We start from the raw sequence: 72,089 nt of genomic DNA, 5'->3' as shown, positions 1-72,089 counted from the left end.
CAATTGTCCTGTCCTCTCACGTTGCTTCGCTGGCGAGTGCGTTGGACCGCGTCCGGTGTGTCGACCCTGCTGCGATCATGACGAGAAGTACACGCCGCTCTGTGAGGTGGTTGCTAGGCAACGCGCGGCTGACGTCATGGCCTGGTGCCGTTTTTTGTTCGCACCACGCGGCCTAACCAAGAGCTTAAACAGCTCCGCTGTTCAAATAATGCAGTACCAACTAGCCTCGCAACGTGTTTGGCTAATGAGGCAGGAAGGGTGCTCTATGAACATGCCATAACCTCTTCCCTTGCTACTTCAGCTACACACCGCAGACGCACGCTCACAACGGTTTCAGCTCACAACGGTAACAAACCTAGATTTAGCGCTTTATTGAATAGAAATCAAAGGTGATGCCTACGTCGTCCACGTGGCCTATGGTTTTCCTAAGATTCCGAATGAATTTTTCAACGGTTTGGGCAGTCGAAAAGGCCGACAGTAATGGCTACTAATGTCATTGAATTAGCTGCAATACATGTCATGCAAATCTTTGAACAATTTCACATTGCGATCACCGCAATGTTATCTGGCGTCATTCAAGTACCTCAAGCTACGGCGCCCACTTTGCTTGATGAGTTGTGCTTTAGGAAAAAGGCTCAACGTTCTGCCCAAACAAGATGGGACTATATATCTGTGATCACGTAGCCATATTCGGTCGTTCCCTTCACTTATTGCAACCTCGGCGGGTGAAGTCGAACACAGCCGCCTAGAAACAAGAAGAGTGACAAATGATGGCCCGCTTCGAGTTTCTCGAATCGTCTGGTTCGCGGCTCGGAGCAACACCATATTTATCTAGTTAGGCCAAGCCGAAGATTAATGTCTTAATAGTTTGCTCAACTGGTTACAGGGGTCCTAACGTCTCGTCTATTTTTTTCTTTTATTAACCATTGCACTCGGATCGTCTTACTTACCCAATGAAGGCGCATCTACAAGCCTGCGAGAGCGTGAATTATTCGGTTTCTCGGCTGCTCCGTGAAAATGGATGCTCGCTGCTAAAAAAAGAAGAAGAAAATAAAACCACTGAAAAATACAACAGTCGAGAGCCGTACGCAGCAAAAAAAAAAAAAAAAAAAGATGCGCCGAATCAAAGCTGCCTTTGATGATGTGACGAAATTCGGACGTACCCTTTCTCGTTCTTACTCTCTCTCTCTCTCTCTCTCTCTGATCGTGAGCTTTTCGACATTTTAGAATGCTACGCGCTCAACTTTTTGCTCGATTTCCTCCGGGACTGCTACAACTAAAGCCTGCTGATTACTGTGTCGTATAGACGAGCGTGGGCGGGCAATATGTCTCGCACCGCTCCAGAGGTTTCCACCGGGTTCGCCTAACCTGATTCGTTTCGAAAACATTCGTCTGATCCGTATTTCGACACAAAGGCAACAGGGTCAACTCGTTATCTTTCCTGGTGTATGAACCTGTCTGAGCGGCATTTTCCTCTGTCCTGTGATTTTTTTTTTATTGCCGCGTAAAGGAGAAGAAAGCGCGTGCTTCGATCAGCCAGCATCTCTAGCACCTCACGACAGCTCACGGGACTCCGTCTTGGACAACCTTCTAGCCGACTGTGCGGGGGTGGGCTTGGAAGACAAGGGCTGATTGAGCCTCACAAGAACACATATGCTTCACTCTGTCCTTGTCTGCAGCTAATTACAGACCTTCATCTGTTACTTACTAGTTTACAGGGTGCTTGAGCGAACACTCTCAATTGATTGTTTTTAATTGCCTGTGACAGATAGCACATTTCTAGTCCATGAGCTGGCCTAATCGAAGAGGCGGACATTACTTTCACAAGATATTCAAATGCATATATGACTTATTAACAAAAATACACTAATTAGGTTTTGACCTAATTACCCAATGTCACATATTGCAATTTACAAATTCTAGCGGGTGAGACTGCAAGGCATATTCACTTGAAAGTAATTGTGAGGATGACACCCTTTAAGAGATATGCGCCGTCCAACTTCCGATAAATATCACTATCGTTCAACTTCATTAACAAAATTTCGCTCTATGCATTGAAGCAAGAAAGTAACTCAAACGCCCAATGCATTTCTCAGCAAAGTTCTGGAAATAATATCTCGAAACTGGTGTCATCCCCAAAATTCGTTCCAAGTGGATCTGCCTTGCGAACTGCCCGACTAGAATATGTAAATTTCAATATGTGCCGTAATTAGTTAAAACAGAATTAGTGGCTTTCTCTTAATTGGTAGATTATTCATTTCAAATTTTGTGCAAGGAATGACCGCCTCTTTGCGCACAGCAGCTCAAGGACTAGAATTGTGCTATCTGCCGTAGGCAATTTTTTATTTAATTTTGAAAGTGTTCACTGAAACACCCGGTACAGTCGATCAGATTTCTATGCTGACCATCTAGCGCGGTATTTGTCTATAGGCGACGCTTATGTGGCTTCATGAAAGTATTATATGTAAAGAGATTACTGACAGGGAAAAATTCACAAGTTGATTACCGGCTTCATTCCTGTATTCCAAAGAAAAGTTTCTTCTAATACATGGCGTTTCGTTTCGCATAGACGAGCCAAACGCAAGTACCGTGCGGGATCGTTTTCAGGTTTGGCTCTAAGGTTTCATAAATCCCGTAGCCAAGCCTAGTTTCTCAGGCCTTAGTCTACACAGAGAAAATATAAAACAGAGAGTGAGGAAATGATAAAAAGCACAAGACGGTCATGAAAATGGGCACAATGACAATGGGTTGAGCTTAAATCAGAGAACCAAGAACGCTCTATAATGGGCCGCAAGTTGTCCGCTGTCCTGAGAGTGATCACAGGACCAAATTAAACACGGACTTGGCGCCTGTGCAGCCGGTGTTTAAAGGCCCTGTAAGTTTCAACCTGCGTTACCAGCAAATGTTCATTCTGCGCAATTGTAAGGGCTTTCGAAGACAGCTTTAGAGGATTGTCTCATGTCTAGTGCCGTCTTCTTCACGACCACTGCGCTTATAGCAAGCGCCAATAGGGAGCAGTGCCGAGAACACGATCATCTACCGGCTTTTAAGCTCCTGTTACGCTGCTATTTCGTGCGGAAAAGCTCCTTAATTCGACCCTTCGCCTAACATTTGAGACCTAAACTAAGCTCACTAATACCGCGATCCCCGCCTGCGACCAAGGTTTCGCAAACAGTCTGCAATCTGAACGCAAGAACGGGAAAGAACAGGAAATAGGTTTGAAGACGCCTGCGTGGTCTGACATACATTTTAGAAGTTTGCTTAAGTTATTAAACTTCTTTATTTGTTTTTTTTTCTTCCTCTGCAAAGAGTAGAAGCTTCAGTTCCCGCACTACAGAGTCAAGCTTTCATAAACTTGCTGCAAATACTGACCTTTTTGCATGTATTAAAAATGCACTGGGCTCTTTCGAGCCACCATCGTCTCTCGACATCATCGACAACTGCAGCTCCACTCAGAACGTCCCTCCACTCAAAGCTCCGTCTCGACTCAATGATGATAATAATAATGATGGTGATTATTTATTGGTATTCCCTTTGAAACGCGGCTGGTGCAAAATAGTCACCTAGCCGGCTTGTTATTTAGATGCTGGACAAGCTTTAATTCTAGCATTTTTCAGCCATTATCATCAGCCTATATTTTATGTCCAGTGCAGCACGCAGGCATCTCCCTGCGATCTCCAATTAATCCCGTCTTGCGCTAGCGTATTCCAACTTGCGCCTGCAAATTTCCTAACTTCATCACCCCATCTGGTTTTCTGCCGACCTCGACAGCGCTTCCCTTCTCTTGGTGACCATTCTGTGACCCTAATGGTACACCGGTCTTTCATCCTACGCATTACATGGCATGCACAGCTCCATTTCTTCCACTTAATGTCAACTAGAATATCGGCTATCCCCGTTTGTTCTCGGATCGACACCGCTCTCTTCCTGTCTCTTAACGTTAGTCCTAAGATTTTTCGTTCTATCGCTCTCTGTGCGTTCCTTAACTTGGTCTCGAGCTTCTTTGTCAACCTCCAAGTTTCTGCTCCATAAGTTAGCACCGGTAGAATGCAGTGCTTGTACACGTTTCTTTTCAACGACAGTGGTAAGCTCCCAGTCAGGATTTGGCAATGACGGCAGGCATTCACTCCAACCCAATTTTATTCTTCGGTAAATTTCTTTCTCGTGATCAGGGTCCCCTGTGGGTAATTGACCTAGATAAATGTACTCCTTTACAGACTCTAGAGGCTGACTGGCGATCCTTAATTCTTGTTCCCTTGCCAGGCTATTGAACATTATCTTTGTCTTCTGCATATTCATCTTCAACCCAATTCTTACACTTTCTCAATTAAAGTCCTCAATCGTTTGCTGTAATTCGTCTCCATTATTGCTGAATAGGACAATGTCATCGGCAAACCGAAGGTTGCTGACATATTCGCCGTTGATCCTCACTCCTAAGCCTTCCCAGTCTAAGAGCTTGAATAATTCTTATAAGCATGCCGTCAATAGCATTAGAGAGATTGTGTCTCTTTGCCTGACCCCTTTCTTGATAGGTAACTTTCGACTTTTCTTGTGGAGAACCAAGGTAGCTGTGGAATCCTTGTAGATGTTTGCCAAGATATTCACGTATGCCTCCTATACTTTTTTGATTACGCAATGCCTCTATGACTGCTGGTATTTCTACTGAATCAAATGCCTTTTCATAATCTATGAAAGCCATATAGAGAGGTTCATTTGTACTCCGCAGATTTCGCGATTACCTGATTGATGACATGGATATGATCCATCGTAGAATATCCTTCCTGAAGCCAGCCTGTTCACTTGGTTCGCTGATGTCAAGTGTTGCCCTGATTCTATTGGAAATTATCTTGGTGAATATTTTATACAATACTGAAAGCAAGCTAATGGAAGTTTGAAGGTATTAGGTTGTCAAGATTGACATGAGAAGAAATAATGGTGGTGTCATCCGCATATGATATGCACTGCGATGAAGCTAGACACTGGGGGAGATCATTAATGAAGGTTAAGAAGAGAATCGGTCTCAAAATAGAGCCTTGAGAAACGCCACATTTTATAGTAATTGGTTCGGAGTTAGCACCATTAATAGAAATGCGTTGTTTCCTATTGCTCCGAATTCTCTGTAAAAGGTTTGAGGCTGGTCCAATTATGCCATAACGCTCGAGTTTTATAAGAAGTATATTGTGGTCAACCGAGTCAAAAGCCCTTGCAAAATCAACGAAAATAGTTCCAGTGTAAATTTCATTATCAATACATCTGTAAATTATGTCAGTGAAGTTAGCAATAGGTATATTTCTAAAAGGCCCTCGCGAAAATCAAACTGACAATTAGAGAAAATATGAAATTTTGTCAAATATTTACAAAGGCGGATTTCCATTAGTTTTTCTAAAACCTTGTCTTGGAAAGGAAGCACGGAAATTGGCCTGTAATTTTCGACGTTTTTAAAGACAAGCAATATTTTTAATTATTGCAAGAGTGAGCACATTTATGCACATCTATTAGTGAATGTACAACAAAACTACCACTGCATCTTAGAATGAAGGTTTTACTTTCGTGTTACGATCAGCTCGTCTGAACGAGAGATCAACACATTTTGTAGTTATGCTGTAATAGTAACATTCAGGTATTTTATTAACGACTACGCCGCCTCCGCGGTTTCTCGCTCACCTTCTTGCTAGCTCCAAGCGATCTCTGCTCCTGGCTGCGTGCTTTCACAAACTACTCCGTGGCTTCAGCATTGCTCTGCAAAGCCCGATGGTACGTGATCAAATCTCGGCCGTGGTGGCCTCATATCAAATGGTGGCGAAATGCGAAAACACCCATTTGTTGTGCATTCGGCGCACGTGGTGGTTTTGGCACGTAAAAACCAAACATTTTATTTTATTTTACTTTCACCGACTTCGTGCAGTGCAGCAGAGGGCTACAGGTATCACTAACAAAACAGAAGGCTCCTCCATTGTCCACCCCTAATCACCGTCCACGCGACGTGGGCTGCATGGAACCTTCATATAAAAAAAATCCGCAGATCCCACGCCCTGTGGGAATCTATGTTATGCGAAGCACTGTGCGGGGAGCCGACCAAGTTAACGAAACCACCATGAGAGCGCCAAGACATTGCGATTGTTTCATAACCTGCATCACAAGCATGTCATGACATTCATGTCATGAATCATCAGCAGTCCCTTCAGCTACGCCTAAGAGGCCTTAAGGCGAGAGCCCTAGTCATGCTCATGACTATGACTTCGACCATGAACCTTTAGCCATTTCCTTCACTGAGTATCACATCCGAACTAATTCCATAGGTTTTTTGAGTGTTAATCTTTTTTCGCTGAGTCATGCTCATGGCTTTGACGTCTACCATCATCCTTTAGTGTTTTCTTCACTTAGTACTCACGTCCGAACCCATTTCAGTGGTTTTTCAGTGTTAATGTTTTTTCGCTGGGTGATTGTCATATTAGGCGGCTTTTTCACGACCTACATGTCACCCATGTCCAGACATTCATGTCATGGCCTATCATTTGTGTTCGTCATACACTCTGGTCATATTATGCCAATTTTGGTACCTACCAAGTTAACGAAACGACCATGAGACCACCAAGACGTAGGCGGCTGTTTCATGACCTACAGGGCACAAATGTCGTGATATTCATGTGATGACCTATCATTTATGTTCGTCATACACTCTTCTCATACTATGCCAATTTTGGTAAATACTAAGTTAACCAGACTACCATAAGAGCACCAAGACGTAGGCGGCTAGATAGATAGATAGATAGATAGATAGATAGATAGATAGATAGATAGATAGATAGATAGATAGATAGATAGATAGATAGATAGATAGATAGATAGATAGATAGATAGATAGATAGATAGATAGATAGATAGATAGATAGATAGATAGATAGATAGATAGATAGATAGATAGATAGATAGATAGATAGATAGATACTGTCAAAGTGGCAAATGTTCGCCAAGAAATGCTTCGCATTTAAAATCGCAGCCATTACACTCCCTGAATGCGTGCTACTAGCGGAGCTGTTCTTCAGCATGCAGTACGTATTACACGTGGTCTCCCCATACCAGCGCACGCAACAAACTAACTGCCTATTCGGTTCTTTGCGCAGGCGCGGAAATGCAGCTGGTGGCTTGTTAGCTACCACATTTCACACTGGTGCTATATGATGGATGCGCGCTACGGCCATTAGCGCTCCCCCGGCGCAGCCAAACCGAGCCGCTGGCTATAGGTCAGGGGCTGGGGTGCTATGCCCAACATACGCCGAGTTTCTCTTTCGCACGAATTTTACCCGAGTTTGCTCGATGGTAGCATATAGAAAGAAAGTCAACAAGAGGGGACACTCGGCAAGAACTGGCGACAGGAAACACGTCACCATACGTCCCGTTATACTTTTGACACCGAACGTTAGCTGCCGCGAGCATCGAAAAAAAAGAAAGTGAACTTAAGTTAACAGGCATTGATTTATTTTTTAAGTTCTTTGCCGCGAAAACTAAAACGTTTTGCGTATAAATGAACTTAAGCTTTGCGACTTATTTTCCTTGCCTTACCTAGCCACAGGTCCATGACGCACCAGATACACGCGTCATCCGCCAGACACTCCCCCGAAGCCAACGGGGATGGCTGCGCGCACGTTTGAGCGCTCGCGCGCGGCGAACCTTCCGTCTCCTTTTTTTTTTTATGTAACCTGGTTTAGTGGGCTCTCGGCGTATTCTTGCGTTCCTTCTGCACTGGGACAAGACCCCACGGCACTATTGGACTACGGCAAGGTGAGAAATCTTGTTTCACAGTCTCCGACGCAATTAGGCTTACGGCACGGGACTGAGACTTAAGACGCAGTTAGCGAAAAACAGCTCGGCCATCCTGGCGCAGTTAATTGGAGTTAATGAATCGTGCTGAGACATGTTTCCGACGCTTCCTAGGGGGTTATGGTAACTGATTTCGGTTTTTGAGCCACACTGGCCGCACAGCGCGCTGTGACGCAGTTAGCGATAAGCAGCTCGGCCGTGGTGATAAAGTCAGTTAGCGTGTAATGAATCTTAGAGGGACAAGTCTGTGACGTTTTTTGTGGCTCCGCAACAACATATACCTTCTTTCGGTGCTCACGCCTGTTGAAAACGCGAGGGGCGATTGCCAAGAGTGATAACATGGGGTATGCTGCTGGCGCCGGCAGAACGCGCGAAAGATAACGCTGACGAACATATCAGAAACTTGTAATTCGAAAATTCCGTCTTCTGAAGGACTGAAAAAGGGCATTGCACCCATGCATTTGTCTTGAGTGCCTGTTGCGTCCGTCTCTATGTATGTAGCGTACCGTCGCGTCGCCCGAGGCCAAGTTTTGGAAACGCGAAGCCTCCCGTGTATTTGTGCTGCCAAAGTGCAGAAAATAATGCCCGGAAATGGGGGAAGGCTTGGAAATCGGATGTTTGATATGTTATGGTATTGTTTGGTATGAGTCGGGTATTTTCTACGCCATGTATGCAAAAGCGAATTGCTTTTGTTTGTAATGCCGCCCATTCACCGCTTTCGCACGTTTCGCCTCTACGCGCAGTTTTCCTATGTTTAAATATCAAAATGACACATGCTTGCAACATGCTGTTACGTGCTTGTAAATGTAACATGCTTGTAATTAACGTTTTTTCAGCAGGTGCCGTCCGGTGGAGCTTCATACAGTAACTACTGCCTCACCTGCTGGGGTCGCAACGTTCGATGAACGCACAAAAAGCGCGGAACGAGCTTTTATGTAGAGCAAAATAAATATTTCCTCATTGCACAAAAGGTCGTGCGTCTACTTTGTGAAATTGCACGTGGCACAGATTCGATGGGACTTTACGAGATCGTTCGCAATCATTTTTGCTAAATAAAAAACCTAATCTGCACGAAGAGCAAAAAAAATGAAGGGGGGGGGGGGGGGCGCAGCCGGCGAGCTAGCTTGCGTTCAAAATACGTGCGCCCGAAACCGAAACCGGAAGTGATTAATTGACGCCGACCGCTTGGCACGCTGCCGTCAATTCGGCCGCTGGGCCCTATGGGAGTGTCCCCTCTTGTTGAATTCCTTTCTCTATGATGGTAGTCAGTGAGCGGAGATAGTAAGCAACGTGCAAAAACTGCAGGCAAAAAGAAATGTCGAGATAAAGCCGCGTATGACAACATGAGCGCAAGCTGCGCGGCACAGTGCATCCGCGCTTCAAGCACAGAAGACTGCGCAACAAAACGCGCCAGCGCCGCGTATTCTTATCAACGTATGATCGCAATTTAGCAATACCGTCACTGTCCCGCTGTCTATGTGCACACTCGCCGTGAGCCGCTTGCCACGCCTTTCTCGGGTGCGTCAACGCGTGCCTCCTCTTTCGGGCATTATCTTTCTATCCCCCCTCGAATGCGAACAGGGCACATGCGATGCATTCTTGCACCTACACATTCCCTCAATCGAATACTTTAAAATACAACAAATAAAATAACGAACATTTTAATTCCTAAAGTATCGGTTTTCTATGTTGAATGCTACAAATTTGTGATGACAAACGGAGATCGAGCGAATTATGAAATTTTGCACTTTTTTACCGTGAGTGGCGGCAGTGAGGCGAAACCTTACAAGTGGATACATTCTAGAGAGTAGCACGCACGAGGGAGTTCATACGGTGAGCAGTCGCCAGGGGCGCTGCAGTGGTATGCTCGATAAAGTCAGTTATGACAATGATCTGTTCATTCCCTGTGCATTAGGTAAGGTCCCTGTATTTTTCAAAGGTAGCGCAAACTCCTCCTCTCCGCACCGTTTCCTCCTCGCCCCTCCCTCTCGGCCGTTATTACTGAGCGAATCGCACGGCCGCTGCCGCCCACTTCATTTTGTATCTCATGCGGCGCGTTAAAGCGCTTGCTTGAAACGGGACTGTTCTGGGCGCATTTTCACAAGGCTGTTCGTACGTAAGATATCTACGTAAGACATGTAGTACCCTCAATTATTAGTAGATTCTGCGTCGCTTAGACGACGAAAACGAAAGGTATAGAAAAAAATGTCACAGTTTCGCCCTAAGGGCGAAGCAATGAATGCGATAGCAACACGGCAATGTCATACGAAGTAAGGTGAGTGGCTTTGGTAGCAATATGAATTGTAGTGAACCTGAGCTGATTAAGTAAGCAGGTGTGCTGCGGCGTAAGTAGACCGACATGAAGAGAGACTCGATGACCACGAGAAGACGCGTGTGAAATGGTGGTGTTGATGAGAAGCGCTTCCCGTGGGCAGCGCGTGCGAAGGGACACACCTGTAGGGCTGCACTGCCGATCCGGGCAGCATTGCATGTGTAGCGTGCGTTGGAAAATGTCGCCCGACTAGTACTAACTGAATGAACAAGCGTGGTGTGAGCGCGCACGAACAAGCACGAATAGATCACACTGAATGACTGCAGACAACGACTGTCAAAACGCTGGCAGCAAGCATACGCCGCAGCGGGCGAAGGTACGTGCGGTCTATCCCTTCAACGGAAACTGAGCGGCGAATGCACGGCGCATAAAGGTCAGAGCCGTGTGTAGATAAGAGACGGTGCGGACGAGCGACGAGCGCGGTTGTTGGCAGAGTAGAAGTGCGCCCCCCCGCTCCCTCCGGCGCTGGCTTCCTGCTTCCTTGCTTGCGCGTGGGAGATGAGTGCGATCGCTCTCCGTGATAGCGCGCGTCCCCGCACGCTTCCGCTCGGGCATACGGCGCGCGGCGAAGATTTTATCTATACGGAACCTCACGGCGACGACAACGACGGCGACGGCGACGCCGACTGCAGAAATCCGGTTGAAGTGTCCATATATTACTATCGCAATAAAAGTTTAACGCAATGCTAAGCAGTATTTACTACTGCTGATTGTTTCCCGGAATCGAATGGTGTTCTGTTTACCTGACGAATTTACGAAAACAAAAAGCTACATGAAACTATCCACACACAACACGGCGGAGAAATTTATGTGCTAAATACCCTCAACGTGATTTTTTTTTTTCCAAAATGCATCAGCGCGCTTTTCTTTTCCCCTCAGTTATATGCCTTGGTTACCGTGTGTTTGCGCGCGCTTTCTGCGTTTTGCTCTTTAATTGGCGACTCTTCCGTTATGCTCATTTTATGAGTAGTCATGCTGGTATTCATATTGCCGAAATGCGCCCTTTGTTCGCCGCCGAGCATAAACGGGGATTTTTTTTTTTTTTACTTGGTCGTTGGCTGATGGTGAGCTAACGAACCCACCCGCCTTCCCGCGTTCATCACTAACTGGGTTTGAACAGCGATCGAACCTCCCTCAGTAAGGACGCCTCCATATGCCAAGAACTTTTTAATATTTTCAATGAACACACATTTACACATAGTTCAATCAAAGGAAACACGATTATTGTAGCGAATAAAGAGTACTCTTCTTCATTCACAAGTTTCCAAATATGATAACACATTGAAACAAAGCAATCATTGGACATTGCATCTTCGCGCATTTGTTAGCGTATACATAAAGATAAAGGCACTCTTTCACAACGCAAATATATTCGTAATAAGACAAAACATTCAAGCAAAACAATTCTTGCACAAAACATCAGCATTGTATTAAGGTAAGATCACCTATATGAATTCCTCAAATATAGATAATAAGATAAAGACATTGCAACACAGCAGTCATTGCACATTACATACTTGCACATTATAATAGTGAATACTGGAAACAAAATTATTGCACGTTTGTAACGGCGTCCCTGATTGCAATACTCCTGCTACCAGACTTTTTTGAAGCCAGTCGCATACGGTGGAGGCAAATCGCTCGCCGTTTGAGGTTTCGTTTGCCACGAGGAACCGCAAAAAGCTTGCCCCGCTTGGCAATGCTATTCGAACATCCAACAGCACAGCAAGTCGGCATCGTGCTGCAGCCGAGCGCGTCATAAAAATGTAAAAAGCCTACGCTCACGCACAGCGCACATGTGTCCCGGTGTTTCTAAGCTCACTAATGGCGCCGTTTTACCACGATAACGAATGCCGCGCAGGTAGTTCGTCACGTGTCAAGCCTCGTCCAATGGGAGAGCGGAAAACGTCGAAGAAGTCAGGAGAGGGGTAGAGGGCGGGTACGAAATTCTCCTTTCGTATTTGAACAATGGTTTGCGCTACCTTTCGAACATACAGGGACCTTAGTATAGGGTGGTTTGTTTCCCATTCCTCTTGGTACGACATGTGTTAGCACATGCCTTACTGGTTTGCTTGGCCTCTTCATAGAGGGCGCGGGAGTTTTGAGGCACGAACATTGAAAAATTTATGTGAGGATAGACTAGTGCTGCCAACCGTAGAGAAATTTTCCTATATCTAGGGAAGTTACGTCGTGTTTAGGCAAACGGGGAATTTGTCAGATCTAAGGAAATTTTCTACTTACACATATAGGAAAGAAACCACTGTCGCGATGGAACTACAGAGGTGGCGGCGTGTTTTGATTTTAGTCCCCGCAAATTACCTTCGCATTTGTATGCTAAGTATAACGGAATTATAATCGTACAGCAGCTCAGTGAACACATATTTTCAAGTAAATGACAAGGTGTAAATGCCCTGCGGCAGTTAACTGATCATTCTTACTGTGCTATTGCCGTTCGTACCTAGCTGTGCTGTCAATTTCTGCACACCTTTAATGAAATATTTATCTGAAGCGGGCCAAAATAACAGTCGGTATGATGAGCGCAGAACCGAAGTCATCCTTTAAGAAATGTGCTACATAGTGCAAGTTAGCCGATGCGTATGAGCGGAGCTGTGGAGGCCGGCAGATGACAGCAACTTACATCTGCTTTCTCGTACAGAACACGCGTGCACCGTATGCTTTTTTGCCTGCAGAAGAGAAGCTCCTCTGTCAAGTCATCGAGCACATGTAGCTTCTCTACTTTCTGGCTAATGCGCATTCTCGTACTAGAGCATTGCAGTAAAACGTAGCGCTTTGATTGCTTTCCTTAGTCTCCGCTAGCTCGCTCGAAAAATTATACTTCGTTATTATTATTATTATTATTATTATTATTATTATTATTATTATTATTATTATTATTATTATTATTATTATTATTATTATTATTATTATTATTATTATTATTATTACCGCGTGTCTGAAGGTAACAAAAACTGCTCGATAGGAATATTCGCAAGACGTGCGCCGAATAGCCAAATAAGCGCGACTGCGCTTGGCTTGTCGTCTGCTTGTCTGCCGTACCACTCGGAAGACACGACGCGTGGCTAATTATGCGGGCGCTCTGTAGCAAGTGTTTCCACTGCAATGGCGACAATGTTTCCAGCTGTCGATCGAGGCCGAGATCTTAAGGCATAAGATCCCTATAGGGCATAGATTTCAGCGAGCAGAAAGCGAATGACAGCGGCTTAAAAACTCCAGCGGCATTCCGATCTAGCACGAACCAAGCAATATAAGGCGCGCGGCCCCTATGAAAGGCGCGATTTGACTAGTGAAGTCATGCAGGAGAGAGTGGTGTCAGAGGAGGTTGCCTTGAGTAGGCTGACTCTGTGACGTCATATTCCCTCCTTTAGTTTTCTGTCCAGTCTGAGGATAGGTAAACAGAGGAGTAAGCAGCGACAACGGTTGTTGGCTTGCCAGAGCCAGGTAGCTGCCTGATGCCGAGTTCTCTTCCAATTTGTTTTTCTTAGCGTTCTCGATAGTTTCGACTTCGAAAGCAGTGGCGCGCGTTGTCTCCCTCCTGGAAAAAACAACCTGTCTCAATTTGCTGTGTCAACGGGAACTCTTTGAAAAAGGTACGCTTATGGGCCATTAATAACCTTGTGCAAGTGCAGTGCAGACATTACTGTCATAAATAAGCCTGCAAAGCAGTTCCGAAAGTGACTCTGAAAGCCATCGGTCGAGAAAGACATTCAAGGTTTATGACCACAGCTACCTTGGAAAATGGGAAAAGCTGCCAAAATACCGAGCTTGGCTAAAAAAGGAGTGCGAAGGGGCCACTACATATTTATTGTAAGCCATATGTCATGCGGACTGCAAAGGGTGAAAGTCCGAGATCGAAAATTACGCGGCTGGTAAAAAACACCAAACCAATGGGCCAAGCATGGCAAACATGCACATGCTTTTTGACATGCCAAGTGTCAGTGGAAATTCGCCATCAGACAAAATGGTGAAAGAGAGTGAGATACAGCTCGCAGCTTTTGTTGTAGAGCACAACTTTGCGCGTGCTCTTACAGACCAGCCAGTTGCCCTGATAAGAGCAGTGTGCCCTGATTTGGAAGTCGCAAAGGTAATGTTCTGAAGGACCAAGTGCACTGCTATTATCAAGAGCGTGCTGGTAAGCGAGAGCAGAGAAAATCTTCTGGTGTGGCTGTGAACACCACTTTTCTCAATTAACGTTGATGAGTCAGCACACAAGTGTGGAATCAGAAACCTTGCTCTTGCAGCCAGAGTTCTAGAGGAAGACGGGTGCTTTATGGATGCCTTTTTGGCATTGCTTCCCGTTGAGGATGGTACCTCTGCTGCGCTGCCCAAATTAATGGATAATTATTTAGGCCTCTTGCGCTGTACGTTGGGGGTATAGTAGCGGCGCCTGGTGGGGGCAAGAAACGTTCGCCGGGTAGTACAAGCTTGGGTAGTAGCCACATAAAGCCAACAGACAAGGAAGCCAAGGAAAGCATCGGGGAATCACGGAAAAGCATCGGGAAAAGTCGAGGAATGGCAGTCGCCGTAGCACAATTGGTAGTGCAACGCACGCGTAATGCGGAGGTTGCGGGTTCGGTTTGTGAATAATCCTCAGTGGGACAAAAGGCGAAGAGCAATTCGGCAAGGACAACGCCGTCGGCCGAGCGAGCAAGCAGCGTGGACGACGGTCAGGCGAACGGGCTCGGCTCTTCGTGCGCCCAGTGTTGAAGGTTACGTGATCAATTGCGTGCTTGGTGAGGAGAGCGCACGTCACCTGCTCAAGCCCAGCCATGGTTGCCCTTGGCTTGTCCGCGTGAGGCATCTTGAAGGTAACTTGCAGCGGGTGCAAAGCATCGGCGAACCACGTTCGCTGGTGGTTTCATGCCCGCTGCATGTATGGGGAACCAGCGCTGGAGTTTGATGATGATGATGATGATGATGATGATGATTTATTGGCATTCCCTTTGAAACGGGGGGGGGGGGCGAGAAATAGTCCCCTCGCCAGCTTGATTTAATCAGGTATACTATACACGTTCTTTATCTAGCATTTTTGTATACCTCTCATTATTCTTTTTCATTTTCAAAAATTTACCTTGTACCGCTACCTATGATTTTAAGAGATCAAGTCGTATCAATCTTTTCCCTGCTTTTTTTTCACCAGTACTTTAATGGTCTCTTGCTTATCTCTACGGCTGATCTGTTGATGTTTCCTTCCACATTAAACCCAAGCGCTTCTGGGAGTAGTTGCACGTTACCTACGGTTCTCGCTGGGTGGATCCCGTCGCATTCCATTAGGATGTGCTGAGTGGTCTCTGGATCTTTACTGCAGCATACACATGCCTCATCTAGTTCCGAATATTTGCTCCGGTATGTTTTGGTCCTTAGGCAACCGGTTCGAGCCTCAAATAGCAAGGTTATCATACAGATTTCCCTTCTTATTTCTTTCTTCTGATTCTTGTAAGTCTCCATTGTCCTTTTTGTTTCCATTCTTTGCATCCAGTTCACGGTCTCTATTTCTCTCACTTTCTTTCTGATGACTCCTGGTTGTTTATTTACAGTTTCGATTATCCTGTACTTGATTGCCAACTTCCTTGACCTCTTCCTCCATTCTGTGTCTACGCTTTTCATGTAGAGATACTTGTGCACTTTAGCCGCCCATTTATTTTCATTCGTGTTCCTGAGCCTTTCTTCAAAACTAATTTTGCTCTGTGCTTCTCTGACTTCAAAAGAGGCCCAACCCATGTCACCTGCACTGCCTCATTTGTGGTATTACCGTGGGCTCCCAACGCCAACCGGCCTACTTATCTTTGGTTAACTTCCAAACCCAACAAGTTATCCGATTTAAGCATAGAATGGCATTGCGAATGTTAGCGCTGGCACCATTACTACTTTCCAGATTCCACGCACCACCTCATACTTATTGTGGCCCCACAGTGCTCTGTGTTTCATTATTGCTGCATTCCGCTTCCCCTTTATTTTCATATCGTCTTGGTGGTTGCTTGAGTAGTTTTTTCCTTCGTTTATGCGTACGCCGAGGTACTTATATTGCTTCACTATGGGTATTACTTGCTGTTGAATTGACACCACGAAGTTACTCGTGTGTTCATTAAAGATCATAATTCCTGATTTCTCTGGGCTAAATTAAGACCTAGATTTGTCGCTGCATTCCCACAGATATTCGCAAGTATTTGTAAATCTTTTTTATTGTCCGCTAGTAGCACAATGTCGTCTGCGTACATCAGTTCAGGGACCTTTTCTTGCACCATTTCTCCATTACGCATGTAGGATAAATCAAACCCTAATTCGCTGTTTTCCAGTCGTCTTTCTATACCCTTAACGTAAAGGGTGAGCAACAATGGAGACAGAGGACATCCTTGCTTCAATCCTTGGTGAATTGCCACCATTTCACTAACTTTTCGACCTTCCCATAGAACTTGTACTCCGTCGTCTTCCTATATCTCCCTCAGCAGCTCTACTAAATCGTAATCTATGCCTTCGTGCTTGAGAATATACCATAACAATTCCCTGTCTACGTTGTCATAGGCTCCTTTAGTATCTAGAAATGCTATCAATAGAGGTCTACTCTGAGACCCTGAAATATATATGCACTGAGTTAGTACAAACATATTGTCTTTTAAGCGTCTGCCTAGCCTGAACCCATTCTGTAGTTCCCCCAATACATCATTTTTCTCCACCCACTTCGACAGTTCTAATTTTATGGCTTGCATTGCCATTCTATATATCACCGACGTTACTGTAACTGGCCTGTACGAGCTCGTCTTATCCTTATCTCCTTTGCCTTTGTAGATGAGATTCATCTTGCTTTCACGCCATCCAACAGGAATTTTCTTTGTTCTAATCACTTGCTCTATGGCATTAGTCAGCAGTGCCTTGCTTTTTGGACCGAGGTTTTTGATTAGCAGTATTGGGATTTCATCGGGTCCTGCTGCCGTGTTGTTAGGGACATTTTCTGCTGCCTTTTTCCAATAAAAGCTTTCTATGCTAAATTTTGATCTCTCTGGCCTCTCTGCTGTTGCTGGATCTGGGCAGTCTCTGGCCTCTCTGCTGTTGCTGGATCTGCTGTTGCTGGAGGGCGGTTTCTCACGAGCGCCCCCTGGACACCGCTGGTTTACCATAGCGTTGGAGGTCGCGTAATCTGAAGCATTGGAGACGCGGTGAAACGAAAAGCGTTTGCTTCTCTCGCCACCGCCAACGCTTTTCATTACGCCTATGACAGGGAGTGCTCGCGTTCATTCTGTAAGAACGTGTTCATGTGCGCCTGTGCGCGCGTGACATCCTCCTTTTTAATTTAATTAGCAAGCATATGTTTACACATTTATGCCGCCGATAAACCTTCTAACCTTAATCCGTGTAGTTATCTATTATCGTTGATATTGCTATCAAGTGCATAACCTGGGCGAAAGTGTGACTTGTTTTTGAAATTAAAATAAATGAAGAGGTTTGTGTTTCTAGGTGATCGCTACGCCTTTTTACATATGTACTTATGAAAATATATTTAGGAAAATTAAAGGACAGACACAATTTCTTGCATTAGGAAATGCGCCAATTACGCTCAAGGAAATGTGGTGACACATGAGTGGAAGTGTTCGCGAAAGATTTCAGTTGAAAAGAAGCCCGCGGCATCGTAAATGCGGAAGTATGTTCCGCGCCGACTCACGAATGACAGTCACAATTACACATGCTGCCGTGCAATCAATATTCATCAGATGTGCCGCTGTATTCAAAAAAGCGTTCAAAGGCTTGCATAGGTTTAGGATGTCGTACTGCTTTTCTTCCGTTCATTACTTCGTTTGATCATTCATTTACAGATTACTTCATCTCGCGAAAGAACATGCGCTGCGTTTAGCCTTCCTTCCTCCAAAGTAGTTGTCTCACATGCTTATATTTCGTTTACGTATGGGCTGTACTTAGTCATGTACATGAATTTATCTGCTTAACGATCTGCGTATGCATTAAAAATACTTCAACCACACAAATCATAATGACACTACAGTATATTGATTCAAAGATATTATTTAGCATAAGAAATTTCTGTAAAGTTTACCGTTCGTGTCTCTTTTGCCCTGTCGCCTGAGTGGCGCTAACTTTTTCTGATTGGTCGGAAACCTGCCTGATATGCTAAGCACTTTAATCTTTGAGAAGTAACAGCATAAAATATGTGTCTGATTAGCGATCTATATTTGCTTTGCCGAGAGCAAGACTAACTGCATATTCGAGAACCATTTCTTCACTGTCAGACTTATCGCAAAGTGGAAGTAACAAAAAGACGGTGAATGGGCAACTAGGCTTCATTAAATATACTCCACAAGAACGCAATCAGGAGTTCTTAATGGCTCCTCCGCTGAGAAACATGACACCCCAATTTCCCTGTTTCGCTTCACTGTCTGTTTTATATGTTTTTAGGTCGTGTCTGACTATCCTTTGCCGCCAGTGAAATTACTTCGTTCCGTTAACGTGCGCACAGTAAGTAATAGGCAGTCACTTTGCCCTGCTTATACTTTAGCATAAAAGAAGCGTTCGCGCTGAGGTATATAGTAAGAATAGCAGTAAGTGCGCCGATACTAAATCTGTTTTTGTAGGGCTTCTTTTTTCCTTCTTCTTTTTTTTTGTTATACCTGTATGGCATTACTAAAAATATTTGATATTTCTTCGTCATCGCATGCGCGACCGACGGCTGCGACTTTATTTACAGTGCTTGTAAAGTGCGTTCTACTACACTTTCGTTATCCATCGATCAAGGCAACGAATCGCGAAGTCGTGTACTTTTGTTTTTTTAGTGTGTCCATGGCGGAACCTAATGAAGCGTTCAGTCTTCGGGAGCGATTTAGGAAGCAGGACAACATGTCTCAATAATTTAAATATACAATTCATTAACGCAGGAAGCCTGTGTTAAACAGGATACTCGTCTCGTTAGGTCCGTAGGCGTGCTAGAATTAAGTTGTAATGTTTAGTGTCCAGAAGCTACACACTGGGTTAAGAAGGTGCTATGATGCAACGAAATTTCCCTTCATGTCTGCTGCTTGTGAAGTCACATCTGAAAAATAAGTAAACTTGTCTTCTTCGAGTGGCGTGTCTACCAAGTGCTAAATAAAAAAACATCACGCGCCACTCCACTTCTGTAATGGTGGATTACCAGCGAAGCAGTTGATCACACGACATAGAGGTGACACAAAATTTATATCAAAGGTATGAGCAAATTTTATTTCTCTTAAGCTGCGATGGCGGTCATGCCGAAAGAAGACAGAGGCGCGCACATTTTTTTTTTTTTTTTTGATCTGCAGTCGTGATCAGTGGCATACATTCGCGTGGAAGACTACCGCCACCTCGAGGAGCCGGAGGAAGCGAGACACGCGTGACGGGACCCCCACACCGGCAGATCGGAACGAAACGAGGCACGCAAGCGCTTGGAACGACGACAAAGAGAAAGCGGTGCGAGCGTACACGTGGTCGACGCGATTCGCACATCGACAAGTCTTTGAGAAACCCTTATCTACCTGAGAGTCAACTGATGTTGCAAATGGTGCCTGTTGATAACTAATCTACTGCAAATGCACATCGAAGGGACGAGAGTTATAAGCTTTTGCATAGATTGAAGCGATTTTGCACCAAATTCGGGAGCTGAGTCTTTGCACACGCAGATCTGTTGACGGACACGAAAAATGGATAGAACCCTAACCATAGACAGCTTTGCTGCAAAACACGAAGACTTTAGTGCCATGAGATGGCGACAACAAGAAGTTACAGCCATTTTGAAATAACGCAGCTGCATATATGAATCGGATCGTGTAACTTCTCTGCGTCGAGGTGCGTAGCCTCGATGGTGATTCTTTAAATATCAATACAGTTACGCTCAGTAGACTGTCGGCGCTAATTCTGAAGCCAGTAAAATGTTCTAATCCATCCATGCTCATGAAAACCCCCATTCTTCCTCTGCCAACGCCAACCGTGTCGTTTTTTAGAGCTCAACGCTTCGCAATTGTCAGGTCTTCCAAACACGCCGCGCATTGGTTGAGGGTTGAATGCAATGTCGTATGGTCTTCACTCGTGACAATTTACCGTGTTAATGTCAGCTGGCAAGTATTGGCTAAGATAACGAGTGTTTAATGCGCTGGCTGATTAAGCAATTAACGTCGCCATCAATTCCAAATGAAACTTATTTTGTCGTTAGCAGCGCGCCGCGAAAGTGGCACTCAGGGAGGGCATCGAAGTGCACTCGCTCACCAAATGTGTCCGTCTGACTACGCTTTGCTATCATGATGGCACCACCTGTATGATAGCGCCTTTGTTCGCTAAATGCTCTACCTGCCATATGTACACCTTTCTTCCAGTTCAACGTGTAGGTTTTCTTTTTTGCTTAAAGCGAAGCTTTCACTGCCTCATCGCTCGACTTTTCCGCCGCGGCTGCGCCACTTCCGCCGCTGCTTGCATGCCGCGTCGTAGGTTGGTTGAGAACGTGTGTAGTATAAATGGCAGGGGCAGGAGATAGGTGTCTGTCAGACGTTTCCCAAGCCCGGGGGTATCAACACAATGCCCTCTGGGGCTCACGCTCCTTTGCCACATTGCTCTCTGTGATTGCCTGGCCGCCGACAAAGTGCGTTCTGGGAGGCTGTAATCACGCTTGAGCCCCCCGAAAAAGCATTGTAGAAGCTCGAGGCCTTAACTTTGTACTTACGCGCAGCTGCCCAGAGGGGAGATGGAATTGTAGAGATAGGACACAACGAATACGTAAAACCAACGCTATTGCGAAATTGAATTTGGTGAATAATAATAATAATAATAATAATAATAATAATAATAATAATAATAATAATAATAATAATAATAATAATAATAATAATAACTCAAGAAATGGTACGGCACTTTCCTGCTATTTCTGAAAAATAAACACAGCAAAAGTTTGTGCATGCGGACAACTGACGCAGGGAATGCGGACGCATATCGCATTAAAGCACCGCAGCGTCAAGACGGCAATACGCAAGCGGCGGTCCAGCAAATCAACACTTCAGCCATGATGTCCCGACCCTGTAACGCTGGGAGGCCGTTCTGCGTGGCGAAAGCCCGAAGGGCAAACGAGCACTGGTCGGTCGGGCACGGGAAGTGGCAGGTATATCTCCTAAGGCTTCCGTAAAAATATTTACCTCTCTTTTTATCAGCCACCATGCGATGAGCCGTGTGAGGGACTGACAGTTCTAATGTTCTCGCGGACCACAAACAACAGGCGCGCAACAACGCCTCAAACAAACATGTTTCGCCGTGCGCTCTGTGTACTACGTATAGACAAACGCAAGTGGTGCGTGCAAGGCGCCATTTAACGCCACATCACGACTGTCGCATGCCGTCAAATATTGTCAATGAACACAAACAGCACAGAAAACATCGCTTACATTGATTCTCACAGTGCATCGGATTGGCATGGTATGTTTTAAGGCATTTCCTTTCCTCTTCCTCGGGCTTTGCCCTACGTCGTCGTTGCCTCGCCTGATATACTTGTCGATATATAAAGACAGCTGGTGTCACTGGCTATGTGCCCGAACGAGCAACTTCCTGTTGGTCGATGTCTGGCCTACCAGACAACTTGGATCTCTGGTTATATGGTACTGAGTATGCACCCGAACAAACCGAATCGACACTGGGTCGTGTGGCGTGTTCCACCGGGTATGTTCCCATTCTTGGTCGATCACCTAGAATTGATGTGTCACCTTGCCACAAGGAGTACTGAGGCCTAAACATATTTGCGTATATGTCTTCCTTTTCTGCGCACGCACCTCTCCTCAACAGTCTTCCCTCGACAAGCATCAAACATTGCCTTCATTCTCGTGACGGAGACTTCAAACAACTGTGCTCGTGTCATCCACTACTGCTGCCACCTAGATAAGTATTACTGCCTTAATTTAGATTCCAACACTGCATTTAAGCTCCGTGTCTTTTTTTTTTTTGTTTTGTATGTGTCAGGTAAGAGCGAAAACTGAGGTTATGTAAAACATGCGAGATGGTAATTTTTTTTTTTTAGACCACATGAAAATCTTCGGCAGATAGCACCAATTCGTATCCTTGAGCTACATGTATTTCAGAAGGGGACGATACTTGCATGACAACTAAAAATACGTAATAGACTGATGGCCAGTACTTGATAAAGGGGTTTCTAACTAATCTCTCTACGGCACATATTTAACTTTGCGAATGGTAGCCGGTGAGCTTACCAGGCATAACCACGTGCAACAAATACTGAGGATGGCACCTATCACAAGATATGCATCGTCAAACTTGTAAAAATACACGGTTGTTGCACTTTTTCAACGAAACGACATTTCATGCATTGAATCAGAAACATAAATAAAACATAAGTGTATTTCGTCGCAAACCTTTAATGCAAATAGCATTCCTGTCATTGCCAGACCAGTTTTCATTAGGACAATCTATCTATCTATCCAAAAAAAAATGGACCGCTTCCAAACTTTGTGCAGTCTTTTAGACTGCACTATCTGCATTATGTGGGCTGATCCCGAAGGTTTTGCAGTCTAAAAATATGGGTCTAACCCCGTTTACGGAGCTCTTAAATGAAAAAAAAATTCCTTTAAAGTTTATCTGCTGTTGCGTGTAATCAAACGCGCTTCAGACGATTTACTCGATCACTGCAGCCCTACGCTTTAGCGCGATGTGCCCCGAATACTTTTTTAATATTGCATGGTATTTATTACAATGAATGAAATGGCGTATATGTAGAGTAACTATTTACAATAGTGTGAGCACCAGATGGTCATCACAAATGACGGTACAACGTGCAGTGAATACTTAAAAAGCGTCATGCAAAGCAACATATTTCAGCACGCTTTTTAATTTCAGTCGTAAATGTCCCTGAGGTGCACAATCATCTGACCGAAATGTACTCTTGAGGAAACTATTTTTTCGGCATTTAAGTCTTGCATGTGAATTTTCCGTGTATGCTATGCAGGCCTATCAGTAAAAACATATTAAATGGTACGTCATAACACGGTATACGACGAAATGTCAGATATTGTCAGAATGTAGACAACGCTCTTTTGCAATCTTCTATAGAGAACATCCTAAAATAAAATGGCATCTTGACAGTAAAAAAAATAAATATAAAATGGCATCGTCACAGTGAAAAAAAAACAGCATTCAATAGTTTCAGGCAAGTTGCAAAGGCGACACTAACAAAAATATCCTTTTTCTGAAGTCCTGTTCAAGCTAAAAACGCTTAAGTGTGTGTTTTTCAATGAAAAAAAAAAGTTTTGTGTGGAAAGGCGGACGGGCATATTGCGTACTTTTGCGAGTACATCAGGAACATGATGTAGCCCGCAAGAAGTCCCGTGATATTGGATAAGAACTATCCCGAAAAATGAACCGCGAGACTAGTTGTCGCACATGCAAATATTCCAAACCTAGTCCTCCAGCATAAACTGATCAAAATTTGTTATCGTATCTCAACTGTTCAAAACTAAAAGACCGTATAAACGCTGAAAAAAGTATGTGACAAAGATGAATGTAAAGCCCAGTGCAGTGAAGAAGCTGAAAAAGAACAGAACATTTTAGTTATCAAAAACATGTTGCAGGCCTCTGCTCTTCAAATATTGAAATACGGTGCGAGGCAGAGGTATATCTGTAGAGCGCTCAAGGGCTGGAGCGCGCATTGTGCCACAAATTTCGCGATGAGAGGGGCATTGTGTTCGCACGCATCTGCATGCCACACATCTCGAAGGCCACGCCGGGACATTGCGGTCGCGCCGCTGGATGCACAGCGTGTTGAGAATAAAGCGCGATAGAGGAACCCGGCTACAGTACTCTCCTGAGACGTGACGAGCTTCAGCTACTTGCTTACTTCGATATTATTCGTAAGTGATTTCTGCCCAAATTTCCTTACAATTTCTCAATTTTGCTTACAATCCTATAGCACCACAATTCGTAAACTGCAATATGTGCCATAAGGTAATTAAGTAAGAACCTAATCTCTAAAACTTTTTCAATTAATGGATTATGCATTGCAATTTCTCTTGCAAGTAATGTCCGCCTCTTCGAGCGATTGAGTTCAAGGACTGTAACTGTGCAATCAGACCCAGGCGACTTCTGAGATTTCTGTAAGGCTTAAAAAACACAGCATAACTGGTTGTTAACTAGATTGACAGGTGTCAAGAAAGGAAACGCAGCTTGGGCTACATATGAGCTAATAGAGGGATGACGTGAAGAATTTTTTAGGCATAGAATGCTTTGGCTGACGCAGAGCGGGGCAGTGACAGGGGCCGTTGGCTAGACGGTACTTCCCACGCCTGTTTAGATGACTGCTCTATGAAGGCTACATGCACGTTCTCCTGCAATAATTGTAGCTTTTTCAGCATTCCCACAACCCACTGCATTCAACGCTGCACTTCAGTCCCGCCAGAGCCCAGGTGTCTGCGGCGTACAGAGTACTAGCTTCCAAAACTCGTATGGATTCGTTTGGGGATTTGGGCTGCTGACGAGTGTATGACCATTTTCGCTTGTTCGCTTTCATGATATTTCAATACACGTAGCGAATTTATGTAAAACCGATTTGTCGTATGCTGCGTTCATTCATTCTGACTTGAATGATTCGGCCTTCTGGCCATCTGTAACAGCCTCGTTGTTAGCTGAGATGGTAGAGACACAACACCCCCCCCCCCCCCTAAATGCGTTGCTCGCGGTTTCCACCCACTCATCAGGGCGAATTTTTATTCATCTCCGAAGATTTCTTTCTGAGATACTCCTATTTGGTTCTATCCGTCAGTAGCTATGTGCCACTGACGGAGTGATGACAGTTTTTCTTTCCATGCAGATTTTTTTTTTCATGCGGGTTTCCGCATAACTTGTTTGTCATATTCAGAGTACTCACATGTGACAGACTGCTCTAGCATGGCTCTAAGCCTCCTTGTGAGCACAGTTTTTGAGCACTTGACGGATTCAAGGAAGAGCAGTAGGCCTTGCTAACACAGGTGCCATGAGTGTGCAAATCTTTTCTGGGTCGTGATTTGGTGCGACGTTGAGGTGGCTAAGATCCTCAAGGGATTAACCAACCCGTCGTACCGGTTGGATAGTCTATGATCTCCCTTTTAGACACAACCTTTCTATTTAACCAAGAAAAATAACTCACAGGAACATGTTGTGGCAGAGGGAGCTGCCCGCAAGTCATGTCAAGAACTCATCACTACAAATCCTCGTTGACCGGCATTAGTAGAGCATTTAAAAGAAACTAGATTATTAAAAAAAACTATGTAGAGATGGTTTTGTCGTTATCTTCCTTACACTATTCTCTCCACTTCTTTTTTAGAAAGTACGAGAAGTAGTGCACACATTGATGCTTCGCAGGAGGTGGGATACATTTCCTTATCTTGAAAGCCCTTGCTGACGTACTTTCTATTTCCACGTCTATTCTAGACTTATTGTGCCTTTCGTCTTCATCTGCTCTCGTCCTATTTGACTGGGTCCCAATATACGCTCTTGCAAAATGGAATGCCAACTAGACAAATAGAATACCAACTAAACGAATCAGCCACCCTTCTTTGAAACTGACGTTTTTCGGTAAAGATTTTCTCAACGTCACCGTTACCGTTCACAATTCAGAGCATTGTCAGCCCTGTCTTAATTCGCTTCCTAGGTTTGCCGTCTCTTAGATGTATGGGACGTGTGGGAAATGCAATGCAATGCACTATGATTGTATTCATGTAATCCGCAGAAAAAAAATTGTTGAGAGAATGTTGAAATGTCCTTGGTCAATGTTGAGTAATTCACTGATAACACATTGCGCGTTTGTTCAAAAGCATTGCGCTAAGTATTTAGAACTCTGGAGATTGGCCACTGAAATTTTATTGAAAGTCCATTGTGCTACAAATGTTCAATGTTTGTTGAACCACCACTTAAACAACATTGAAACCACACATTGTTATGCATTCATTTAAATGTCACCGAGGAAAGTGTTGAGACCTCTTGAATGTTGACCACTGAAATTTTGTTGGAAGTCCATAGTGCTAGCTCTGTTGAATATTCGTTGAGCCGCCATGAACGCAACGTTGGAATTCCATTATGCTTTTTTAACGATGGCATTGAGATTTCTTCAAAATCAGACACTAGATATATTAAAAATTTTATAGCACTGTTAAATTTTTGTTTATTCACTGCTGAAAATTCATCTATATTTCGCAGTTTCTTGCTCTGCAGGTGGATCGAAAGCACATGCTTGAAAGCTTCGCGTTCAAGAACTGTTCCTGCTAGCAATATTTTCTCGAGTACCGACTATGATGCTTGTTTCTGGGAAACATGTACAAGCACCTACCGAGTAAATAAAGGGCAGAAAAATTACAATCAGGGCACACAAGCCACAAATAAAATTCACACGGACGCAAACTGCCCTGTATACTGCTTGAAAGTTTGAGTTGAGTGGACGCTTTGTTGAGGAGAAACGAACCATTTCTTGGTGCCGCCGCCTACGAGCAGAAAAGAGAAGTACTGCATTATGACACTAACGCGCACCGACAGTGAACGCTTCGGTGGTCTCAGCACTACGCCGCCTCGATGCCAGCATTCGAAGGGACGCTGGCATCAAGAAGCACTACCAACTACTACTAGGTGGCGTTCACCGTACTCAGCACAGCGGAGCGTGGCCTCCGCAATTAGCTCTGAAAATGTTTCTGAAGTTGATCGCGGAGGCTGCAATTACGACGCGCTGTACGCGCTGATTTGACTCGGTGACGATTCAGTTACGTGCTTTGTCTTGCGCGTTGTATTAGTGTGTCAGTTACGTGCTTCGTCTTTCGCGTTGTGCTAGCGTGTGCAGCGTAGTGCAGCTTCCATATGCACGACGGTTGCTCATGGTCATCGACGTTGGTAGTCGTGATGGAGGAGACGTGCCACCAGGCGTCAGCGTGGGTGCATCAACGCCTAAGGGCGCTTTAGCCACAAAACACCAATAGACATTATATATCAATGTGCAATAAACATTACACTACTTCTGTGAAGACACGTTTCACTTTCGTGTTCTATACCGATTCCTATATAAGAGGGATCAACCACATTTTTCTTCTGTTGTTAGATGTGTGCAAGAAAAACAAGGTGATACAGATTTTTTGTTCAAAGTATTTTTTTAGTACGGGACTTTCCAAAGAACCGTGCGGCAGCTTGAGAAGAAGAGCACGAATTATTAGGCGCAGCGCTTGTTTCTGAATGTCTAGGCTAATTAAATCTTACTTGGCAAACATGACGAGACAATAAACTTAAGGTACGCGTACCTTTACAAAATACTCAGACAAATATATGGCCGTTAAAACCGAAATCTCGATAACGCGGTTCTCGAAATCTCGATAACGCCAAAGAACACACTTGTCCGCCGCGACGGTGCCCGCGCAACGAAGAAAAAAATCAGTTGACAGAGAAGAGGAAAGCCTGCCGACCACTCCGTAACTGTGAAGCGCGTGGTGACACCTAAAATCGGTCAGCAGTGTCGGGAGTGAAGAGAGCGAACAGAACAGCACGTTGCAGACATTGGAGAGCAAAAAATGCACACGTTCTGTCCACAAAACGCAGCTTTACGCTAACGGCCAACTTTTCAATATTTCCCAAGTAATAGAAGGGTGCCCGATGCGCGGCGTCAGCCATTTACGCTCGCCGATCCAGGGAGAGTCCACAGTTCAAGGGACAAATGGCGGCCGCCACTCGGTCAGCGAGGCTTAGGTTACAGTTAGTACTGTGCAGTTGCCCACATACCAGTCCTCTGTCGCTATAATGATTTTCTCATTCATTCCTTCGTTTGGGCGGCTGCAATTATAACCCGCAATATGTACGCAAAACTCAATTTAAGAAAAAAGAAGAAAAGAAAGTCCAGCGCACCTATTTCATTGTGTCCTAATTCAGATTACAAAGCGGAAATGATCAAGTTACACCTTCAAAGACAGACCAGACCCTGTTGGGTAAAGTATCAGCACATTGGGGGAAAGTTAATCACACATCAAGGTCACTGCATTCATCCCTGCAGTTTGGCAGAAAGTAGCAGGTGCCGAGCAGGTCCTGCACGCAAGCCGTCGTCGCCGTGGCATCTGTGTCCGCGCAGAAGTTCTGGTTCTAGGCCCAAATGCCGGTCACCTCACCACCCACAAGACGAAGACTCCACAGAAACTTACTTGCATATTGAGCCCTAATTTTACCACTTGCAGCATAGCAACCTATTCAGAGCTGCATGCGTGGTCTCAGTGAATCATGACACACGAGGAAATAGACGACTAATAGTCACAGCCAGCAGCAACGATGCGCGTGTGTGACACCGTCTCATATACTGTAACGGCCGCTGAATAACATGAACCGCGCGAGATTGACACAGACTATTTCTCATGGAAGCCCATGAGCAATTTCCACTGATGTTATTGCTACTAAGTTATGTAAAACTTGCTGGCTCAATTTGTTTGAGACTTCCAAGAGAGCCTACGGAAAATTTATAATTATAATCTCGGGTCATGATAACGCATTTTCGGTGACTCTTCCTATAGCAACTGTAATTCCTTGAATCCTGCGATGTCACATTCAGGGTTTAGTGAAGGAAATCTACGGCTGCTGATAAAGCGCTCATGAAGACCACGAACATTGGCACTGTATCTCGTGAGAGCAACAGTAAGGGCGTTGCCGCTGCCTTTTCCCAAATGGGTGTAAATGGCTGACGACCAGTGGCCGCTTTCGCCGTCTTCCGAAATATTTTTCTAACTTGAATTTTTATTTGTGCTCATTCGTCCTATCACATAAATAATATCATCGATAAGGGAGGAACGATGCCTCTAAAAAATAAAAAGGAAAGGAAAAAATCAGAAGAAAATATTTTTAAAATATTTTGGGACTACTTACCTGATTTCTGAACGGCACTAGATAACCGCAGAAGCTGCGGCCGATGAGTGGCCATAGCAACAGGCTATTCGCAAATAGCTTTGCGAATAGCCTGTTGAAATGTCTATTACGAATGGAATAATAGTACATTTTCAGAGTATGTAAGATCGATATCGGCGAAATGCTACACACTGCCACCACCGACAACAGCATCTAATAATAATCTTTCAGCGCCACAAAGCTCTTGCCAGACAGCACGTGCGTCTCAAAGAGCTACTTGGCATTTGAGGACGAATGTGCCCGATCGAGTTCGAAAATGGGTGAAAGAACCAATGAAAGCTATTCGCTTTAAAACGACAGGAAGAGTCAAAGAAATGAAGGAGGAAGAAAGAAAGAAAGGAAAAGTCCGGAGGGATAGCTATATAGTGTAGAGTGACTGGTTACCCTGTGCTTTGGTAATGGGATAAAGGGAAATAAAACTGATAGGAAGAGACACGAGCAAAAAAAAAGAGAAAAGGGGAAAAAAGCGCTGCGCACGAGTGTGCTCATGGAAGCAACAATTGGCATCCACCCGACTGTAGCACGAGGCCACAAAGGAAACCCACAAGGATATCTCTGAAAGGAAGCTTCCCAGTTGAAGAAAAATGCGTCTGAGTCTGCATTTTTTCAACTGCGAAATTTCTTTCTGACAAAACGGTATTGGGTTTCCCTTGTAGTGTCGTGCTAAAGTCCGGTGAAATGTTTCCTTCCCTGAGCCCGCTCGTGTGCAGTTCTTGTGCACACAGAACGCTATAGATGGAACTTTTCGCTTTGGTCTCGTCAGGTTATGCTCGCAGCGGCCCGGAACTGCGGCCACAATGCCGTATTCAGCAGTGTAACAACGTAGGTTAAGCGCTACCGTGCAGCGCGTGCTAGATAACCAAAGACTCATCCTTCTTTCTTCCTTTGAGCCACGGCGGCAACGAAGAGCCCATAGCATAGATTTGAGTAAAAGACGCAGGCTAGGCTGAGTGTGATCATTCTTTTATGGAAGACATGGTTCAGAATCGGAGCTTTAGCTTTTTCTTGATGTCAGCGTGAGACTGCGCACGTCTCCAGTTACGACATCAACGGCTAACGCGGTGTTTAGAACCTTGGAGTTATCTACCACTGCGGGGCCTAGCGTGACATGCTGGAACAAACGACGTAAGTGATCATGTTCCTTGCTGAGCAACCTAGAAGATATTCGTGATCAAAACGGCATTGAAAAATATTTTCATTTGGACGCGTATTTGTTAATTCTGTTAACCTTTTCAACGCTTGGCAGCAGAATATTTTAAGCATACCGTGGTAAACATTTTCATCATTCGAAGTATGTTGCAGTTAACTCTGCCAAGCCCACGCTTCTTGTTCCTAAATTTAACGTCGAGGCATTGTGGGAGGAAATCAAGGTCATATTTTTCCGCATTTTGAATTTCGTATCGCATAAAAAATAAAAGCCGCAAACACAATGTGTGGATAAATTGCCACATAGTACAGAGAAAAGGCAAGGTCATGTGCTTAAGAAGGTATTGAAAATTTGTTCTCAATCGATTGCCAGAAACACTCTCAGTGCACCTATCAAAACCAAAAACAAACGTTACAAATGCAAAAACATGTCTATTTTAATTGCACGCTCATAAATTTTGTAAAACAATGACTGCTAAAAGTCTAGAACTACTCAAATAAAAAATAAACAATGTAGAAACCAAATAATTCGAGGTTAAGATAAGGAAAAGGCAGATTCTATGAATGCCTATTTTAAATAGGTTTTTACTAGTGATGGCCGTAACTTGCATAAAGTTGGTGCACATAGCACCAGTGATCTTGCATCGCTTGCAATTAATGATACGGGTGTATTTAACCTTCTGCTGAACTTGGACGCTAAGAAGAGACTTGGATAAGACAATATAGTCAGTTAATTTCTAAGATATGCCGAATGTGTCAGTAAATACCTGTGCATCATTTTGAACAAATCTTTATCAAGACGCACGCTTCATGCGGATTGAAAAATAGCTTACGTTAATCCCTATTCACAAACCTGGAAGCGAAACAGAAACATACAACTATCGGCCTATTTCTTTAACAATCCCGTTATGCGAAAATACTTGAGCATATTATCCTAAAACACATTACTGTTTTTCCGGAACAACGTTGTCTCTTGTCCCCAATTCAGCACGAATTTTGCCGAGGTTTGTCAACTGTCACACAGCTTATCAAATTAGTACACGACATATAACCCTAACCATAAACCACCACAATCAAATATACCTTATAATTTTATACTTTTCAAAAGCATTTGATCTGGTATTTCACCCAAAATGACTAAAGACGCTTGAATCAACATTCAGCAAAGAACTGATTACTGAATGGATTAATAATTATTTATCAGACCATAAGCAATACATAGAAGTATATCGCGAAAGCTCTAGTGCAGCCAAATTTACATAGAGCATACCCCAAGGCAGTGTGCTAGCTACTATCTTATTCCTCATCTTTATTATCGATCTACCTACTAATGCCAATGTCACCATCGGGAATTTGCCTACGATTGTATTTTCTATCGCGAAATTTGCTCTCCGGCAGAGCACGAAACTCTGAACAATGCATTACAACTGCTATCCCCATGGAGCAGATGAGTCTTAGCGTTAATAAATGAGTCCTCATGCGTGTAACTCGGAAGAACATATATGTAAATTTTCGTACCCAGTGAATAGCACCCCAATGAAGAAAGCTAATTAACATAAATACCTAGGTTTTATAATATCAGATGATCTCAGATGGCACTCTCACGTGAATTACGTGACATCTGCGGCACTAAAACAGCGGTTCTTTCTCAGAAGGCGCCCTCGAGCAGCTACACCAGGTGTAAAATTGTAGGCTTGTAATACATTCGTCAAACCTGCCCTTGAATATGCTTATTTTCTCGGTTTTCCGAATACTAAGACATTAACCAACAGATTAGAGAAAATTCAAAGGAAAGCAAGGTTCATCATTAAGTATAAGATTACTGATTCATCATCAGGACTAATTAACTCGGCAGTACTGTTTTCTCTATGAAACCGCGATAAACTCGCATGCCAAAAAAATGATCTACCAACTACTGAACAAAACATGTTTAATATAGTAGTACCGTGTACTTGAGTCTAGACGCACTTGACATAAACATCACCAAACACTGAAAGAATGTCAGTTCAACACTGATAGTTTCAGGTACTCATTCTGTCCATTAGCAATTCGAAAATAGAATAAATTGCCAGGATATTTAACTAGCACTTCGTCATTCTTCTTACGCTTATACGAAGAGAACCTGCTTGCATTGCAATAAGTTTATTTCTTCTTTTTTTTTGCTACGTTAATAATAATCCGAATTTCACTCCTTGTTAGTTCTTGTAGCCTAGCCTTAGTTGTCCTTTCTATTTTTTTTCTTCGATTATCTATTTTTATGTTGGTAGGTATACTAAATATCTTCAATAATATTACCTGGTTGATTATGTACGAGCGTGAGTATTGCTCACGTATTACTCATGCACGTACGCATGTGTCGCTCATGTATGTGCCCTTCCTACAATAATCCCTATCAGTGTTGGCAGTGCGTTGCAAACAAATAAATAAATAAATTCGTGAGATAATTTTGTGGGCACCTTGCTGGGATTGCTAGGTAAAGGGACTCCCTTGCTGGCTGCTGGCTGCAGCGTATCGCCATCTTTCCCGCTTGCTGTAATTTGCGTCAGCCAGTTGGTGGCTTCTGTGATTGCGTTGGCGCGTTTCGAGTTGTTATCTCTGAGGCCGTGGCCGGTTACCTTAGAAAGCCAATAGGCGGCGCGGGCGCGGGCCTTTAACATCCTTCTGCATGCATCAACCTTATTCTAAAAGTGTGTTTAACCCCGACCACTTAGATATGTAACGTGCCGAAACTCGATAGTCTCCTGTGCGTTCTCTGTACCTTCCTCTCGGCTTCCTTTTGGCTTCCTTTCAACTTAACTGCGAAGACGCCGTGATTATTTCTGGGAATTTCGATATTTAGCGCTTCGAAAACCCTTCTAGCAGGTATTAACGTGGCGCCATCTCATAGGGTAGCGACAAATCAGCCGTTTGATATTTTTCTCCGTGAAATGTAGATGGCGCCACTATTGCTTTTTTAAATAAACAGCGCTTGCATGTAGGCTTCCTATTATTTAAAGCTCTTCGATGTTCGCAGCAAGTTTCGGACAGCCGTCGACCTCGCTTTGCATTTTGACATTACATAATCAGGTACCGCAAAAAAAAGTGAAAGCCCTTGTCAGGCTTATCATAACAGACAAATGAATCCCGTAGTTCGGAAGCCTACTGCATTTGTCGCAAATACAGTCCTATGATCATGGTATCCCTAAGTTACGAAAAAAGAAGAGTGTTTTCTTTTTTTGTCTGCATTGTGGACATTGAGGTTTTAGCTCTTCACGCCTCACTGAACAGCAGACCGCGCACTGGCATGGCTGCACTACTAGTGAGAATAAAACATAAATTAATTAATGACCCCTAATATCTTCTCTCGTAATGTGACAAATACATACAGGACCATAACTTCCCTTCATTGATGGTCTTGATGGAAAATAAAGTGCGCCGAGCCGCGATCATGCAGAATGTAACCCATAGGTAAGCCAATCTTGAAACTAGTGCATGGTATGTGTTCTAACCAGAGTTCTAATATAGTTTGTAGCCGCGGGCCGACCCTGGTTGCAGCGTAATCAAAGGCGAGGGTAGGGCGATTTAAATATATTCATCGCGTTACAGCTGACCGGGTCGAGCACAATGGCCTAGGTGGGTTTTGATGATTGATGACTCCGGAAATTGATTAAATGGAGATGTTCCCAAAATATTTTTATACACAGTCGCAACTCCTCCTAGACGCTAATGGTCTTCATCATGATTGCATGTTGACTATTCTGCTGACGCACTTCTGCTGCTTGCAGCGTCCAACACTTCCTCTCATGAAAGCGATTAGCTATTTTTAGGTAGTTTCGACGAATGATTGAATAGCACGAGCTCTTTCCCAAGTAGACGAAACCTGAAAAATTTTCTATTTCCATCAATTCGTAAGCAGTTGTTGTCGTAATTCGTTAGTTTTATTTAATAAATTTTGTTCAATTCGCAAATATAATGTACTTCATTCGACTGTGCAAATATACCCTGCCTCTTCAGGCAATCAAGTTCAATGATCAGAGTTGTGCTGTACGCCACAGACAATTTCGTTTTTAATTTTGTGGAGTCTACCAAAACAGTAAATCACATGGTATACGGAGACCTTCACAGGTCACTCGACTCTGTCAAACATTTGGGATCCATCGCACACGCAAATGGGTCCTTGCGTTTTAAGATAGCAGAAGATAGGTGAATGAACTTGAAAATCACACGTGTCTCATCGTATAGTTAATACACAGACCTCATAGAGCGAACGCCAACTCCGCGTTCCCTTGTACACCCTTCCATCATCATCATCATCAGCCTATATTATGTCCACTGCAGGACGAAGGCCTCTCCCTGTGATCTCCAATTATCCCTGTCTTGCGCTAGCTGATTCCAACTTGCGCCTGCAAATTTCCTAACTTCATCACCCCACCTAGTTTTCTGCCGTCCTCGACGGCACTTCCCTTCTCTTTGTGTCCATTCTGTAACTCTAACGGTCCACCGGTCATCCATCCTACGCATTACATGGCCTGCCCAGCTCCATTTCTTTCTGTTAATGTCAACTAGAACATCAGCTATCCCCGTTTGCTCTTTGATCCACATCGCTCTCTTCCTGTCTCTTAACATTAGGCCTAACATTTATTGTTTCATCGCTCTTTGTGCGGTCCTTAATTGGTATCGAGCTTCTTTGTTAACCTCCTAGTTTCTGCCCCATATGTTGCTTGCTAATAATGACGGCAGCCATGTTGTTCTGACTCGTGGTGTCCAGATCATTCCAGACGGCGACCTGCTGACCAAATTAGGGGCAGCTGGCGACAATCTGGCAACAAGTTTTAATATGGATCGCATCACTTCAAACAGCATGGGGACGCGAATGGAGTTGCGCAATAGCGGTATACAGTGGGGTGGGGCTGACCGCGCCGAGCGCTATAATTGCAATAAAAATTATTCTTGTGCTTAGCACCTGCTTTTGCAGCTTCGAATTCTATTATGGAGCGTCTGGGTGGGTATTTAAACTGACAAGATCTGGGCTTGTAAAAAGTTCTCCAAGCACTCAAAATCTGCAGTGAAATGTATCACTGCTAAAGATAAAACATTTCCACATTTGAAAATGGCGTTCAATGAACGTTCTATGTCAGTGCATTTTTGCATCTGAAACTTGTGTACCCCAGACATTCGCGGGCTTTGTAAATCGAGATTTTTTGATAGATAATTTTACGTTTAGTGCATTACATATTATGCAGCTTTATTTAGCTATCACCTAATGCCGGAATTTATCCTTGTTTCATTTTTTTATCTTATAGTATTAACTAAGTAAAAGGAGTAGCTGTCGCCAGCAAAGGCAACGGTCGCTTTTAGTTTTGGTTCATCCCAATTGTCGTTCTTGATATTCTGCATACCGCCTCAGAGCATCCTACTTTCTCATGAGAAAAGAGGTGGGCTGGCGCTTGCCATTCGTTAAATTTGTAAGTGGGGAGTTTCAAGTCGCAGGATATTGTGAATTCTTCATGATCGTGGTCGTTCTTGTTCATTAGAATTACGAGTGAGTAGATTTGTCCTCTTTTACAATAGGCTTCATTGCCGACCTTTGCTAGCCTTCAGTGGTTTTGGTCGTCTTCGTGGATATTGCGACATGTGTATTTGGCCTGTTAAACCGTACGATACTACAACCGGTGTATCGAAAATGCAGATACCGAACATGCCTTTCGGAATGTACCATAATACAGTTGCCAAATATATAGCCCAAAGAGCATCGTAAGGTATTAATCTAAGATACATTTATTGCTGATACTGCCCAGACTCTGCTCTAAACTAAATTATCGAAAAAAACGCATATACATAGGATGATTAGGATGATGAGCTTTATTGGCATCTCCTTCAAAAATGGGAGGCGACGTAGAGTCACCTAGCACGCTTGAGCTAACCACTAATATATGCATGCATAACATTTTGCATATCTCTCTTTAATGATTTCTCTCTTCATTAAAACATCTATCATATATTTCATTACCCTCATTATACCCTTACGTATTTCTTTAACTACGGATCTATAAATCTCTTCCTTTCTTTTTATCTACCAATACTCAAAATGTCTCTTGCTTATCGGGACTGCTGTCCACCCGCTTTGAATCACTGGGCTTCTGAAAGGTGGAATTCGCATTCTATTACGATCTGCTGAATCGTCTCCGGACCTTTGCTGCAGCAGACTTATTCTGTTGCGAATAATGCCTCCCACTTTTTTTTCGGGCCGTCAGCTCGGGCCTCACATAGCGAGGCACTGCCCTTTCTGTTATCGTACAAGACACTGAGTGTCTTTCATAAAACCTTTCATTTTGTGCCACCTGGTGGTGAAAACCACCAGGTGGTGGCATAGAAAGGCATGCAGCGTATACTAGAGATTAGTAAGTGTCTACTGGTGGTTTGATAGCAGAAAAGTAGGGAGACCACAAGCAACGGAGGCATACAAAAACAAAGTTCCCAACAATGCTTCAGAACATTTGATGCTGGGAATTCGTGTGTGTGTGTGTGTGTGTGTGTGTGTGCGTTCGTGCGTGCGTGCGTGCGTGCGTGTGTGCGTGTGTGTGTGTGTGCGTGTGTGTGTGTGTGTGTGGTGTGTGTGTGTGTGTGTGCGTGCGTGCGTGTGTGTGTGTGTGTGTGTGTGTGTGTGTGTGTGCGTGCGTGTGTGTGTGTGTGTGTGTGTGTGTGTGTGGTGGTGTGTGTGGTGTGTGTGTGTGTGTGTGTGTGGTGTGTGTGTGTGTGTGTGTGTGTGGTGTGTGTGTGTGTGTGTGGTGTGTGTGTGTGTGTGTGTGTGTGTGTTGTGTGTGGTGGTGGTGTGTGTGTGTGTGTGTGTGTGTGTGGTGTGTGTGTGTGGTGTGTGTGTGTGTGTGTCGTGTGGTGTGTGTGTGTGTGTGTGTGTGTGGTGTGTGTGTGTGTGTTTTTAAGAAAAAGATAAGTGGCACATTTGGCAACATAGGACCAACCCACCAACCCGTTTCAAAGGGAATTCGCATAACACTCATCCATCCATCCGTCCATCCATCCTTTGAAGTTTTGCCTGTCGAGGCCACGGGCCCCTGACCCACTTGTAGAGTCGAAATAAACAATACAACTTTTATACACCGCAATGCGAGACAGGTGCCTCAGAGCTGCAAGTACAGTGTAGAACAAAACCAGGAGCGCTGTAGCGAAAAGTGATTCCAAACTGTTTTGATTCCAAACTCCCGACGTCAAATTTACGTAACCACCGACGCAAGCATCGGGCGGTGACCCGCAGCGTTGTCTAAACAACCCATTCAAAACACTCTCCTCGTTTATAGGAGGTCATCTTTGTTCGCTTTCAAAACCAATAACATTGTCTACACTCAGCGGTTTTTATTATCTAATTGGCTGACAAGAGGCGAGGAGCACGCTCTAGTGGAGAGGGTTTCGATGGGGCCGAGCCAGCACAGTGAAAATAGATAACCGCATGAAGAGGGTGGTGCCGGCTTCTCCAATTGGTCCGCTTCGCCTTACTTAGCTTGCGGTGGCTGGTCGAAAATCGTGGCGGCGGGAAACGGAAGGATAAGAATGCCGCTAAAACGGACTCTCGTCAAGGAAGAGTTGGCAGAGCGATGTCGTATGCATACTGAAAGGGCTCGATAACGTTTTACTGCCACGCAAAAAGGTTTATCATACGCCAATAAATACATGCTCACCGGCAGGTGCGAGTAGCGAGGGCCTGAGCGATCGACGGGCAGCCATCTTTTATTCCTTTCGGAACGGGGCAGTCTGTGGCTATTCAGAAAAATTTTCAGTTTTGTTCGGCATATTAATGCATTCTTTTCGCGTACACGTCACTTTGACGTGGTGAGTTTCCGCGGTCTTGTGAGGTCGTGTGACAGAAAGGTGAAGTGGGCGCAGCCAGAAAAAAATTGGACCAATAGCAGAGGGCTAATGGTGAAAAGGCTTCGAATCTGGATTCATTATTTTTTGTGCGGTTTAATTATGCATAATCAGTGTGTACACAATATATTAGATGGGGAGCTATCGCGGTTTTCGGGACGTCGTGTGACAGACAGGCGAAGTTGGGAGTGGCCCGAAAATGTTTTGACCAATCGTGGAGGCTCATTACAGAAATTGGAGTCAAAACAGTTTGCAATCATTTTACGTTATAGCACCCCTGCATACCATGTCAATCATTAAGATATTGCGATAATATAATAAAAACCAAGATGCCAAGTACAGTTTTATTAGACTTTATAATATCTTTGTGAATTCCATATCAATAGACACAACTCATACAAAAATGAAACTGTCAAGCAAAGTTCCTATGACATGTTAACTTAGCTGAGAACCGTACTTAGTTCTACTGCGCGGAAAGTCAACGTACCTGCTGGTTGTTTCATGACGTCACTACGCCGCCTCGATCATCTGTCCTTACTTTCTCGTTGCATTTCTAGCGCAGCCGTAGCGCCGAATATCACCACACGTGTAAGTCTATTTCTTCGTAAGGCACAGTGAACCACGAAGCCGCGGCCCTCCGATAAATCTGAGCATTGAATTTATACCACATGTTCCGGTGATACACTGTCTACCTACGAAGCTTATTTGCACGGGAACTGACGCAGTTCACGTCGCTGCAACCTAAAAGAAAAAAAAAACTTTAATAAAATTTGATTTCTACTACATTGAAAAAGTGACTTTAGTATTTCACTCCCCTTGCCTTTTCTCCAGGCCCAGTAGCTGTCTCAATACACCTGCTCTGGCCCACCACTCTGCTTTTCCTGTAAACAAAATCTTTCTCTCTATTTGATGTACCAATTAAGATAGCGTGGTGTGTGCACACAATAGTGAATCTAATGGTAATCAGTGCCGGCTGTTTTTTTTTTCCAATGTGATTCTACATCAACTACTCTTCAAAGTCAGTAACAATTTTAAACTCAGTGACATCGAAAACCTGTTATTTCACGCTGCTTTGAACTTTGTCATGCTCATAATACAATGCTTTCACTGATCGCCAGAGCCGGAGCAGAGCTGCGCCTGTGAGGGAGTATTCGTCCCTTTCTTCTCTTTTTCTTTCTTTCTTTTTTTTGAGAGAGAGAGAGAGAAGGAGAAATGGAAGTTGGGTATTCCCACCTTTCATTTTTTTTTCTCGCCGTACTCAGATCAACAAGACCTTTCTTTTCAGTTCTTCCCCAGAATCGAGCATTCGAATGCGCATATGTAGTCATTTATTTTCTCTCGTTGCTCGCTGCTTCCGCCAAAGCGTACGCGCATGTCTTAACAGCTCAATCAGCGCCGTGCTTTGTAGAGCGTGCACGCGAAGGCGCAGCCTTTCGAGCCCTTAGAGCCCACGGCACGTGTCTACGCTCAGCTGAAGTGAAGCACGCCTAACACGTGGAGGAAGACCATTTCCTCGTCACGCGTTCTGCATCAAGCAGCGAAGTGGTCCGCCGCTTTCCTGTGCGGCGGCGTCGCTGCTTCAGAGGCCATTACGCAACATGGAGCGCGAGGCGAATTAGTGGCGCTAGTCAGAGTCACGGCAAATTAGTGGCACCAGTTAGAAAGTAGCCGCGCTTTTCTTTGTTCTTTTTTTTTTTTGAAGCCCTCACGAGCTAATCACCACATGAAGTGCTGTGCTCAGCAGTGTGTATTTATATTACGCAAGCTCACACTTCTGGTATGCAACGGAAAGAACGTAATTCAAAAGGAGGCACCCAAATTAGCTATAGTTGAACACTGCACGAGGCCCAAAAGAGCAAATACTGGAGACGTGCGCCAATAGGAGAAACCTACCTACGGTGAATGCATTACGAGCTGCGTTACGAGAAGACGTGCTGCTAACAACGAAATAGCCGTGGTTGTCAGTTTATTACGTTTCATAGGCCTCTTGATACACTCCGAATATTTGGGCACACCATGAAGCACTTTCTTTTTCTTCTCTGCCGCATATGATTTATCATAAATATGTTGGTGGATGCTCAAACTAAGATGATGACGTTTCATTATCATCATCAGCCTATATTTACGTTTAGTTGAGCTTAATGAAGTGCATGCAGAAAGCATTTTTAAATATGAGGCCTTTTTTCTTGCTGTCGATGGCGTAAATTGGCTGTGACAGGTCGTCTCAAATACCTTTCACAACGTTTGAAAATTATGTTGTTATTTTTTATAGAATGCACTGCGTTTGTAACACGCCCCTAGATTAATGGGCCCCGTAGTTGGGGATATTGAATAATTAACAGACAAGCAAGGTACAATGCGCAAGCTGCGTTTAAATGTGTAGTATACACAACATTATTTTACGAAGTGGCTATGCTAAAACATAACATGGGCGTTTTTGTCTATTTTCTCGGATACATAATTCGGTAGTCGGGGCTTCACTGCATACGTTAACATTTTGCAAATATTCATGCATGTTTTACCCAACTTTTTTAAAATCCTTATTTGCATAATTTATAGCTCGACAATGCAACCAACCCCAAACGCCGTGAAGTTGCAATATAGGAAAGCATTTATTTTGTTTGCTGGAGCACATGTTGCTTAAATAAGCAAAATTTATTTACAGAAGAATAGCAAAAGGCGACAAGCTGACCAGCAACGCTACCATCTCTCGAAGAAAGCGGACAAATACTGTAAGCATTGCAAACAAGCAAAATCACACGAAATAGAATCGTACGCATTTCAATATGGTCCTACAACCACATTAATGAAAGCGAAAAAGACAGTCATGGCGCAGGATAGCATATACATAGTAAAGGAAGAATTCGAAGGGTAAAATCTTGGGGTGTTAATGCGGCAAAGCTAGTTATGTTTATTTGCAGAAATGCACTGTCTGTATTTTTGTGCTGATCACCGGACGTTTTACCAAACGTGCAGTTTACAAATGTACTGCATGTTGCATAGAAGATATGCCACAGAAATCGCAATTCTTGAGATTAGCTCGAGATGCTTTATGTACAATGAATATTGCAAACAGTTAGCGCCCTACACACCTAAAATATATATGCTTGCACAACTACCACACTAGAAACAAGAAAAACTGAGAGCACAGATGGAAGCATTATAGTTTGCACGGGATATCAACTAAGGACTTCGCAAAGCATAACTTTTCCATAAACCTAAAAGGCAATCAACACTCAAATAACGAGACGAAGATAAAAACACAGACAAAATGTAACAAGCGCTAGCAAAAATCAGCGCTAAACAAGGTCAGCAGCAAACACAAGCATTTATGCAAGCGCACAGCACCCATTACGAACAAAACTAGCAACCTGAAGCAATAATTACTCACTCCTAGTAGGAAAATTTTTCAATAACTATAAACAAATTTTCAGCACTATGTACATTGTCATTCGTATGTACTATATCAGCACTAATTTAAACGCTAACAATTCCTGAACTACCCCGATGAGTTGTTCCGTTTCTCCATTGAGCTGCATTTGCAAACAAGAACCTAATTCAGACTCCAAAACGTCCACGTAGGGTAAGTGCATGCTTAACAACCGACTACAGTTAGAGCGATTACATGCGGCACTTCCGTGTAATTATGTGTAACAAGCTTTGCGATCAGTTGTCTCGTGTTCGCGTTTTAAATTATACTGATGGTACAACCCTGGTATTGTGTGCATTCATACAAGCGTTCTCGACCTTTTCCTAAACAACAGTTCCAAAGCAAAAGTTAACTGCCTTTACTCACGCAAATAATAACGAGTGTTTCTCAAACCTTGTTGTCCTGGCCACCATGCGTTTCACAAGCGCGCCGTGCTGCGCGGCCACGCGCTTAAGGACCCTGTTCGCGGCGAAAACAATACGTAACGAGCCTATTGTACTAAGGCTTGACCCTGGGTCCAGGGACAAACCGAACGAATGCGAGACACGATACGCGAAGCAAGGACACCTTGCGCCAGGCGACAATGGGTTAGGCTTATGCTAGCTATTGATCACGCGACGAAAGATTACTGCACTACTTGGACCGCGGTTAAGGGTCAGGGAAAGGAGGCCAAGCGTACGTGTATCGGTTACTTGGACTTAGCTGTAAGAATATCTGCCTAGAACCTCTCTTTTACATCTTTCTTTGGCAAGGAGGCATCTCAGACCAATAAATGTATGCAACGGGAGGAACTAGAGCATTCGCACGTATTGTGCCCACAATTATTTGCGTAACCCCTTCTTGCATCCTCTGTCCAGCGCTTGCTTGACCTGGGATAGTGTATTATGACGCCATTAGCGCCTAAAATAACCGAACGTACCTTCACCCGTTGAAGTTCTTATTACCGGATTGACTTGTCTGGCGCGAATGTCAACATCATCAATTGTCATCTTGTGAATGGAGATTTTTATGAATCCAGGTATTCATCCCGAAATTATCGAGTTGATATTTTGTATGGTTTAGTGTAGAAGCCATACACTAACTTGCAGCGTTTTGCTTCCAGAGTGTTGAGGAACGAATGTCAACTTGACAAGCACAGTAGTACTGCTCTTGGACATGGCTGCGGGAATGTGCAGTGACTAAGCTTGTGACTGCAAACAATGCAGGAAAGTACTGCTGCTTTGTTGTTGTTTTTTTTTTCGTGCGATGTACCCTCTCAATTTTACCTGCAACAGCATATTGTCTTACACAAAGCCCGAATGATGTTTTGTAACTGTATATGTACAAAATGTGCGCTGTTGATAACAACTTTGAGGGGAAAGGAAAAACCTGAAACACGTTTACTCTAGTAGTATTACGAAATAGGCATGGCACAATATCATGTTCTCGTCAGGTTGAAACTGGAAAGTACCTCAAGCATGCCGAAAAGACGAATGTAGTTCAGGCTTTTCATATTCCTTGATAAAATTGTACACGTTTTTCAATCAGCCCGGCACGTTTGATCTTTTCTAAATAAGTATCGGGAGCGGAATTCAAAAAAAGCTCACGCAAGAAAACTGAGATATGTGCAAATGAAGTTTGCCGAATTAAATACGCCCAAAATGACGTACCACGTCGTATATTTTGAACAACGATCTCGAACATCTTTTGAACAAAGATAGCAGGATGAACAATCCCGCAGTAATACCACCGACACGATTATCCTTGACCTCTAGTTGATAGGCAAGCTATAATTAGTTTTCCTTATAGTCCCTTAGAGCGCTGTAAGTGCAATGTCAAACGACACTCGGCTCTTCTTGACATGCAAACATGTTAACAGAAGCATCCACAGCTTTTGTAAGGCTAAGTGGCTTCCTCTAGCCGCACAGCAGTACTGAGCCCTTCCGCTCCGCGTTTGTTATTCATTATGCAAGTGAAAGGCGGCCTTCATTCTGAAACGGAAACAGAAGCCAAACAAGATTGCTAGCTTCATTAACGGTTTCCGCGACCTTCTGAAACGTGTACTCGTTGACCTTTCGTCTAGGCGTCCATTCTATCCACTTTCTTCTTGAGTCTTCTTTCTAATACTGCTTTTTTGATCTTTTTAGTTGTCCATAAGCGCAGTAAACGCAGTGCCTTGTGAAACGTCTCCAGCTTATTTTTTTGTCCTTGCAAGCCGCGCGCTATACGTTTACGGGTCTTTTCCTGGTAACTTGTGGAATAAGCCTTTCCACTATTTCTATTTGTTAATTTATTTTCCACCGGTAATATTTAAAAAAGTTTCTTCATGTAGTTAAATCTGTTCCACAACTTAGCTGCCTGCACTGAAGTGCTACACACAAATTTAGGAAAATTTCCGAGCGTTATCTCGGTCATCTATTTTCTTTGGCAGTACAGATTTTTAGAGTAGGTGGTTTCCCACAATTGACCATAGCTTGTCACATTGTTTAAGTGGTACGGTCATAGTTCCTTTGCATGCCGGCGCTACATAGTATTTGGGGGATTCCACTTCAGGTTGGCTTTAAGCGTATATATGCGCCAAAGCTCTCGTTCATGTCAGTCAAGGGGTGTTTTCTCCATCTCGTCACTCTCACTTGAGAAGATAGCTTAACTGATAATAAGGGTCGGTAAATCAGCTTTGTTATTTTTTTATACTAGAAGTCAAACTTATACAGTTCTCCTCTTACTCACGTGAAGGAACAGGAACATTTTGTGCTCAAAATCTTCATCACAAATCTCAAAAACATCACTTCCAGTTACTGAGCTCCAGGCTTGATTGAAGTACACATAGAAGCTATATATTAACCGTTCCTTTCACTGCTCTTTCAGAAAAATGGGCTCGCTTCTATACTAAGTTTCTTACTTGTCCCACAAACCATGCTAAGGCCACGAGGCATACAAACAGCGTTCTTGCTGCACTGGTGACACCTTTGCCCAAATTCTTTCTGATAACTTGAAATCACAGTTTAACCTAAGTAAATGTAGATTTGCTCAATTCGCAATGTGCCTACCGATGTCAACAAAACCGACATAAAATAAGACTGCCACCATCTATTGTACACGTGCGACGCCTCCAAGACGATTCTCAATGTATTCGATAGTTGCAGCATGATAGCCCTTTGTTCGCACTCACAATATTTCGCCACGGCCTCTATTGCCTGCGCAACAAAATACACGCATTGTGAAAGCTTGTTGTTGAGAAAGCAAACTGTTGGCTGGTGTGGTCATGACGGCGTCACAACAACACGCATGTGTATCCAACAAGATGACAGAGCTTTGCAAGTACTCAAGCCCTTCAAGATGGTTTGAAGTATATAGTATCATAGATGGCCCGCTTTGGTGTGAATATTATCTGCTGTGTTCAGCGTATGCTAGTATTTATTGGCGTCATGAAAGTAGCTTTAGCTTCTGTTGGTGATGTAAGACGCAAGAAGCGTTATGTTAAAAACTAAATATATGACGTGTCAGCGTCCTATGATCTTTCTTACAAGATTATCCATCACTCATCTATAAGCTTGATTTCCTTGCCTCGTTGTAAAATGTAGTGCTTCCGCCTCCACAAGACGATACATGTAGTCACATGACATGACTGCAAAATAGCTAGTACGGAACAAACTGCATGACAGCTATATAAAATCGCGTGACAAGTGAACTCACAAAGGCGCAATCACCATCAGGCGTTCAGTATACTCTTAAACTGAAACCGCACAAATATACTGCTCGCCCGACATTTAGCTCGGCACTGCTAGCGTCAATACAAAAATTAAACTAAACGCTGTATTTTATTCAATTTATGTCTCTAACAGAATTCGACTACAATGGTTAGGTCCAACCCTTTCATACAATACCAACACCTTCGCGAACAATATTCTTACCTTGCTCTCTCTGCCCGCCGATAATTTGCCCCTAGCAATACCTACTTCTCTCGAGACGTGCGCTTGAGAAATTTCCAACTCTCCACAAAATATATCCTTAATAAAACCAGCTAACTCGTGCACCAGATCATCATCATCGTCATGACTTTGATCATCACCATAACCATCAATCACAGGCTGGCAGATCTGAATACAAGTACAATTAGGTTCTTTCTTAGCCCTATCATGTATGCACAGCACGAACTTCCATTTCCAATCGTTTTGCCAAGTTTCATTCAGTCTAAGTTTGCACATCCGGCAACCTTCAAGTGGTTTACGTCAACACGAGCCTACAACGAACATTTCCAGTTAACGACCGTGACCTCCGCCCCCGCTGGACAACATTCGCACGGCTGCCGGCTGCTGGTTTGACGTGCCAGGCTCATTTGTCAGCACCTTGGCTCGAAATCCATACTTGTCGGCGACGTAGTGCACCTGCCGGAAGCGACCCCATGCGTCCGTGAAGCCGTAGCTTCCTTTCACGCTGCCCAGACCGTTGCTCTTCTCTTCGCGGTGCTGGGTGCCATACTTGTCCAGAACTTGGTAGCCGAAGCTGTACGGCTGCCACAGCTGCGATAGAATACAGAGACAGGCTCGGTTCTTAATGTCAATTTGTCTTGAGCACTGCACATTCTTTGTGAGAAGTATGGGTGCCACATGACATTGGGCCAGAGCTAACCAACACTCGTGTTATGTGATCAATTTTGTATCAACGAGTGCTCATCTGCGCTGATAACACATGGTTGGGCTTGTACACAATAGAGGGTTTGCAAGGTCACTGTGTGTCGTAGAATAAATAAGGAAGTAACGGTGAAAACTTAAATGTACTTTAATACTGTTTACAGAATCAGTCATTCACCTTCGCAGCCAAAGTTCCACTATACCACAGCGTTGGACCCAAAAGTATTTTTTTGCGACATTGCGCTTACGTTTGACCTTAATTTCGCAGTAGGCCCAACACACGCCAGCGAGCTGTCCAAATTGTTAAATGTAAACTTAATCGTATTGTACACATTTGTTTCCTGCGAAGCGTTACTGTTAACGAAAACACTAGTTAAATTCCGCAGCTACACAATCACCTATCCACAAGCACCTCTTTGAGCAGCGCGAGAAGCTAGAAGTATAAAGGCACAGCGGTTCACAGGCTCTCCAACTGAACTTCAGCGGCAAATAATATACTGACAATTACACACCACAACCCTGCACATAGCCTCTTGTTTAAAGACAGACTAAAACGCGCCACGGCATAGTGGTCGGGATAATGCATTAGACATAGCACTTTCTCGTGACTGCGTAATTTTCTCCTTCACTGTACACGCTGCGCAGCCTTGGCCCTCTAGCTGGGGGCCCTGCTTCCGCCGCAGGAGGTCGTGCGTTCAGTATCCACTGCCACTGGCTTCCCTCCAGCAGAAATGCGTGAAAGTGTCCACAGGCTTCGACCATGACTTATCTCAGGCGTGAACAACTAAGGCCAGAAGCCTGCATTGTACCAAATCCCATCCAAACGACTTCGTGCAAAGGACTTCGTCATTCAGCTTCGCGAGGCCTGATGGTGGTATCTGCTTTCTAGTAACAGCAAATAACACTTAGCACAATAAGTTCACGATAAACCGCTACATCGGTTCTTCGGTCCCAGACTTGCTTATTTGACACACACGTCATGGAAGGGATAATTCGATGGAAAATTTTGCTATCTCAAGGCTGTTCAAAAGTGCAAAGAAAATTCAAATAATTGGAGGGAGTGTCTATTACCACACGAACTGTGAGAGTTTTTCAGGTGATCAACATTACAACTGCCTATACTGGCTGAAGGTCTGTTGGCCTTAAGGACGTATCTTTAGCTTCTTCACCAGTGCCACTTAACCCGTGTCCTGAAGATATTTGGACAGTGAGCAGTACTTTTCTGTTTGTCTTAAGCGCTTAAGAGAGCGACCGTTGTGAACGTAACGGGATTTTTCCAGACACAAGGAAGAGCACTTGAGCGTGGTGTTGAAGTAAGTGGTGGGATTAGGTCAACCAATGTGAAGACATATAATCCATACAGTTGATACATGACAGCGCTAACTGAACATTTCTAATAGATACCTTTGTCCATCGGTGGACATATATATGTTCATGATGACAATCAAGTACCTTTCCGTAGCCTCCGCCGCCGTAGCCCCCGCCACCGTAGCCTCCACCGCCAAGTCCAATGCCTCCACCGCCGACATAACCGGCGTCAGCAGTTGTCAGCAGAACAACTGTTACCAAGGCGCACTGTGAGCAACAAAGAATATATTGTTTTTATTCTGCTGGATTTGCCCCAAGGCATCTAGGGAAAAAAATAAAGGCAAATAAAGGCTTGCAACACTGCATCGTGCAAGAACTGCAGCAATGGCAATGCAAACTTTCTCCGTCACTTGACGGGTGCTCAACACTTGCTACATAAAAGTTTTTTTTCCCGAGCGTTAAAGAAAACCCGCTAGACAAAAAGTGCGACTAGTGACACTGCACTTTTGGATTAGGCACTAACAAGTGCAAACTCATGCATGTATCCCGCCGAAGCACTCCTGCTACATATTTATTAAACAATCTTCAGCTAGTTTCCGTGTCGTCATTTCGATACTTTCGTTTGAATAATAATTCAACTTTGAATTAGAAGCGTCATACCGATATAATAACAGCTAATGCTTACCGCATGCTAGGATGTGTAGGAAGCAACTTTATTAAAGCTCCCGACCCACCGTGGTAGCGTAGTTGCTATGGTGTTGCGCTATACTGAGCACGAGGTCGTGGGATCGAATCCCGGCAGCGGCGACCGCATTTCGATGGGGTGAAATGCAAAAACGCCCGTGTACCGTGCATTGGGTAGACGTTAATTAACTCCAGGTGGCCAAAATTAATCCCGAGTCCCTCACTACGGCGTGCCTCATAATCAAATCGTGGTTTTTGGCAGGTAAAAGCTCAGAATTTATTTAATTATTAAATCTCCCGTGTAACTTAAGCTATACTTCTCTACAAAACCCTCGTTCATTCTAAACTAGAATACGGTGCGTCTTTTTGGGAGTCTAGCCATTCTGACCTCCGAACTAGTTCAGAATAATGGCGTGCGTTTTATTCTTTCTAACTATAATCACATCGCCAGCGCTATATCATTGCAGGCAAGTTTATTATCACCTTCCCTATTACTCCGGAGAAAGGTTTTCCGTTTGTGTTTATTTCACAAAATGCATTATCATCATCTTTACGTAGCCAACCCATTCCTAATTCCGCATATAACTCTTCTCGTATTTATCAACGCCATAAGGTTGGAGTCTTTCATCCTCGTACAAACTAATCTTTTACTCGTTTATTCCACATACGTGTAACGAATGGAAACACCTTCCCGCTGATATTGCATCCATATCCGATTACACTCGATCTCGAGAAACACTGCTTGACTTTTTTGTTGTGAGGACGCTGTGTAAATAAAAGTGATGTGTTGTTTCTTTCTCTTCCTTATAGCGAAGGGGTGCCACACGCCTGATGTCGCTCTTGTTTTAAGACGAACGCCTTAAATGCCTTATCAGACGTTGGCCTTGAAAACGCGGCGTGCGGTGCAGAAAGTCACGTGAGCTCGTCTCGCGCAGAGACGCGCTCGTGCCACTGCTCGCGCGATCGTCGTCTTCTCCCAACGCTGGCTCTGATGCCGCTCATCATGCCAATAAAAAGGAAAAGTTAATTAAGGTAGAGTTATTTCAGGCGCTCTAATCCACACCTTCGGTGGGAGTCGTACCCTCAAGCTTATGTGGGAATCGAATCCACAACCTTTTGTGTTAAGGCGAAGGTAATTGGAGCACAGTTAACTAATATAGAGTCAATTAAGGCACTCGAACCCACGACCTTTGGTGGGAGTCGAATGCCATGAACTTTAGTCGTTAATTGGGCCACAGGTAATTAAAGTAGCGTCAATTAAGGCACTCGTACCCACGACCTTTGGTGGGAGAAAAGAAGTAATAAGAAGTAACAACGCATTCGAATGATAATTTCAGGTAATTTAATAACTGTCGCTTAAGCGCGCAGGTTTTCGCCTTGACCTTCTTTCGTGCATGGCGAACTGACCCTAATTTTTTGCGAGTATTGCGATAACAATTATATGGACACTCAAGGCACATTTTCGCGGTCGTCCTCAGGTTCTGTATGCCGAGTGCTGATGCCGAGTGCTGATAGCTTGTTTTGTTTTTACTGCACTCCCCTCTATAATGCCTCTGTAACTGAGGGTATGTATATAAATTAATATTTAATTAATTAATACAAGCATCTGAACAACTTGTACATTAAAGACGGAGAAGTTGTATAAGCAAGTTCTCGCACCCTTCGGTAGGACTAGGGGTCTGTTTGCTAGCTACTTTTAGTGATGATTCATAATTGACGCTATCCTACGCGTTTTCACCGACGCTAAGGTCATACGGCCGCTTCAGGGCTCTCATGCAGGTTGTGTTGCTCGACCACGCCTTCAGCTCTTGCAACTACAACCATGCAATATTGTAAAGCAGACCTCTAATATGGAGCCGGTAAAACGCGATGTGATCAAAAAGGAAAAAAAAAGAAAAAGAACTCAGGGCAGAACCCATCTCACAACTACTGTCGGACGCTGGGATTAGCTTTGAAGAAACGTTGCGACACAACGTATTGCCACCGTCGAATCGCGCCCCGTGTGAGGCAAGTTTTTGAACCCTCCGTTTAAAAAACAATGTAAACAAACGTGATGGGAACGTGCACCATCAAAGCTTATGGCAGGCTAAAACGAATCGAACTGAAATTTGGTATAGGGGCCAATTGTGAAACGAAAATATGTAGGAAATATGTCGGATAAGTGAAATAGGCGCACCACCGTCGCACCACACATCTCAGAGGTCACACGCTGATTCCTAACCAGTACCACCAGAGGGCTCAGCGTGTCAAGAGAGAAGTGCGAGAGAGGAGCCCAGGTGCATTGCACACCTCATAATTGACGCATTTCTCAGCGTTCGCACGCACTAACGTGCCTCGCATTTCGGAAGCCACGTGCTGGCTTCGTGTTGGCTCCGTTAGATGGCACGACATACCTATAGGGAATAGGGTGCCTCGATGTCAGCGCCGCCTCCCGCCGCAAATGGTAGGTAAGTAAGTATTTTATTTACAGTAAGCAATGTACAAAGCCCACTGCAGGGGCAGGGACGTATTCTGAAACGTTCCACTTCGACGATAGGTAGCCTTTCGCTTTCAGGTGCGCGCTGATTGGCTGGTTGAACAAAATTGAATGACGTCGGGCTCAACCAGCCGATCAGCTCATCCAATTTTGCTAAAACAGCCAATAAGCGCGCGCCTGTATGCGAAATTGTCGCCTAGGCAAACTATCGCCGAAGTAGAATGTTTCAGAATACGTCCCCAGGCTCGCGCTGCGCCTCCGCCATATTTTGTCGGGAGCTGTTGAAGCGGCCGTACGTGTGCGTGCTTCCAGTGCAGCGCGGTCGCGTTGCCTGGTCTTTGTTATTACAATGATGCGGCGCACGTGTCGACTAAGTTGACTTCTCGGGCTCGCGACGTGAGATGAAAGGTGCTCGGCAATTTTATCGCTGTAAATACACCGTCAAGCTAGTTCGATGCGCACCTTTGTGCACCAGCTCAACGGAGAAACGACACCCATGTCTATATTTTCCCACGAACCAGAACGCAGCAATAGGTCGACACGAACCTTGTTAATCTAAGCCATGATGTTTGAATTTGTCGTCGTGTGAAGCGGTCTTCAGGAAATTTTTTGATGCACTCGGCGTTTTCCGTGTAAATCATTTAATCAAGATGATGAGAAGCCTGCTCAATCTTAATGTGTCATTTCCAACAATCACATTCACTGAGCATCCAAATGTCAGGAAAATGCGTGTTGGAGAGTTTTGTCTTGTTGCGGCTCAGCATTTATACTTGCACTGATTGTACCAGCCAGATGTAACGAGGGAGATGCAATATGGAAGTAAAACCGCCGCAGGTGTAAACTTGAGCTAATCTGTTTTTATGTTTGTAATAAGCATGTAAACTTGAGCTTTGCTCTGTCAATGCTCTCGAGTTTGTTTGCATGGCGTCCTGTGGTTTCATCCAGCCTGAACGTGTTGGTTAACAGCTTTGAACTACATTTCGTTTTTCGGGTTGTCTTCATCGCATTTTACTCAACTGACAGCTACACGGTGTGACCATTTCTAAGTGTTCCGAAATTTAAAAAAAATAGCCTGCGGCCGATAGCGTACTTCTTGTCTTTGAGCTGGATTATCCTAAGAGGCGGACAATGATAGCATGACAAACGAAACACGTGTTCAAAAATGAGCAAACATTCGCTAAATAACTTCATAATTACTTACTTTACGGCACATATTGCAATTTACGAATTGTAGCCGGTGATAAGAAAATGAAAATTGAAATGAATCCCCGGGACGACATCAGTTCCTTTGCAGAGTGTGGTAAGAAATACATGGGCGTTCCAGTTACTTTTGGGATTCAATGCATGAAAGATGAGCAACACGAGAACAAGGTGAGAGCAGTAGCCAACGTTTCGACAAGTGGGCTTGTCTTCTTCAAGGCGACATATATGCTCAAAAGAAAAACTTATGCTCAAACAAAATACGTACACAAGAGCATTTTGTTTAAAAAGTTGAACAGTGCATTTTTACGGCGAATTTGATGGCGCACCTTTTCGAACTGGCGTCATTCTGGAAATTCATTCCAAGTGGCTTTGCAAACTCACCATCTACAATTCGTAACTTGCAATATGTGTCGTAAGGTAAATAATTATTAAGTGAATTAGTGATGTTTTTAGTTATTCGAATATGTGTTTTGATTTCTCGTGTAAGTAGTGTCCGATATCTGAGTAATCCATCTCAATGACTAGAACTCTGTTATCTGCAACAGGCGAATGTTAAAAATTCTGGAGAACCTAAAAATAATCACCCCGCATATTTTGGCAATAAAAATTACCTTTCTTTCAGTGATGTCTCACTAAGTTTCTATTTCAGAAATTGCTGTGCTCATCATGGGTCGTTGCAGAGCTGAACTAAGGCAAATGTGTATTTCAGCAAAATATTTGGGCACTATGTATATATATATATATATATATATATATATATAGTGTTCTTGCTTTTCACCTATAAAAAGAATAAATTCTGTATTTTCACGAGCCAAATGCGCGATCTAATTATTATGCTTAGTGAGGGACTCCGAAATAATTTTGACCACCTGGGGTTCTTTAACATGCACCAAAATCTATGTGCACTAGCGGTGCTGCATTGTGCCCCTTTTGAAATTCGGCAGCGGTGGCCGTGATCGAAACCGCCACCTCAAGCTTGCTTTTTGACACTCGCATAGTCTATCTCTGCTAATGTTAGACTGGGTCCGACCATGCGTTTGTTATCATTCGTACCTTTCACACGCACGATTTGTACCTCGATGAATAACGTTCCTTCAGATATAACGCAGCCGTATTTATTCACACTGTTTTGCCCTATATCTTTGCTCGGCATGACGCAGCCAAAGCTCTCCGGTCAAAAGTTGCGTCAGTGTTTTTGAATGACAACCGCTAAGACCTTAGTGCACACCACATGCGTCAACTTTGTGTTTCAAAGCAAATTTGTTAGCGTAAGCGAAAGCGCGGCAGCAACGACTGGTTATCTGCTGGTGTGGAAACTTATTCTATAGTATTGTTATTCTGTAAAAGTCCAACCTCCGTTTTTCAGGTGAGATGTAAATATTTCAATGCACGTAATCGTACAAACTGCGAAAATCAGACATTTTTACGCTGTCAGCGAGCGCAGAACCAAAGTTCTCGCTGTCCGTCATGGCGCGCCTTTACGTGTGCGACACAATGTGGCGGCTCAAGCAGACGTGTCACCACCCTGTACGGAGAAGCGTTGCATCGAGACACCCTAATAGGAATGGGGTTACTGTATAAGCTCCCTTTAGGGAGCCAAAGTTGGGACAAGGTACGCCATCTTGGGCTCCAAAGTTATGCGGGAAAGCCATTCCCTATACATGCAGGAGCCGCGATCATGCGGCAGTGTCAGCAGCGCCTTTGTTTTCTTTTGCATTTCGTTTTTTTTATTATTATTATTACACAGTTGAGCCCCTTTTTGACCATGTCATGAGGCTCGGCGAATAGCGACACTAGAATCACTTGGAGGAGGCGCGACGCGCGTAAAACCGTGGTGCAACTCTGGCTCCCTAAACGACGAGTCTATACAGTAACTCCAATAGGGAAGTGCGAGATAGAAGAGTGGCTGCAGTACACGGCTCATACGCGCCTGCGCGCATGACAGTGCAATTTCCTAGGCCCCGCAAACGACTTCGGGCGCACATCGCGGTGGTGGCGCTTAGATGGAGAGGCGTGTCCAGAGGGAAGGTCCACGGTGAAACCACAATAGAAGCTTCTTGGCTACTTTTGAAGTCAGCGAAGCGTAGTGAAAAATTAGTTTTGAAGAACGACTAAGTAACATGCACTGAAAAGAAATGGCCGGCTAAAGTGCATAAATATCTGTTTCTCATAGGCATGGACACGGAATGGTGAAAGAGATCAGGAAAGGTGGCAACCATGTCCTGAAAGTGTAAATATACAACCAGGAGTAATCAAAAAGAAATAGAGAAAAACAGAGATGGCAGATTAGATGCAAAAGATACAAACAAAAGTTGCATGGAGACTTACCAAAATGGCAAGAAAGAAATCAGGAGGGAAAAATTATATGATAACAAAAAGCGCAGTGCTCTGATATATGAAGCGCAAACTGGCTTCCTGAGGACTAAAATATACCATAGCAAGTATGCGCCACAGAATGAGGAATTTGTGCGCTGCAATAAACGGCTGTAAATGACTCGGCACATGGTAATTTAATGCGAAGATATTCACTGAGCGAGACCCTTAGGGAACATCCACCTTCCAGAAGCGTTAGGATTCAAAGCAAATGTAAGCATTAACCGGTCTGCTGTTGAGATAAGTGAGAGACGTTTACAGCATTGGTGCAAGGAAAGCTAGGAGAGAGAGAGAGAGACAAAACTTTATTTTGATGAGGCACGGAGAAGCGTCGATCTCCGTGGTGGGTGGAGCCTTCAGTCCAGGGCCCCAGCGGCGGTGGCAGCACTTCGGCTCTGGCGATAAGCTTTCGCTGATCCTCCAGTGCCGAGCTGGTCAGCACCATCTCCCACTGCTCGTGCGTTGCGTTTCGATTTGGGGAGTTATTGGGGATATTTTGGCATGCCCATGTGGTGTGGTAGAGGGTAGCTCGCTCTGTACAGAAAGGACAAAGGGGCTGATAAAGGGTGGGGTACATCGCGTGAAGGAGCGTGAGGTGAGGATAGGTGTTGGTCTGGAGTTGCCTCCAGGTCGTGGCTTCAGCTCTGGTGAGGGATGGGTGGGGTGGCGGCATCGTTCTTCTCGAAAGGCGGTAGTGCTGCAGTATATCGTAGTAAGTTTGTAGTGTGTCTGGACATGGGTCTTCTGGCGTCTCTTGCAGTGCCCGGTTGCAGTGACCTCGGGCTATCGTGTGTGCACGATGGTTTCCGCTGACGCCTTCATGTCCCGGTGTCCAAATTATCGTGGTGCGGGGTATTTCGTTGAGGCGATGTAGAATATCGCATGCGATTTTGTGTAGATGGCCGTTCGCGTAGGCTCTACATGCTGATTGACAGTCTGTAAGAATATATAGTTCTTCGTTTTGTCTCGATGCCGAGATGGCGAGGGCAATAGCGGCCTGTTCGGCTGCGGCGACGTTCTGCGTACGAACGGAGGCGGATACCAGTTCTTACTGTCTGTGTCCAGCCACGCTGATTACCATGCCCTCTCCATTCGGGCACATGGCCGCATCTGTCCAGCGAGCAGTGGAGAGAGTGCCGTATCTCCTTTCTATTGTTATCGCTCCTGCTTTTCTCCTGCCCAAGTGATATTCCTGGTGCATGTTACGCGGAACAGGCGCCACCATTATTTGCTCGTGTAAGGACTTGCGGAGTACTTCTTGATTGTTGATTGTCGCCACGGGGTATTGCAACCCCGTGGCTAGGAAGATACTGATAGAACATTAGTCGTTTCAAGCGTAGGTAACAGTACAAAATCGAGATAGAGGTTTAATATAATGGCGAAAATAAAGATCGAGATTAGATAGGGAAGATACTAGACTGCGATAGATTTAGTAAAACATGATTACATCAAGTTGACTACGTGACTATTTGTCGCCGCCCTGTTTCAAAGGAGTTGCCAATAATAATCATCATCATCATCATTGCCTTCATGGAAGCGCGGGAGAGGATCTGCTCATAGAGAGTGTAGAGAGGATCGGCCCCGCTACTTTTCATGTGTCATACATGAATATAGTCGGGTACAACTTTAGAAGGCAGCGGCCCATGCCCCTCGAACACGGATGCACACGAGGCTCCACCAATGCATGCGTATTCTAAACTCAAGTCATGAGCCGGACAGCCGGTGACCCCGCCGACGGAGAACATGGCAGCCGCGCTTCGAACTGGGCCGAGTCGCGTCAGCGGGACTATTTCTTTAGTCGCGGAGGAAATCGGCTGCCGCTACTTCGGTCATCTAGGCGGGGCCACTCCTGCCTTCTTAAGTTGTACCCGACTATAGTTTCGGCGGTGGCAGTGCGTTGTGTCACGACATTGCTTCAATGCTAATCGCATTAAAGTCGACATTCATTGTGAGATGGGGCCTGCCCGAACGTTTTGTTGCCGGCTTTAGTAGACATTGGATATATTGTGTAATAATCAATCAATCAATCATTTATTTATTTACTGTGCCCAGGAACAGCCCTAAGTTCCGAGTGCTGGTGCACGCATACATTGAAAAAAAAAAACTGCAAACGAATTGCAGTTTTGTTATGTAATATTATTAATCAATCAATCAGTTATCGTGCCCAGGAAGAACCATGAGGTCTAAGTTCTAGCGCATGCATACATAAAAAACAAATAAAGAACAACACGGACTATTAGTAAAACGAAACAGTGAATAAAAATAACAATCTTGAAAAGACGGGTTTACATGCAACAAGGCGCAAAATGAATATATAAGAAAAGGAAGAGAAGGGCAATCGAACAATGTGTGAAACTATGACACAACAACGCAAAGCTCGGAACAGCAGAATGAGAGCGAATTGTGAACAATATCAAGGTCATGAAAGTGACCGTTATAAAGGCTCTGTATTCTGTGGACGGTTGAGTGTTGATGATGTACAGGCAGGAACATGGAAAGGGCGATGTTCTCTGGAGATCTTGCGCTGAATACGAAACATGACACAACTGAGAAGTTCGGTGCACATGAGGATACCGTGAAGGAGTATGAAAAGAAACAGAAGGTCAGAACGATTACGTGGGCAGCGAAGTAAGGGCAATGACAATAATCCAACAGCACTAGAGCAAGGCCCAGCGTTCGTGTTAGCAACGCGGTGATGATATATGCTTAGAAACTTTTTCTGGACCCGATCAATAATGTCACTGTTGGATCTACAAATGCCGTTCCAGGCGTCCAACGCGTATTCCAGTTGAGGAAGACAGACTGTAGTGTACAACTTGCGGAACGGTGTAGGAGGATTGAATTCTCTCGATAGTCAGCAAACAGAGCCAAGAGTGTGCATACCCCGCATTGCAACGCGTTTAGTGTGAGCTTAAAAGTGTAAGCTTGTATCAAAAAGTACATCGAGATCATTGATCTCGACGTACTATTACAACTGCATAAAAAAAATGCTTGCTGTTGGGCGGGTGAAAATCATGACATTGGTGTTAGCAGCGTTCAAGGTGAGGTTATTATTTGTGCATCATTTATAAAAAGAAAACAGGTCAATCTGCAGGATGCGACAGTCATCAACAGTATGAAGTGCCTTAAATACCTTGATATCATCGGCATGTAGGAGGAATGAACAATTCCGAATGGCCGAAAGAACGTCATTAATAGAAATTTAAAAATTGGCTGTGGCTCAATTCAGTTATGCCTGGGTGTGCGTAGCGAGAGGTACGGTTATTCTTATTGTTTAGCTTCGTTCTCTGTACAGTTACATCTTTATCATTTAGCTTCGTACGACTGAGTGTTTAGGTTTGGTTGTTACCTCTCGTTAAGTTATGGTTACATTAAAGACTAGACATTTTGAAAGTTTAATGCATTTATATTGAACGTCATCCTCTTGTTGTTTCTCAATTGCCACCAAGACGGCCCGATGGTCGGTGAGATGGGAGGATAAGGGGGTTGTCGTCCAGTGACTTGAACACGTTTCGGGTGCTATCCTCATCTGAATCACTTGCCTGGCCGCTTCGTATTTACGACGCTTCTCGAGGCATATGCGGCTCGTTCTTCCTCCGGCTCCGTGGCTCGCTGCCTCCTCTTGGTTTCGTTCCGACGACGAAGCCTGGCTTCTTTCAGTCTCTCCGACTCACTTTCCCTATCTGCCGACGAATCCCACTGAGCTGTCCTTTCTATATATACGATGCAACGCCGGCTCCTCCTCTGTTGTTGCAACACGGTTTCACCGGCTCCTCTAACGTCATGCCAGATGGCGCGGCGAGCGCCGCTGCCAGCTGCGACGGTTGCTAGGCAACGGCTGAGCTCGCGGTGCAGCCACCGGTCACAGCGAAACAGCGAGAATACGGCCAATGTAGCTCTCGCTACAAAAGGAGTGGTTCTAATACGGATCCTTGAAGGATGCCGTTAGTTGCCATGTAAGAAGACGTTTAGCCATTGAAGTTCACATAACATGATCTATCAATAACTTAACTCCGTAAGAGATTTGCAATAGACGATTCAACACCAAAGTGCGCAAGCTTGATCACAAGCAGTCAGTGGCTGACCACATCAAAGGCTTTGATGAGGTCACAATAAAAGGTGTCAACTTGCTCCCTTTGAAGCACCGGCGCGGTGATCTGTGTCATGAAAGTTGCGAGATTTCGAATAGTGGAGCGGCCGGTGGGGAATCCATGCTGATTCGGAATCAATGAGTTCTTCACACTAAAAGACAATATTCTCTGAAGAACGAGCTCAAAGATCAAACGCAGAGCAGAGAAAATGGGCGATAATTTGAGACATCGGTTTTACAGCCAGGCTTAAATACAGAAAAAACACGAGCAGTTCCCACATGCGAGGGAAAGTTGAAGTATTCAGAGTTATTAAATATACATGTCAATACTGGGCCAAATATACTGCCGTAAGCTTTCAAAATTGCGGAGGGGATGCCGTCAGAGCCGCAGGATATAGGAAGGCTTCAAGCGCATAAGGCATTCGCCGATGATCTTTGCAATAATAATAATAATAATAATAATAATAATAATAATAATAATAATAATAATAATAATAATAATAATAATAATAATAATAATAATATTTACTGTTGCCATCTTACAATATGTGCACATCAGAAGGCAGGCCCGTCAAAGCCAAGGAAGTGGCTTTCGTGACTTGGCCGGCACGTCCGCAAACAAAAACAAAATAATAATAATAATAATAATAATAATAATAATAATTTAATCATAATAATAATGTTCTCTGTATCTTGCATCAATTGTAATCAGCCTCTTCACCGACGTCTCAAACTTTTGGGAGAACTTGGTATTACCCCATCACACCTCTGTAGAATCCCACGTGGTATTTTAACATGGCAGCTGATCTAGCCCTAACCGGCACTCGCTTCGAGTTGTGGCCCCATTTTAGCAATAAACGTGTAGTATTACCATACATGGACGAAACATGGACATTTTCAATCCAGTGAGACGTTTGCCTGGTTGCGACAACATTTCCGGTGCATCATTGTTAGCGCTAAATCACCACGAGGCTGCATCGTAAACGTTCAGTTATACCCACCAGGAAGGTGACGTAGCCACAGCTGGACATGACGTAGATTAGCCGAAGACAAATCTTCTTGCGAAGGTAAATCCGAATGCAAAGCGTCGCTGTACGCCGACCGGACCACAACAGGCACTCGCGCGCGCACTTGCAAGAGTCGAGGCAGCCACGTCGGTTTCGGCCTTTTAAGGGGCCCCGTGGTCGAACCTCGCCGCGAGGCAAGGGAAGCGCCGCTTAGGCCTGGGAAACCGTGGTTCTTCACGCTCCGCCGCTGATCCCGCCTGAGCACCCGTCGCCGACGACGCTTCGCATCATGCTCGGCGCCTTACCTCATGCGTGGACGATTATATTCACGAACGAGGCGTGTAGTCGGCGGCAGTGCTCGAGCAGCGTATCGCGCTATGCTGCTTCCCTGCCGAAAATGCATAACCCTACCCCCACCAAAACATTTGCGCCGCCGTTGTTCCTGTTCCGCGAGCTGCCGGCTCGGAATGCTTCAGAAAGCGCGTTGTGCCGCAACCATAAGCTGCTGCGCGGTGATTAGCCTTTCACTATTTCCTTAAGTTCGGTCCGAGAGTATTGTACAGGTGGCAATTAGATTGTTCCTTCTCAGTTGCGAGGCGTGTTAGGTCAGTTGCGCAATGAACTTCTTTTCTTTTCGGACGCAGGCGCGAGCTAGGCGTTAAAGAAGTAAGGCGAGCAAGTGCGTACCAAGAATGCATTTTCAAATGTTACCGGAAGCCCTTTGTTGCTCCATGCCCTCAATACAGTTTCACTAAGCGAAGAACCTGGGAAAGTGCGTAATCCTTGACATAGAAGTACATGCACAAGCAGCTGGTTTGCTAATTAAATAGATGCGACAAATGAGCTTACCTAGGCCTTGAAAAGTCATCGTGGCGTGCACAACCGCAGTGCGTTTCGTAAGGAAGCAGTTTGTGCCTAAGGGTGGCCCCACCGATATTATCAAAAAGCCATCTAAGGAATTCTCTATATTGCTCAAGAACCGCAGCTAAGCACGTAATTTTGATACCCTAAGGCGCTTGGAAGTCATTGGATTATTTTCTCGGCTCACCCTCTCCACCTCCTTGGTTCAAAACACTGCGCACGTTGCTTAGAACTGTACGTACATAAAGAAAGTAATGCACCAGCCGTTCGGCCAAAAGCTTTAGTAGCACAATATTGCACGTATGTCTATCGAGCCGGAAAGTGATTCCGTGGCCGAGTAGCTGACCGTGAGCCGCAGACTGACCAGAACAGCTAGGCACTGATGACAACTCTTCATCAGAATTGTGTGTCGTCAAGGAAATTCCGTTTGGCCAAAACGTTACGTTTCACGCCGGGAGCCGTACGTTGCTTCATTATATTGTTCACTGTACCACCTGTTTCAGAAAAGCAAAGACGAAAATCATTACTGCGCTTGTCACCTGCAGTGTCCGCAGTTGTTCTAGCACTCTCCATATAACACGCCACAACCTAAAAATACAGTTATGACTGAAGGCGAAGACTATATTATGCCTTTCTAAAATCTCCATATCGCCCGACCTTACTCGGACCGTGGAGATACCTAACAAAATCATGCTGCGTGAGAGCATACACTGTCTTAGTTCTTCATCCACAGGAACACGTTCAGTGCGTAGGGCATGGATGGGATCAGCTTGTCACCTCAAGTACGCCATGTGACACCCTCGTAGAATACCCCACGCAAGTTCCAAGAGACGTCGTATAACATGATCAACATTGAAATGCTTGCCGGCAATAAATGTGCAACACGACACCACAGTACCGCCCTTCTTCTGGTTTTCTAGATGGTGGAGACGGTGGTGTGCGACAGTGTGTGTGAGCGCCGACTACCAGGGGCACCGCTCTTTTGAAGCAGTTTAGTTTGTGCGCAGGCGTTCCGAAGCGGTGAGCCACGAGTGTTTATAATTGCCTTCCCGCCATGATGAGGATACAAAAAGTCGTCGCTCGATTGTCTGACATGGTTACGTCCCCCTTGATGTCGGGTGCGGCCACTGAGAAGCTGATGTTGCACAAAGCAAAGCAAAGGCAAAACGCGAGATGAGAGCTCGCCCAGTCACTTCGCGGTACTTATGCTCTAACCAACAGAATCACTCTGTCTCGACCATGCGGCCCCCCAGGAATAGGCGCTGACGCACACCGGAACACGTATCCGCAGTGTCCTACTTTACCTAGGACTCGAGAGGTAAGGCTTCTCCCGTACATGCATACACCATTTACGGAATACCCGAGATGTAGATTTTTACAGTAGCACTAGTGGCACCATCTTGCAATGGCGACTTCAACTATTCAGTGCAATAAGTTACTATTGCAATCATAGGCAACATGAAACTTAGCTGATACCACAAAGGCTCCAGCAGCATCATATTCGCGAATGCACAGTTGCTCTTTTCTTTTTCCTCGCGAGAGGAGCATATAGGCACAAAAATGTTTGTGATGCTTTTTTATTAGGCAAACCACCCCAATGTATCGCTACAAGCGCTGTTGTATAGATGTATCCGGTGTAGCGGCATTCAGTAAACTGTAGCCCGAATGCGGGGATCTTAAAAAAATGGACTTGCTATTGCTTTCAAGTGACTCGTACCTGCCTTTTTCTGATTTCCAGCGCCTTGCAGTAAGTACTGCACCTTCGTCCAAGCAGCGTCGACCACAGAAAACAATCACACGTACACGGTATCTTGTAAGCGATTCCCTTTATATACCAAACATGCTTTTCACAACGCTGTTCTGCGCCGGCCAGAAACAACTGCTGCTGTTCCAAAGAGTGAGAAATGAAGGCACAGAAATGAAAGCACTGATGCCACTGCCGAAAGTCCCCGTGCTGCGATGCGTCCTGTCGTATCTACTGCATGCGTGCTCAACCCTGCCGCGACACTCCGGGCACGTTGCTGGTGATGACCGGCTTGTAGCCGTTGTCGTCGGCGGTGTACTCAACGTTGACGAATTGTCCGTCCTTGTTGGTGATGCCGTACGAGCCACGTCGGGCGCCCCCCGCGTCGCTCGACTCCTCGTGGAAGTGACTGCCTCCTTCCACCGGGTCCTTTACGTCGTATCGAAACTGGTACGCCCCACCTTGGTCCTGCCGAGCGGAGGTGTCACATGCAAATCAATCAATGATACAAACACGGCAACACTGTGTAAATCAGCCGCACGAGTGCGTCTTCATAACGTGAAGGCAAGATATTTGAGTGCCCGAGTGTTCTAGACACCTTGCACCTTGTCCTGTACTCGTAACTGAGCTGAATTCTGGTTTTCTAGGAAAAACACATTTGATTGTATATTGTGTGGGACATTCTTGTACGAGAAAGTTGTGCAACAGAAAGTAGTCTGGCTTTTCTTTCTTACTCTTCTAAAGCGAAACTTTCTTTGCGTCTTCCCCTCATCTCCCGCCTTTTTTTTCGTGTGTGTGTGCTGGCTGTTGGCTGCTTTCTTGTCAAGTATACCACCACTTGAGCCACTAGATAAGGGTCAGTGTGTATATGCCCGACTAGAGAGAATGGGTGTGTGCAACAGGGCTTATGCCCCTGAGTATAACAGACTCGGCCGACCCCCCAGAATGGGTATGGACCACATGGTAGGTGCCTGAATAGGTAAGCAGAACAAGAGGGAAGGAGGGAAGAATGTCGACGACAGAAAAGTGAAGATGCCGGCTACACAGAAGTGGGGAGTCGGGGACAGACGCAGCCTAGTGTAGAGAAGGAACCTCAGTGAGCAGAATCGGACCAGAGCGTCCATTAAGCGAGGAGCGTTGAGCTATATAGAAGTGCAGAAGGGAAGTTAGGTGTTACCAATGATCATCAGAGAAGGCTTCGTTTATGACCGATTCGCACATGTACGTGTAGCGCAGCCAACTGGACAAAGCCTAGTTAAACTCCTTTCCTTGTATTTTCTTCGCACCATCTTCTATTTCTCTAGTATTGCCAGCTGTTGCCGCAGGCAGTGTAATTTTTTTTATTTTTTATTATTTTTTTTACGAACAGCAGTCACCTTTGCAAATGTTCATGCATTCTACACGCCAAGATGGGACCTTTTAGTAGATGAATACCATTTATGAGTCCGGCGAGGTCCGGCTGTTACGTATTACTTAACTCCGCTTCACAATATCTCTTTTCACTTGTAAGCTGTTCTTGTTTATCGCACGTTCTCGATATGTGAAAAATATTTTCGTCTATCTACTGCGTTGTTCTTATAGTTATATTTGACGCATTTCGGCAACTTTTTGAATTGTTGCTTTCGTAGCCTATTATTTATAATTTTCGCGCTGACCTTTCCTACCACCGAGCTTTTGGTTTTCATACACTTGCCATTGGCCCTGTATCGTCTTCTTGTTTATCTTTGTTGTGCATTGTATGCTTGCATTCGGATTGAAGCGTTCCTTGTATATCATTGTATTCACTGTGAAAACATTGTACAGTGTTCGTTTTGTTAGCACTTGTCATTGCGTACAGTTACACTGCGCGTTGTAACACAAAACTGTATTTTTATGCGTTTCTGGTTGCTGTTTACTATTTCTACTACGTTTATCATTATAGGTGGCCTGAGAACAATCTCCTACTCTAGGACCGCGTCCTGTATTGACACTCATTCAATTATATATTGTGCTATTGCAACAGTAAAGCTGAATCTATTTTGAATAATCTGGCATTTCATCAAAAACTGCCGTTGCTTCCAGCGAGTAAAAATCGTTCCCGACTTTCTGCCTCTTAGTGTCTGTAGGGCAGTGCCGAGTAACATAGCCTGTATGCCTGGTAGCTTACAGACCAGTGAGATATTATTTTTTTTTAATTTGAATTGACAATATACACATGTCAGTTTCCATTTCCTTCCCGCAACTACGCGCTCCTACATAGATGCAAAGGTGAAAAGCGGAAACTGTACGTAATGACGCACTTCGACAAATATCACATAGCCAAACATTCCAGGACTTCATAAGCGTAATTGATTAACCACGTGCGAAGTTTGGCTGCTGCCTTGACAAACTAAAAGTGCCACACTGCTAAGATGCCGGGAAAACGTTATCGGTTGTTTGTGGGCAATGTTTCAAGAGTGTCAGGTAATTTTGCAAACTCACCTGCTCAAAAGAAACACGTTCGCTTGAAATTCGGCTGTGATAAGGAGTGGTCGCCCAAGTCTGCGTTGTTGTCGTTTGTTTTTGGTGTTTACATGTTAGATAAATAATTAAATATTCATTTCGTCATTTAGTGATAGATGTGGAGAAACAGCCGGCTTTTGATCAGTCATCTTTGCGCAGTGCTGGAAATCAGTGTTCTTATTCACGAAAAATAGCAGCTAAATGGCCTTTTATGGCCCTAAAATGGGCAACTGGCACAGAAGTCAGCCTCTCGGCACCGCTTAATCGAGGCACTTCTCAACATGCTCAAGACATTTGTGAGTGTCGTGTAAGCGTGCATTATAGACATATATATATATATATATATATATATATATATATATATAGTGTCGTGTATTATATATATATAATAAAAGCTGGTTAGTTCGTGTTATCAAAACAAATTTCGCACACTGATGAAATGTACTAACGGCTATAAACGGGACAGGTGACTGAAACCAGCAACAGCAGTTTTGCTCCATGACCGCAGATTGTACATACGGAATCATACAAATTTGCATAGATTTTGTTCCAGTCATGAGATCTGGTCAACCTGAGCGTATATTTCTACGAGCTTGTGGTCGATTGAAAGTCATATGCTATGTCTATTTCCAATCGTCTGAAGTTTTGCCGGCAGTTTTTTTTTTTTTTTTTTTTTTTTTATTATTGGGCCGGAATGCACATGCACGCCTTCCTAAGCATGCGCAAAGACATCTCCCCATCGATTGCTGGGAAGCATGTGCTGTTTCGTCCTTCACGTTGTCTCTAAAAATGCAAACATTTCAAAACACAGAATCTTATTTTTAAGCTCCAAAGCCAGTAGAAAAAAAATTACTCACCTGTTGCGCGTGCACAATGGTCACGGCTGCAACGACGAGGCCTAGCAGAATCACCATCTTTGCCTTGAATTCATGAAAATTAAATACACGAACATGCAATATGATAAGCCACGTGACTGCACCAACACCTTTATAGCAAAATGATCTTTCAGCTCTGCTAACAATTACAATTTGATTAAGGGGCACTCAGAGTAGGGGACTGCGGAATAATTTTGACCACATAGGGTTCTTTACCATGAACCTAAATCTAAGCAAACGAGCGACCTTGCATTTATTTCCCAGCATGAAATGTGGTCGCTGCAGCCGGGTTTGAACCCGCTACCTCGAGTTCAACAGCGAAACGCCATAGCTACTGGGCTACCGCGGCAGTTACGCACAAGCTACAAAGGTCAATAAGGAACAGTTTAATAATAGACGACGCAATCTCGAATGTAACCATCTGACGCTGATATTAGATGCTTAGTAAAGTACAAATATGAACCACAAAGAGCACTCTGCTAAGGTAAATTTTCAACCAAAAAAGAAGGACGCGTTCGTCAAGGCCAACACAGCGCCCTAGATTGAACAGGTAGGTGGTCCCACAATCACAGTAAAAGACCAGATTTTTTAATGCGAAAAGGGACAATTTCTAGAAAGTCAAGGAATTCCTACAACCGCGAGAATTCGCTGCTGCAAGCCTATGTCAGTTAGAACGCCGCGCGTTTGCCATGTTTCTCATGCCGTACTTTGATGAAGCCGAAATTTCGACATTCAAATTTCGAGCCATCAGTAGGCAAGCATACGAACCGATAGTGACCGAGTGCGCAACGTGCGAACGACGCCAGAGTTCTGTATGCATGTCTTCATTGTGCTCACAGGAGTCACGGATATTTTCCATTTAATACGCCACAAGTATGTGATAGTCCAACTTACGTTCTCCTTTGAATAGGACTTGTAGGCCACCAGCGTAATACATTGTGCAGTCAGAGCAAAAATATCATCCGTAACTAATAAATAAATTAGTAACAATTGACAAAATAATAAGCAATTCGCCAAGTTTCGAACGTGGACATTATCGCTATGAGCTTGCATCAAGAGGAAAACTGGCAAAATGAGACCGTGCAGAGAAAAGGAAATTACTCTTTCGCTAGGCAGCCGTACGTCGCAGTAATCTCCATAGTCACAGGATTCATAATAGTACTTCGGACAAACAGCTTAACAGACGCAAGACGCGCAAACTATCACAGATAATCAGAAAACAAACAAGTGCAAGCGGTCGCTCAGCAGCGCTGTAACAAATGACGTGGTGGCATCCGCGCACAGAGGAAGCCTAAATTATAATAAGTGGTTGCGGTACAAACATCCAAGCGTAGCAGTTAATGAGACACTAACAGAAACACTAAATCCATTTACACCAACAAATAGTGATTTAAAAACCGTATTTCTGTTAACTTCGCGAAAGGAAGTTGATCACTAGAACAGAAAATGAAGGTCACAGTTTCATTTCTTCAATTTCTCGTCGAAGCGCCAACGCCTGTGCGCCAATGAGACGTCACGGATTTCAATGTTTCTTCTTTTTTGGGCGTGAAAGTTATTTAAACTTGCTAAGTTCCGTGTTTGGCCCTTTAATAACACATTATATTCCATCATTACCGTTAAAAAAATGAACCCATGCCCGAAAGGAGATGCCACAAAAAGTGATTACCTCGCGGAGGCGAGCTGGTGCAGAAACGTGAATGTGGCATCGCCTACCACCTTTCGTTCCTGGCTCTTTTATGGCTTACCAAGTTTCTTCTCCCGAGAAGTGCGGCTTTTTTTTTTGGCATTGTAAAAGAATTTTTCTTGCAATTGCAGCTTGAATTACTTTATTTAGTCCTACCATTAAAGAGGAAAAATGCCAAGAGAATGTGCTATTGAGAACCTGAGGCCACAATTTCAAAGCTTTTGGTTCGTAACTGACCTCTGCCATTGCCCGGTGACCTTCCCTAATAACATGTACAGCATAAAGATTCGCTGGAATGTTATTTTACGCATACTATTGTAAGAGCTTTTTGTGATATACAGTTCCTGTAGAGGGTACGCAGCACTGCGACGGAATCGTAAGGGAAGGTGTGGATCTAGAGGGGCGTTTCGCCTGACAGTGGCAGAAGCCAAGATACCGGGAGTCATGTCCTTTCATGGAGAGCGAAAAGTCTTTACTTCGTTTTAACTTTCGAAAACCACCCACCAACAGCATCTTGAAGCAGAGTTTCTCCCCGGCCACAGATGCCACGGAGTCAAACCTTCGCCTGCGTTTACAGCCAGTTGTTTCAATGCCTACGACAGTTGGACGATTGTGTCGCCCATTTTAATTTAGCCCCTCGGCGCAACCGCGCGAACGCGCTCGTGCCACTGCTCACGCGTTCAAAAATTCAACCCGCGAGAATGGTTGCCACATTTATGTGAACGGGAGCTCTCGCTGTACCCTTTTCCGGCCGTGTTGCTTCTTGTTGCAAGTGGCACCGCCCGCCATATCAAATGAGAACAGGTAGGCATTCGTATAAGAGAAACTCCTATTTGCAGGCAAAATAGTAACATTATTTTTTTATGGCGCTAGCACTTAGCGACATTACGTTTCTCAAGGAGCACACTGCAAGTCGGCCTCAGGCAAACGGAACTTGAGGTGTCTCCGAAACGGTGAGAATAATAAAGACCCATCTTAAACGAGGTAATGGTTCAAGTTAACAGTTGTGTAAGATAGATATAATATAGCGATATTACTTTAGTTAAGGAAAAAGACAATTACCCGTCAGGTCTTTCTCATTACTATGATGATAAACTATCTGCACCAGCAATGGCTCGAGCGCCGTCGTCTTCTTCCACAGCTGGCTCGTTGGCGCCCCTCGGCGCAACCGCGCGAACGCGCTCGTGCCACTGCTTGCGCGTTCAACGTCGTCTTCTTCTTCCACAGCTGGCTGCGTCGGCACTCATCATTCCAGCATAGCATTTCACTTCTCTTCTGTCGTCTTAATGAGGAGTCCGCGTTTAAGGGGTATGAGCCATTGCTTAAGGAGGTACGAGTTCATGTCCTAACGCGTGCTCCGCCTGCGCGTTCGGAGACGTCGTCATTTCCTCCTGTGGGTGTGGTAGGAGAAGGACGTGCACATTCCCAGTGCCATCAGATGGCGCGGCAATCAAGGATGAAAAGTCAAGGCGAGGAACCACCTTTCGACCTGTATTTATGTGTTGAGGCAACGAAACGAATCTGAACAAAAGGGAGAAATGTACTCACTAGCCAAATGTAGTGCTTTTGACTGAATTGTAACAGCGCAGTCAACACACGCACAGGAAAAGGAGACCTGGCGTTAACGCCGAGTTATATTTAATCTCTTTTCCAGACATATCCCGTACAACTAGCGAAGTTGTGCAAGCTATCACAGTGGATCTGTTCATTTTCTTATTCGGAAAACATGCAGCGATCTTACTTCCATGCCAGTAACTGGGAATAAGTTCGTTGAATACGTGTGTTTTTATCGTAATATCGTTCGTTTCAATAAATCACCTAATAAAGGGTTGGTTTCCAGCGCAGCTTCTGCTGTGAAAACAATCCCTAATGTTCCGACTTACGGCGTCGTAATGCGGGAGTAGGGTGCGAACTCAACTATCTTTCTCGTGGGCAACCTTGTGTGGTAATGAACGGCAAGCTACGGGGGCGGAGCTTCTGAACATGAGTTGCTGTGCCAAGCATTCCGGTAACGTTTGACACCGTATTTGGATTCTCGGAATAGATACCAACTCAGTGTAGCTTCCGCATCTGACAATTCAGTACTTACCCAAATTTGGAAAAGAAAAGCAGGAAAATAAGTCATTTTACCACTGACGGCTACATTTTGCCGCATTTCGCAGCTGTAAATGAGATATATATGTATCTTCCTCCCCAGCTTAGACTAGTGCGGCTGAGAATGTGGAACTTTTTCAGGAGTACTCTTACTCCACAGAAAGTAGTGCGTGAGTAGGTTTTCTTCTTGCATTATTTTTTTTTTGCTTTATAGATGACCTAATTCCATCTTTCTGGTATTTCTTCTAATTCCTGTGTTGTTTTTAAAAATTCATAATATGACGCCATCCCTTCATCATCGCGATATCCGGCATTTATTAAAGAAAGGCAATTTTTTTCATATAGCCCGCAGTGGCTATGGCGTTCTAAAGCTGAGCACAAAACTGCGGAATATATTCCCTGCTGCAGCGGCTGAATTCCGATGGAGGAAAGATGCAATAACGCTCGTGTAAAACGCTTTCGCTGAAAGTCAAGGAAACCCAGGTGGTCAACATAAATCCGAAGCCCTCTATTATCCTGCTATAATGTGTTAAGACTTTACTCTCATCAATCAATCTAATCTAGCATCAATCAAGATGCTTAATGTTGCATAGCCTCGTATTTCTGTCAGCTGATCAGGCAGCCATGACCGAACTCTACTACCCCGCCGATGTCCACTTTGTTCTTTATGTTTGTTATTGCTTTGCGCTAATCTACCTTAAGTAAAATGCAATACCGACTACCCCAACAGTCTGTCCTCCTGAAGTATACTACTAGCCCCGAAGGGCACATCAGGACTGCAGCAGGAGTAATCCTCAGCGACGCTGTCGTCGGCTTGGTCCGGACAGGTCTGAGATCGAGTTCGATTGCGGCTTTGGTCGGGATAATGGCTAGTCGATTGAAAAGTGTCGCCTCATCAGTGGTGGCATACCGTGCCGCTAGCATATGAACTGTACCTTTCGTTCGCCTCTTACCAATGCTGATTAGCTGGCTAGAATTCACAGGTTCAGTCAAACCTCCCAGCTTTTACGTTATAATGAAAATCTCGCTCTCAACTGTGAGGTCCTACTTCTTCAAGAAAGTCTATGCGCGTAATGTGACGAAAGGACAGCATCATCGAGTTGAGAACAAATACTCGTTCACAAACCAGCTGCTATCATTAGGTAGATGTAGATTTAAGCAGGGTGCGCAAGACACAAGAGGGTACAAGACACAAGCAGGGTACACAAGAATGATAGCGCGGTGTCTCAGAAGTTAATCGAATGAATAGCGGGATGGGAATAAAACGTTGTCTGGACCAACACCTCCCAAGATGGAGCGCTTACATAGAGATCTTGGCAGATAGGGCTTGGGCACAGACGAGGTCAATTGGTGATTGCTGAAGGAGCATGCTCCTCCGCAATAGCCACAGTGGCAGCTAATGAGCTAGGGCGTTGTGCTGCTCAGAACGAGGACGCCACTTCGATTCCCGGCCGCGATGGATATGGGTGGTATGCAAAGACGCTTTTTACAGCTTTTTTTGTTTCACCAAAGGGAACCGTGGCTAAAGTTATTCCATACCCACATTACGGCACCTCCCAAAGCTCATCAGTTGCCTTGACGCGGTAAATACATAACTTATTTTTTCCAGCAGTAAACGTAATTAGACTGCTGCTACTGGCGATGACGATGACGCTACTAACACACGAAGCCATCTCAATTAACAATTTCATTGCTATACTGGGAGGAAGCATGCGAAGGTCATTCGGATATCAGAAGGAAGCATCAGCACAGGCTGAGTCCTCACCATGTTAGAATCCCGCTGCAGCCGAAGGCAAGAAGCACGTCTCCGTTTGTCAACACAGAAGACAAGATTGTCCACAGACTCCGTCAAGTCAAACTCTCAGAGGTGCTGTACGCGTTCCCCTTTTATATACGTACAGCTTCCGTCTGCCTCCCGTCGTTTTCACTTGTCTATTTCTCCCTCTCTCTCTCTCTCTCTCCCTCTCTTGCGGACATGCGTCATCCTGACATTTCTGTCTTTTTCTGCAAAGGCTGTGTTGGCAGCAAATGCTGGCGCACCTATACGACGCGCAAACACAGCGACATACCCGCGTAATTACGACACACGCGCACTACGCAACCGTTCCAAAATCCTCCGAGCTCTCACTTTCCCCAGCGACCTCTCCGCAAGTGAAACGGAAGGCATAAAGTAATGTTTTCTTTCACTTTGATGACACAAGGATCACAAAAAGAACGAAGGAAGAGCGTAGAGGCGCAAAACTTTGCATACACCCCCGCTTGTGGCCTCAGCGAGCGATCGTCCTTCACCTTCAGCGGTGCCTGAGGCGACTAGGCAGCCCGGCGGATGCGGGGACAGAGAGCGCGCCGGCCAATTAGGCGTGACCTGCTATGATCGCTCGCCGCCTGCAGGGGTCGTGTGCACGAACATCAAGCCGCGACCCCTGGGGGTCAAGGAGGAACTAACCATCACCTCGCGCCGGCTGAAGTCGATGCCGGCTGGCTCGGCCATATGAATCCTCGGCGGCTGATTGCTGGATCGATGCTGAGAAGCGTGTTTTTGTTATTTACATAGCTGATGGAGAAACCTTTTAACACCGCGAATCTGCGCTTGGATGTGGTGTGCCTTGGTGAGGTGAATCTTAGGTCAGTTGGCGCGTGTCGTTTGATAGCGTGCCTGTCCTACGCTTGCTGGGTATGGCGGGCCTGGGAAGGGACCTCATTTATCGATCTAGCGATAGTAGTCGATGAAAGAATGAATGTCGCTCCAACGTGCCAAGAGGCAATAATCCAAAATAGGACTTTGCTCTCTGTCATTATTTTACCGCTTGTGGGCAGAAAATAATATAACGTCTCCAATGCCGGTTCAATCAGTTAAACAAAATGCTACCCACAACTTCCTATGGAGTAGAGAGCATTTCGCGGAAGGTGTAGTCGTTCTGTGCTGGATAAATTCCATCAGCGACGTCCAGCACTTGTCGAAGCATTGTCGGTGGAACCCACATTGGAAGTCTCAGCTTCTTTCCCGGGTTCTTGCGGAATGTTCATACAGGGAACTGATGAGCAGCCACCGCTAGACTCTCCTGCGCATTTAATGTGGTGCGGTGATCCCATGA

General features: G+C 44.6%; 2 protein-coding genes across 2 annotated transcripts; both read right to left on the bottom strand.

Moving 5' to 3' along the window:
* Positions 1 to 45,742: 45,742 nt before the first annotated feature.
* LOC119462254 (cuticle protein 10.9) lies at positions 45,743 to 59,279 on the bottom strand. Its single transcript, XM_037723598.1, has 3 exons — positions 59,250 to 59,279; positions 47,567 to 47,689; positions 45,743 to 46,003 (listed from the first exon to the last, which is right to left on the bottom strand). Exons 1-3 carry the CDS (start codon positions 59,277 to 59,279, stop codon positions 45,743 to 45,745), a joined length of 414 nt encoding a protein of 137 aa, XP_037579526.1.
* A 2,646-nt stretch (positions 59,280 to 61,925) lies between these two features.
* LOC119461533 (adult-specific rigid cuticular protein 15.7-like) lies at positions 61,926 to 70,900 on the bottom strand. Its single transcript, XM_037722879.2, has 3 exons — positions 70,760 to 70,900; positions 65,199 to 65,261; positions 61,926 to 62,328 (listed from the first exon to the last, which is right to left on the bottom strand). The coding sequence occupies exons 1-3, from the start codon at positions 70,760 to 70,762 to the stop codon at positions 62,107 to 62,109; spliced, it is 288 nt and encodes a 95-aa protein (XP_037578807.1). The 5' UTR covers positions 70,763 to 70,900; the 3' UTR covers positions 61,926 to 62,106.
* Positions 70,901 to 72,089: the final 1,189 nt, after the last annotated feature.

Source organism: Dermacentor silvarum, chromosome 8, assembly GCF_013339745.2.
Source record: "Dermacentor silvarum isolate Dsil-2018 chromosome 8, BIME_Dsil_1.4, whole genome shotgun sequence".
Lineage (NCBI taxonomy): Eukaryota > Metazoa > Arthropoda > Arachnida > Ixodida > Ixodidae > Dermacentor > Dermacentor silvarum.
This window is presented reverse-complemented; position numbering and strand designations above follow the sequence as displayed.

What these genes read in the sequence shown, in the direction of transcription:
- LOC119462254 (XM_037723598.1), bottom strand. Translation starts at nt 59,279, where the DNA reads ATGTCCAGCTGTGGCTACGTCACCTTCCTG. An exon ending in GTGGCTACGTCACCTTCCTG is followed by an intron (nt 47,690 to 59,249) that starts GTGGGTATAACT and finishes TGTTGCTCACAG; the next exon opens with TGCGCCTTGGTAACAGTTGT. An exon ending in GCGGCGGAGGCTACGGAAAG is followed by an intron (nt 46,004 to 47,566) that starts GTACTTGATTGT and finishes ATTCTATCGCAG; the next exon opens with CTGTGGCAGCCGTACAGCTT.
- LOC119461533 (XM_037722879.2), bottom strand. An exon ending in CCATTGTGCACGCGCAACAG is followed by an intron (nt 62,329 to 65,198) that starts GTGAGTAATTTT and finishes TCCGCTCGGCAG; the next exon opens with GACCAAGGTGGGGCGTACCA.